The 72,089-nt window shown below is 40.1% G+C and overlaps 2 pseudogenes; both read left to right on the top strand.

The window, feature by feature from the left end:
• The first annotated feature begins 35,447 nt into the window (after positions 1–35,447).
• On the top strand, positions 35,448–47,449 carry LOC109679768 (actin-like protein 9; annotated as a pseudogene).
• Positions 47,450–56,484: 9,035 nt separating this feature from the next.
• Positions 56,485–65,041, top strand: LOC141416121 (putative olfactory receptor 7A2; annotated as a pseudogene).
• Positions 65,042–72,089: the final 7,048 nt, after the last annotated feature.

The following is a 72,089-nucleotide window of genomic DNA, read 5'->3' as shown; positions in this document are numbered from 1 at the left end:
CGTATAGGTATCATATGCATGTGTTTTTTAATATGTGGAGATGTTTTGTAAAGGAAAAATTGTGAATTTATTGTAAAATATATCATTACCTGATACTAATGTAATTTATAAAGCTATAGTATTGAAATAAAAAACAAGGAATCACAGTACAAACAGTATTCATAGAAAATGTATGTGGATATAAGTTTTGTATTGCTTACCATGTGAATAGATTAAATAATTCAAGCAAAAGGCAGATGTTGTGACTGAGGACATAGCACAGTGGTGAGAGTGCATACCCAGTATGTGCGAAGTCCAGGGTTTAATTACCAGCACCTATAGCACCTATAGGGGGCTCCTGACTATCCTTCCACCTATGGACAAGCTAAATAAACATCTATTCCCTTTCAAGTCACCCTCAAAGTCCTAAATTAGTTGATAGAAATCTAGACACTGGGCAGCTGAGTAAACATCCACATCCAATGAGCACTGACTGGTCAGGTGCAGGTAAGCATGGATCCTACTCTGATAATAAGCCCAGGAAAGAATGCCAAACACCCAGTATCATTCTGAAGTAAGAACAATTGGGAACACAATTTTCCCCTGGCTCAAAAGTGTTCCATGGGTGGATAATTCACCTAGCACTGGTTAAGATCATCACTATGCATACATAAGTCTCGAAGACCACTGAAAAAAGTGCTGGTGTTACATGGTCATGCACATGTACTCCCATGGGCTTCTCTCTCTAGGAAATGGGCAGAAAAGAGGATAAAACCCAGTTTCTCCATGCAAGGAATTTCCAGTATAGTTTGCAAAACAGTTGACAATTAAGTTTCCATCTAGCCAGCTGCAGACAGTTGATAGGGAGAAGAGTAAGATAAAAAAAAAACCCAACCACCCTCATTGTCCCCAAAACAGTATATTTCAATCAGGCAGGACAGGCATTCAGCACTTCTGAGGCTCCTCCCACAGTTCACCCCACAGACAACTCCAGGATGACTAGTTGTCCTGAAAGGACTTTGTCCATGAACTGGCTATCTCAGCTGTAACACATTCTGTTCCAGGGAATACATCCTAATCCTCCAAACTATGGGATTAAAGTACAGTGGGCCCTTGCTAATTTCCCGGAATAGGATAAATAGAACTGTTTTTATTTACTTATTTTATTTTATTAAAATTATTGTTGAACCGGGTTACAATGTGACACTCACAAAAGTTCTTATGATGTACCATAGAATTCACCCAGTCCATCATTCTTCTTTATTCTCCCTGTCCCCAGAACTAAATGGGCACACTAGCATTTGTATGGACAGAGAAGGTTTAAGCAGCACAGATCCTTGTGTATTCCCTTAAGAACATTATGGTATAGTCCTACCATGGCTACTTGAAAACCTGGGTTCTAACAACATTGACTCAGGGATTTTTGTGGCAAATAGCAGAACACCTGCATCTTCCGCACAGCTGACACCATGGCTATTATCAAGAAGTTGAATGGTCAGGCAACAGTGGCACACCCCTGTAATCCTAGCTCCTTGAAAGGCTGAGGTAGGGAGCCCTGACAAACTTTGTGAGATTACCCACCTCCATAATAACCACAGCAACGTGGACTACAATTATGGCTCATGTGGTCTAGTGTCTGCTTTGTGTGAATGAAGCCCTGAGTTCAAACCCTAGTCCTGCCTAGATCCCCCAACCTTCCGAAAATGAGGAAGGATAACTTGTGTTGGAGAGGACACAGATATAATAACAAATAAGGAGCCCTGGTACACTGCTGGTGAGATTAAATATCAATACAAAGAAATTGGAAAATAACTTGAAGGCTGTTCAAGTTATTGAAAAACTAACCATTGAACTGCCAGATGATCCAAAAATCACAATTATCTGTAAGCATCCAAAACAACAGATATCAGAAGGTCCAAGATGGCTGCACTCCGATGTTCACTGTAACACTACTGATAGCAGCTAAGATATAAAAATAGGTAAAGTGGCTTCTTTATCAGTGTATACCCAAGATTCCTCCCAAATGCTCTGAGAGACTCCAAACCCACACCTCGGGCTGTCCAACAGAAAGGTCTGATTACAAACACCAAGGGACCAGACACAGGGCAGCTGTGGGCACCTGATGACAGTCAATCAGTCAGTTATGAAACCCTGGATCAGAAATGTCTACCAGGACATTCTGATTAGATGTCAGTGCCAAGGGGGACACAAAGAGAGAAACACTATTTGAAACAAACAAACAAACAAAAAAACAGAGGGCAAGTGATTCTTCAACTCTGCCTGCTGTCATGTATACAAATAGATAAATATTAAGAATTCTTCAAAATTCCTTGCCTCTAGTACTTGGAGGGAAAAGGATGAAATACTGTCCATTTGAAACGTACCATGAGGAAAAGTGTAGTTGGTAAAAGTGTAGAAAGTGGAAGTCGATGTTAGTGGAATGCGGGATGAGAGGATATTTAGTAACTGGCCATTGTGTGTGTGTGTGTGTGTATAGTGGTTTGTTGTTTGGAATTAAGTTTAGTTTTATAAGAAGCCTCCATATTGTTTTCCAAAGTCATTGTAGTAGCATACATTCCCACCTGTGTAGGAGGGTTCATTTTTACCCACATCCTTGCCAAAATTTCTTGTTGGTTGTTTTCTTGATGATACCTATTCCAACATGTTCCATGTGGAAACTTTAATGAGGATTTCTATTTCCTTTATGGTGAGGAATGGTGAGCATTTTCTCATGTGTTTTTTGGCCATTTGGACTTCTTCCTCTGAAAAAGTTCTCTTTAGTTCAGCCTCCCTCTTCTCTATCAGTTCATTAATTTGGGGGGAGTTTAGTTTTTTGAGATCCCTGTGTATTCTGGTTATAAGTTCTTTGTCTGATCATAGCAAGCAAATATATTCTTCAAGAATGTGACTTTGAACCTCACCCAGGACTGTTTTTAGAGGGTAAGTTTGTGCCTATTTTTATATATCAAGAGAAATCCAATACATTCCTTAAAACCCCCACTATTGGCTTTTGGAAGATAAATTTAAGTAACACTTCAGGTCGTCATACTGGCTTGACAGCTTTCTCTCCTGCCAATCTCAGACAATACACATCAGGACCTAAATATGCAACCAATAGACATATTCAGAATGATAAATATCCTGCAACATTACAACTATTTGTTCCAAGTCTTCGTGGTAACATTTCCAGGCATGTCATGGAATCATATTAGTATGCCATGGAAAGAGCTCAGCTTAAAAATCAGTGGATATCTGCATAAAGGCAGGAGGTCTGACTCAAGGGATAGCAAGTATGAGTGCAAGTTCAAACCAATTCATCCTTAAAAGACATCAAAACCTGTGTAGAACTGAATGCGTATGACAAATTAATGTCAAGATTGACCAAAATTGATATGGAGCCATTGGCCTGTCATCACAACACTCAGGAAGATGAATTAGGAGGATCACTAGCTTCAATGGTCTGAGATACATGGTGTCTTCATTGATAGCCTGGACTACATATCAAGATTCTGCCTCAGAAAACAAACTAACATGGCAGTGGTGACTCACCCCTATAGTCCTAGTTATTCAGGATAGTGATCAGGATGATCATGGTTGGATGACAGTCCAGGAACATAGTACAGAAGACCATATCTCAGAAATATCCAAGGCAAAACACGGCTAGGAGAGTTGCTCCAGAAATACAGTGCCTATGTAGCAAGCATGAGTCCCAAATAACAACCAAAATAATAAAAAAGAAGAGGTAAACATGAATGTGTGGGGTACCTTAAAAGCCCAGCCTCACACTAGGTTTTATATATACAGATATGCAAATAGTATTAGCACCACTTAGACCAGACACAGGCCAGCTGTGGATACCTGATGACAGTCAATTCTGTAATAATATACATTATCAGGCTCTAATATTGAAACAACAAACATCAAGAATCACAAAATACACAATATTCATTGAAAAATTATGTAGAATAAGTTTCATATTGTTAAACATATAGCAAAGAACATTGAATGTGAGTAGACTACATAACCCAAACAAAAGGCAGATGTTGTGACTGAGGACACAGAACTGTGGTAAGAGTGAATGGTCAGAATTTTCAAAACCCTAGGCTCAATTCCCAGAAGCTATAGCACCTACAGGGAGTCCTGACTATTGCTTCACTTCTACATCCCCTTATAAAGAAGTCATTCCAAAAACCCTTTTTTGATGGGTTTATTCTACTTAGCATCTCACTAAGCACATTGACAGTCACAGAAAACATGAGAATAAAGAGATCAAGATGACAATGTATGTTTCACATAAGAGAGGTATCAGGAGAAACCATTCCATCCAAAAACTTTATGCTCCAGAATAATGAAGAAAATAATAGTATGCTAGGAACAGACAGCCTTCAGAAGCACATGCAGCCTTTTAGGACAAACTTAGATTTTCTCTGCTGGAACTACATGCTGGAAGTACCTTTAATATGTAAGTCTTTGATAATTTCTGGAAAGGAAGTGAGGGTGATTGGTACATGCAGTACTTGTGACAGGTAATTCAGAGTTGTAGCAACATGCAGATTCAGTTTGAGTAGTGTAAAGTGAAAATAAATGTGAGATCTGAGATTCTGGATTTGTGAAATTTGCCAGTGGGTATTAAAAAATGTAAATTGTGTTGAAGTCCATACTGTGGGTCATTCAAGTGGTCAAACCCAGGGACATAACACACAGGCATGCCCATATTTGAGTATCAGTCTGGGTCCCACCCTGGCACTCTTTAATTTCTGTTGGGGTTAGGTATTTTCAAGATAGGCTCTTACATCATGTGCCCACTGACTTTGAACTGCAATCCTCCTGTTCTCTGCCTCCACTGCAGCAAGAATTACTGGTGTGAGCCACGAGCATCTGGCCCTTTCAAATATTTCATTAACCTCGTAAGAGCCTAGGTCAATGTGATGAGTAGGCATTTAAAAGGAAGAGCAGTGTTAGTACTCTAATATTTACTGCGTGATGAGTACAACTTTAAGCCAAGTATTAGAATTAGGATTGTGGCATGACTCAAAATACAAACAGGTGCATCTATTCAGCTACTGCCCTTATCAATAATTCATTTATTCATCTCAGATAACTTTGCAAAGACATGAATGTAGAGAGAAAGGGCCTGATCACCAGGTCAGGGAATGAATGTTTGGAGACAAGAATCATGGCGAATTCACTTGGATTGAATAAGATATCATGTGCTTTCTTACCTATTCTGCTCTATACATTATGCACAGGTTTTTAGGAATCAGTGACCTTTAAGTATATGACTGTGAACCTCACCCAGAAGTATTTTATTGGGCATATCTGTGGCTATTTCTTAAATGCTAATAGAAAACCAACATGTTGCAGAAATTGCCACCTACCCTTGGACCTTGAAATGGATTTTTGGTAGCACTTCAGGTTTTCATTCTGGTCTGATAGCTTTCTGTCCTGCCAATCTGAGACAACACACCTTAAGACCTTAATACACAGCCTACAGTCATATCTAAAATGATTAATATCTCACAGTGAATGAACTATGGGTTCCATGTCTTTGTGGGAACATTTCCAGACATGCTGTGGAATCATATTAGTATGTCATGGATACAGCTCAACTCAGTTATCACTGGATGTCTACATAAGGGCGGGGATTCTGACTCAAGTTGCAGAATACTAACTTAGGAAGGATGAACTCATGCTCCAAAAAAAGTACCAGCCAGAAAGATAAAAAACTGTGTATAATGAATATGGATGACAAAACAAAGTCACGACTCAGACCAAAGCCGATATGGAATCAGGGAACAGTCATCACTACATTCAGGAAGCTGACACAGCAGCATTTCTACTTTCAGGTACCTGAGCTACATGTTTGTGATACACTGGGCTACATAGCAAGATTCTGTCTAAAAAACCAAAGAGAATGGCCATGGTGTATCTGGCCTATAATCCAAGCTACTCAGGAGGCAGAGTTCAGTATAGTCATAGATGGAGGCATTCTAGCCAAAAAGTTCATGAAATCCAATCTTGGAAATTCCCAACTGAAAACAGGGGTGGAGGTGTGGTTCAAGAGGTAAAGCACTTACCTAGCAACCATGAAGTTCTATGTTCAAGCCCGGTAGCATGAAAACTAATAAAAGAAATAAATAGAGGTAAACAAGCAAGTGTGGGGCAGGTTCTAGAGCTCACCCTCACCCTTGGGCTTACATATCCAGGACCACAAATAGTGTTAGCACCCCCTAAGTTTCACATAGTATCACGTACTCTTGGACAACGTTTGAAAAGGAAAAACTGCGAGCTGAGGATAATATAAAACTGGACAAAGGCACATAAAAAACTGTGTTACATAACTCAGGTGTGTACATAAACCTTACTACACGGTTTAGTTTTTCCCCTAATGTCAGCCCAAATGTCAAGATACACAATCACTGATAAAGAAACAAAACACAAATTCTAACTTCATCTCAATGTGTGCATGTTTGAAATTATCCTATAAAACAGACAATTGTAAGAATAGGAGAAGCCATCATTACCTGACTCTAATGTACATATAATGTATAATATTGAAATAATAATCGCCAAGGAATCACAATACATACAATATTCATAGAAGAATGAATGTGAACAGACATTTAAGAACCAATGACCCCTTAAGAGGTGAAGGACACAGTCTTCCAGTGACTATTTTGTGGTACTTGGTTTTGAACTCAGCACCTCAAAATTGAATCACTCCAACAACAGTTTTTCATGACCGGATTTTAGAGTTAGGGTCTCACAAACTGTATGTGCAGGCTTCAAAGAGATCCTCTGATCTCTGCCCCTGAGTAGCTGGAATTACAGACATGAGCCTCCAGCACACGCAGAGGACACACACTCAGTCCTAGCTGCCTCCCAGCCTCCTCCCCACAGCATGAAGAAACTGAAGGGTGCCCACCCCAATGCCCCACAGCTAGAGGGTCTCGGGACAAAGGTGTCCAGGAAAGAAGACAGAAATGGAAAGCTCGGCTCAACAGCAGAGGCAGTTTTGTGTCGGGATGAACATGAGAGGACTCTAGTCACAGGGAGAGACCAGAGCGCCTTCTCCAACAGGCTTGGGATTTATGGGGCTGTGCAGGGTGTTTTCGGGAGGTGGTCTTCGGGGCAGGTGTGCGGAGGTCACGGTTAATGCGGGTGTGTTAGGGAGGGGTTGCAGCTTTCAGCTCTGCACGGTTGGTGCATCGCTTACTGGACATGACGGTTGGCTGCGTCACTTGAGAGAAATGAAAAATGACTGCGGGAAACAGGGCAAGGTACGGTGACGTCAGAAATGGCAGCGGTGGGGGGCAGCGGGTGAGCCTTGAGAGGCTGCACGTTTTAGGATGACCTCGCTCTTGCTGAACAGAGGGGACCCCGGCGCAGCTGCCCTAAAGGAGGCCGGGCCTGCAGACTCGGAGCACGCGGTGGGGAGAAGCACTGCCGCAGTCACGGACGCCCTCCCTTCCCCGTCACCACGCCACACGCACGCACTGTCCTTGCCTTTCGGGTGTTCGCGTCCTCCCTAAGGGTCTCCCTGCGTCCTGCAATTCACAGGGAGGAATCGGATGTGGAAAAACCGCCTGAGCATCCCGGACCCAGGACACACCTGGAGAGGATTCCAAGATAGCTGCAGATGGCGAGCTTCAGTTGAAGACCCGCCCCAGATCGCGAAAGCCCGCCCTTTCCTCACTGTATCTGTCTCTGATTGGACAGTGCTCATGCGGTGCGTCCAATAGGACAGCGATTGAAGTCCTGATTGACATTAGATCGCACCAAGCAATAACTGAAAGTTGTCAGAATGTCAAATTCTTTGCTGCCTCTTCTGGAGGGAGGAACTGCCGTCATAACGGAACAGGTTTAAGGACTTCATATTGATAATTGCAGGTTATGAATGATAGCAGGAGGCTCAGATATGTTATTTTAGCAGGGAGGAAGATCTGAAAAAAACAGACTAGGCCTGAGTCCTGATAAAGCATCAGGGAGGTAGGGATGGCATACCAGAGAGATAAAACCTGAGGATCTGAACTTGAAGAAGGTCACATAGCGCTGGGAAGGGGAAAATGTCATGTAGCCTAGGGTAAAGTAGTCTGTAAAATTAAATATAACCACATATGTATTAGACCTTGCTTTTTGCTTCTGTAACCTGCTTGCAAGGCATTGGTGAGAAAACTTTGACCTCGGGGCTCAGTCTTTGGACTGGCACAATAAAACGATGCTTCCTGCTTAATTGCCTCCGCGTCCCGTATCTCATCCAGCAACTTCCTGCAACATTATCAGCTGAATTGTTTTCCCTCGAAAAAAATTCATGTTGATTTTATGACACATAGTGTTACCAGCTAAGTGAAAGGGGCATCACAGGGGCAATATTTCTGGGTTAAGGAACTCTTTAATTGCTCTTTCTTCGGGTTGTTGGGCAAATGCCCAGCCAGGGCCATGCCTGAAATTCCAGAAATCCACAGAAGCGCCTCAGAAGAAGTCCAAACCACACTGCTGTGGACTGCACGAACTGACCCAACCTTCCGGGCACTAACCTGCTACTGGACACCATCTCTATGCCTCAAGTCTACTGTGTCACAGTCGTTACCATTGACAAGTTTATGACATAAGTTAAGCGTCCAGAGGTCTTCCTGTGGCCATTTTGCTCTTTTTTCTTTGTCACAAAGACACGGACCCTTTTGCATTCAGTTAAAATAGTACCTCAGACTTGACAACTGTTTGTATGTATGTCTGTCAAATTCATAACAAATAACACTTCAGTTAATTGGTGGTGCCCTAATCTGATTCATATAGTTTGCTTACAACAGGAAAAATAAAGGACACTGTAAGTCAAGAGAACACAATGGTACAAACAGACAAAAATTACAATGTAAAATCAATGAGTGAGATCTCAGAAGAAACCATTCCATTCAAAACGTTGATGTTATTTGAGTAAATATAAAAAAATGATAAAAACAAATATGAAAAATAGAAAACCCAAACCTTGATAGTTCAGACTTATATGGAAAATAAATATATGCTATTAAATGACAGCATCTAGAAGCACATATAGCCTTTTAGGATAAACAAAAGATTTTTTATACAGCAAGTGTATAAGATATAGTTGAATGACATAAAATTTCTCTAGCATTGAATACACGCACTGCAGTAGCAACTTGCAGATTCCTTCTGAGTAGTGTAAAGTGAAAATAAATTGATGATCTGAGATTCTGGATTTGTGTAAGTTTGTTGCCAGTAGGTAGTAAAGTAAGGCCGATTCTGTTGGAGTCTGTACCGTGGGGCATTCAAAGAGTTAAGGCCTAGGACGGATCCAAGAAGGGTCCCTATATTGGAATGTGAGACTTGGTCCCACTCTAGTACTCTAATATCTGTTGTGATTAGCTTTTTTTGATAGGGTCTTACAATTTTACTACACTGGCTTTGTGATCTCTGTCTCCACTGTAGCAAGAATTACAGGTCTAAGATGTTAGTGCATGGCTCCTTCTAATACTTAATTTTCCTGATAGGAGTCAAGGTCAAGGTCATGAGCAGGCATTTAAAAGGGAGAGCAGTGTCAGTACTCTAATATTTACTGTTTTATGAGTACAGGTCTAATAGAAGTATTAATGCCAGGAGAGTGGCATGACTCACAATGCAGAGAGGTAGTCCTATGCTGCTGTTGTTCTTAACAATAATTCTACATCTCAGTGACTATAGGCAAAGACCTGCATGTACAGAAAAAGATCCTGATGACCAAGTCATGGATGTCGAGTTTGGGGATCAGAACCATAGGGCTATCTCATGAATTGAATAAGAGATCCTGTGCTGTCTCACCCGATCTGACGCTACATACATGGTGTTTTAGGAGTCTGGGACCTATAAGGGTATGACCTTGATCCTCACCCAGGAGTGTTTTAGCAGGCAAATTTGTGGCTATTTCTTAAATGCTAATAGAAACCCGATACTTTCCATAATTTCCCCCCACATTTAGACCTTGGAATGGAGATTTGATTAGACCTTAGGTCATCATACCAGTTTGACAGCTTTCTGTCCTTCCATCTCAGACAACACACCTCAGAACCTAAATATGTAACCATTAGACATATCTATGAAGATTAATATCAGGCAAAAAAAGAACTATGTGTTTTATGTCTCATGTGAACATTTTCAGGAATGCCATGGAATCGTATCAGTATTGCATGGATAGAGGTCACCTGAAAAAAATCACTGGATGTCCATGTGGAGGGCAAGGGTCTGAATTAAGTGGTTTAGTACTTTCCTAACCAGTATGAGGTCAAGTTCAAACCATAGTACCATCCAAAGACATCAAAAGCTGTTTAGAAAGGAGTGTGCATGACAGAACAAAGTGAGGATTTTGTCTGAAGATGGTATGGAGAGGAGAATGAGGAAGCTGAAGTAAGAGGATCACTATTTTCAGGTAACTGAGCTACATGGTGTATTTTGCGATACCCTGGGCTACGTTGCAAGATCCTGTATCACAAACCAAAGTAGAATGCCAAGGTGGGTCAGGCCTACCATCCTAACTACGGAAGAGACAGAGTTCAGCACAACCATGGTGGAGGGCAGTCCAGGCAAATTGTTCACCAAACCCCACTGGAAACGCCCAACTCAAAACAGGAATGAAGTTGTGGCTCAAGAGGTATAGCTTCAGCTTAGCAAGGATATGATGCTGGATTCAAACACAAGTACCATGAAGATAAATTAAAAAGTTAGTGTAGAAGATAAATTAAACACGTGAGTGTAGGGCAAGTTCTATATCCCAGCCTCACTCTAGGTCTTATATGTCCAGTACAACAAATAGTGTTAGCACAACCTGAGTTTCATATGGTGTCACATGCATGTGTTGTTTCACATTTGGACTTGTTTTGAAAGGAACATTTGTGAATTTAGGATAAAATAAAATGGCAAAAAGTTACATAAAAACTGGGTTACATATCTCGTGTGTAGATAAAACTCATCACAAGTTTAGGTTTTCACCCAAAAATCAAACTAAATTTCAATATATTTAATTTTTAATAAACAAACAAATCAAATTTTAAACTAATCTGAATGTGTGTGTTTGTATCTATGAATTAGCCTAGAAACTTCTGTATATTAAGAATAGGAGTCCTCATCATTATCAGGCACTAGTATACATTATTAAGGTACAATACTGAAATACTCAACACCAAAGAATGACAACACACTCAATATTCACAGAACAGTGTATAAGAATATAACTTTGCTATTGTTCACCATGTGAATAATAACATTAAATGTGTCCTGCTATTCTAAGACAACACCCATGAGGACCTAAATATGGTTGCAGTAGATTTTGTATGAGAAAAGATATTTAGAAAATACAGATCTCTTCAAAGGATTTCAGCACAGTCCTCCAGTGACCTTTTTTCTTTCTGAGGTACTGGAGTTTTAAATCAGGACCTCTACCTTAGGTCACTCCTAAAACCCTTTTGTGATGTCTTTTTCCAGTTAAGTTCTCACAAACAATTTGCCAGGGATGGCTTCAAGCTGTGATCCTTCTGCTCGCTGCTCCTGAATAGCTAGGATTACAGGTGTGAGACACCAGCATTCATCCTCCTGTGACTACTTGAAAGCCTGGATTATAACAAATTTGCCTGTCTTGGTCATCAGGCTTTTTTGCTGTACACTCATGTCCTTCCCTATAGTCACTGAGATGATGAAATGAGTTATTGATAGGGAAATAGCAGAATAGAAGCACCCCTCGGGATTGTGTGTCATGCCATGTCAACTGTAAAATCTCTTTGTAATACCTGCCTTAAAGCTGTACTCAGTCTACCTGCTCAGCAACTCAGCCCGACGTGTTTGGTTCTGGATACATCTGAGAAATGGTCTCCTGAACTATTTTCCTGGACTGCCATCCAACCATGACCATCCTGATCTCTGTCCTGAGTAACCTGGATTATAGGTATAAGCCACCATTGCCATGCTACCTTGTTTTTTGAGACAGAATCTTGCTATGACTCCCAGGATATCTTTGAACAGACCTTGTAGACCAGGTACCTGAAACTAGTGATAGACCTACCTCATTTCCTGGGTGTAGTGAAGACCAGCCCCTGGCTCCATATACATTTTGGTCTGAGACTTGGCATTATTTTGTCAGTCACTCACACTCAGTTCTACCAGATTTTGATAACTTTTGAGGATAATTTGGTTTGAATTTGAGCTCATACTTTTTAAGCCAGTACTCTATCACTTAAGCTAGACCCCCTGCCTTCCACATGGTCATCCAGAGATTTTTCAGTTGACTCTATCCATGGCATACTAATTTGATAACGTGGAATTCCTGGAAATGTTCCCATGAAGACATGGAACACACAGTTGTTCTGTTGCAGGACACTGATCATTGTGGATATATCTCTTGGTTACATATAGAGGACCTGAGGTGTGTTGTCTGAGATTGACAGGATAGATAGCTGTCAAACCAGTAGGATGACCTGAAGTGCTACTGAAATTTACATTCCAAGAGCCAATTGTGGAGAAATTTATGGAAGGTATGGGGTTTCTATCCGAATAGAAATCCCACGAATATACCCACTAATACCACTCCTGGGTAAGGTTCACAATCACCTTCTTAAAGGTCACTGACACTTACAATACAGTGCACAATGAATAGTGCAGGAAGGGTGAGATAGCAGGGGGTATCTCATTCAATTCATGAGAAGTCCCATGATTCTGGTCTCCAAACATACACTGCATGTCTTTGTCATCAGGCTTTTTCTCTCTATGCTCACGTCTTTCCCTATAGTCAGTGAGATGATGAAATGAGTTATTGATAACGGAAATAGCAGAATAGGAGCACACCTCAGGATTGTGTGTCATACCATGTCACCTGTAAAATCTCTTTGTAATACCTGCCTTAAAGCTGTACTCATAAAACAGTAGACATTAACAAGGCACTAGTAACTCACATCTGTAATCCTAGATTTTCAGGAGGTCAAGATCTGGAGGATCCTAGGTCAAACCCATGGTAGGCAAATAGTTTGCAAAACTCTTTCTCAAAATCCCTGCCAAAGTAAAAAGTACTGGTGGAGTTGAAATAGTTGGAGACTGTGAGTTCATGCCCCATTATAAAAAAAATAACCACAGTAATCATTACAGTACTGGCACTACTTTCCTTTGAAGGGCTTGATCATAATACGTGACCTTCCTCTTATCAGAGTAATTATAAATTTGAAACGGTGAAGCACGGGCAGCTCACACCTGCAATCCTAGCTACTCGGGAGGCAAAGATTAAAATAATTTTAGTTCCAAACCAACTGAGACAAGTAGTAAGACCTCAAAGATCTGGCGCAGGGACTCAAGTGGTAGAGCACTTGGAAGCATGAGGGCCTGCTTCCAAATCCAGTATTACGGAAAAAAGAGTTTAAAGGGATCCCAGCACACTAAGTGTGCAGGAATACCACATTCCAACTTTAGAGTTTATGCAAATAAACTCTCAGTGTTACACTCCTGCCTTCTTAAATTTGCAATTGTGTAACATCTTAGAAAGAGGGTGCATACATGATTCCCCCAAATCACAGGGAGTGACTGTTCAGGTAGTCTCTAATGCACTAACTTTTTGAAAACACTCATATGATTATGCTGACATGTCAGGGAACAGGTGACTGGTTTCTGGAGAACACACACCTGTGCCATTTGGGCACAACCAACCAGGGTGCCGAAGCCTCCTGGCTGACTGATGAGCACTCTGTTGTAGAGCTCCATGCAGATCAGCATGGGACTGTTGGATTTCCCGGTGTCCTTGGACCAACAGAGGTGTTCCACATCACCAACCATGACCTGTGCAACTGTGTGAATGAGAGAGAGGGCAGAAGATCTCTATAGGCAGCAATTACAGAGTACCAGTGTGGGGTCAAGACCCACATTCAAATATTGAATATTGGGACTCTTATGCACTCTGCCCTTGTGTTTAAGCATTTAAATGACTCACAGTCCAGATGCCAACAAAATCTGCCTTCTTTTACTACCAACTGGCAATTTGCACAAATCCAGAATCTCAGATCTTACATTGATTTTCACTTTACACTACTCAGATGGAATCTGCAAGATGCTACTTACTTACATGTTTTGCTTACCTGTCCCAAATACACAATGTACCAATCAGCTGCACAGCCATTCCACAAATTATCTAGAACTTACATATCAACATTATTACTGGAGAGAATTTTCACAAGGGGTGATGGTTATAAAAAAAAATGATATGAAACTATTTCACAAATTTATTGACAGATGTGGCCTCATGCATGTGCATAGCACAAGGGAGAAGCAATCTTCCAATAGGAAATGTCAATTCTTAGAGCAGTGTAGGCTTTCAGTGCTATAGGAATTCCATATCATTCAAACATATTCTCATATAGTGACAGCAGAGAAAATCAAAGTGTCTCCAAAAAGGCAGTATGACCTTCTCACGGCTGCCATTTAATAGTACACCTTTATTTTCCCATCATTGTGGAACATCAAGTTATTGGATGGAATGATTTCTCCTGAGATCTATCTCCTTGGTTTGTCTATTGTCATCTGGATCTCCATGTTTTCATGTTTTTCTGTGACTATTGATGTACTTTATCTTTCATGTTAATAGGAAAGTACATGATCAGATTAGGACCCAACCTCCAATTAACTGAATTTGTATTTGGTATGAATTTGAGGGAAATACGTCGAAGCCATTATGCAGTCCGAAGCACCATTTTAACGGATGCAATGAGTCCCGGTATTCGTGAAAGAAAAGATAGCAAGAAGCCAAAGGAAGACTTCTGGAAGGGTAGCTTACATCATAAATGTGTCCATAATAACGGGTGTGGCACCTTAGACTATCGGCTATAGATGGTGACATGTACCATGTTAGCACCAGGCAGGTTGGGGCAGTCCATTCAGCCTGTCAGCAAAGAGTGTGGCTTGTGCTGCTTTTGGAGGCACTTGTGCGAACTCTGCAGTTTTGGCCATGTCACTGGCTGAGCATTAGACCAACAGCCAGTGTTTTACCTGCAGCGAAAAAAAGTAAAGGTGTTTTAAAACCACTGTATTGCTGCATTGACAATTGTTTCATTTAGCCACTAACATCGTACTAAAAAATCGATGTGAAGGGGGCGGGGGCCAAGGGGAGAAATGGCCCCATAATGTATGCCCATATGAATAAATGAATAAAAACAATCGACGGAAATTTTCCGGGGGACACAATTCACCTCATAACATATAGGTGCCTGCTGTAAATCCTACTCTGCTATCATCTTCAAAACGTCGCTCTACACCTGTTCTGTGATGAGCTAGGTCCTCCCTCCCAAACGGCTGCCTTGAAGGTGTCAGTGTGACCTAGCTCAGCTATGCAGCGATGGATTGGTGCGATGGAAAGTCACTCAGGGCCTCAAGCCCCGCCCAATTGGAGGCACGGCACAAGGACTGCCCAGTCAGGCACGGATAAAGAAAGGGGCGGGCTTCAACGATCTTGGGCGGCTTTTGAACTCAACGCAGCTGTCAGAGAATACCTGGGAATGGTCTCCAGGCTTTCTCCTCTGTTGAGGATGTTCAGGTGGCTTTGTCACAGCCTCTGTGGCCTTGAGAAAGGTCCGACTCAAGCAGCTTAGAGGGAGGATGCCAGGCAACCTAAAACCAAGGATAGGACATGCAGGTCAGTGTCCTGAGGGGAAGGGAGGCGGTTTGTCACCATCGGTTTTCGTCATCCCACTATGTGATCGTTAGTCGTCTTGTAGCGCAGCTGGACCGGGGTCGCCTCTGGCCTTGGCGGTTGGGGACGCGACCTTTAGCGCCTTCTGGCTGGGGGAGGGGCTGTCAGGACAGGACGCGGGCCTAACGCTCTCCCTACTTGTGGATGACGGGGAGGTGAGCGGGCATGTGGAGATGGTAGGATGTGTGGTCCATGCCCACCCCAGGCTGCCTTCCTCCTGTGGGGCCCACCTCTTTTGCCCCCAGATTTCCAAATATGTGGAAAGGAGTCTTCAATACAACCACCGTCACCTCCTAATCCAGCGCCTCTTTGGCCTAACCATCAATCCTGAAACATCCTCATCCCAGCCCATATCCCACAGCGCCGACTTCCCCTTTCCGCAGCATTATCAACGATTTATTGCTCAGGCACAGTTCTAACAGACAGTATTGCATCCTTTTTCCTTTTTCAAAGGGTGCTGAGTATTTTTCTGTTTGTGCACATATTTCACATTAGAGGAAGGCAGAGGAGAATTTTTGAGCCCTTTTTGATGTCTCTGTGTGTTTTTTTCTTTTCCTTCGCTTTTTTATCTCCTTGGCACTGGCACCTGATCTGAACATTTGGATCATCTCTGGCCGTTTAGTCTGGCCCAGGGATTCCTTGTTGACTTTCATCAGGTGCCCACAGCTGCCCTGGTCTGTTCAAAGCCCAGTTCAACACAGAAAGCAGTCGCTGGACGACTGAGCCTTACACCTCTGAAGGGATCTGTCCTTCTTAAATATCTCTGTACATATAAATGCTTCTGTCCCCATACTGAGGTCCTCCTGTGTGTTGTCTGAGATGGTCAGGACACATTTAATGTTATTTTTCACATGGTGAACCATTGGAAACATACGTTCACATGCATTCTTGTTTAAAAATTGGGTGTATTGTGATTTCTTGGTGTTGATTATTTCAATATTATACTTTAATAGCACACATTAGTATCAGATAATGATGGCTGCTCCTATTCTTACATTAGTATCATGTAATGATGGCTACTCCATTCTTACAATTGAGAAGAATCTAAGCTAATTTCATACACATGGACACATTCAGATGACTTTAGAATTTGCTATAAGGTTCTTTATTAAAAATTATATATGTTGATATTTAGACTGATTTGGGGGGAACAACTTAAAATGGTGGTGAGTTTTATCTACACACCTGTGGTATGTAACCCAGATTTTTATGTCCTCTTTTCCATTTGTCTTTTATCCTAAATTCACAAATTTTCTGTTTCAAAACAGGTCCCCATGTGAAACACCTACATGGGATACTATGTGAACTTGAGGTGGTGCTAATACCATTTCTCATACAGGGTAGATTATACCTAGAATGAGGCTAGGTCTAGTACATGCCCCACATTTTCTTATTTGCCTCTTATGTATTCGTTTCTTGATTTTTTATAGTGGTGACACTTGGGTTTGACTTCAGAACCTCATGCTTGCTAGGCAGGTGTTCTACCTGTTGAAACCTCCAGGCCTGTTTGCTGTTGGGTATTTCCAAGATGGGGATTCCTGAATAATTTCCCTCAACAGCACTTCAATCATGATTGTCTTGAACTCTGCTTCTTCTGTAGCTAGGATCACAGGTCTGACACACTAATGGCATTCTCCTTTGGTTTTTGTGACAGGAGTTTGCTACAAAACACAGGGTATCATAAAACACCCCATGTAGCTCAGGTACATGAAACTAATGATCCACCTACCTCAGCTTACCGAGTGTGGTGATATCAGACCCCTGGATCCACATCAGTTTTGGTCAAAGACTTTACTTTTTTGTCACACACTGGGTTATACACTGTCTTCGTATAGCATTTTGGTTGGAATTTATGCTCATACTTATTAAGCGAGTACTCTACCACTTGTTCCAGATTCAGATTTTTTCCTGTAGAGCTCCATTTGTGGCATATTAATATCACTCCATGGAATGCCTAGAAATATTCCCACAAAAGCATGGAAACCATAGTTCCTTTGTTTCCGGGTATTTATCATCATAGATGTGCTAGATGGTTGCATGTTGAGTTCCTGAGGTGTGTTTTGTCACATTGGCAGGACAGAAAGCTGTCAAACCAGTATGATGAACTCAAGAGCTGCCGAAATCTCCAATGCAAATGCGAAGGGTGGGGACATTTACTGAAAGAATTGAATTTTTATTAATATTGAAGAAATAACCACAAACTTACACACTAAAAACTCTACAGGGTGAGGGTCAAAGTCACATCCTTAACAGTCCCTGACTCTTAAAACACTGAACATAAGAGCAGGAAGAAGGACAAAACAAGATATGTTATTCAATTCATTGTAAGTACACATGATTCAGGTCTTGAATCATTCATTCCCTTACTTGGTCAACAGGCTCTGTCTCTTTTCATTCATGTCTTTGCCCATAGTTACTGAGATGAAGAAATGAATTATTGATATGGGCAATAGCAGAATAGGACCACCCCTCTGGATTGTGGGTCCTGCCACAATCCCTGCTTTAATATTTGTCTTAATGCTGTACTCATTACAGCAACATTACAGTCAACATTACAGTACTGACACTCACTTCCTTTGAAATGCCTTCTCATCACATTGACCTTGACTCCTGTCAGGATAGTTATTTATTTGAAGAGCCCAGGCACCTGTGGCTCACCCCTGGAATCCTTGCTTCTGCAGAGGCTGAAGTCAGTAATGTGGTATGAAGCCAGAGGGTAAAAATTGTAAGTCCCTATCACAAATATACCTACCACAAGGAAAATTAAAGGGTATCACATTGGGACCAAGTTCCTTTATTTTCCTCATCATTCTGACTGGGCCTGACCCCAAAAATCTGTCTTTGATGGGCACCCAAAAACAGCAAAGGAAAAAATATGGGGACTCCTCTCGGATCTGTCCCATGACTTGATCAGTTGCATGATCCACATTATAGACTCCAACAAAACATCCCTCTGTTTACTCCCACTGGCAAGCTGGCTAACATCAAGAATCTCAGACCTTGTATTGATTTTCATGTAACACTATTCAGAATGAATCTGTATATTGCTACAGCTCTTACTTATGTGTCCCAAGTACCCCGTGGACCAATCAGCTGCACTGCCCTTCCAGAAATTATGGAAAAATTGCAGATCAACAGTATTCCAGGGAGTTTTTTCATAAGGAGTGAGTATTACACAGAAAAGGATGTGAAACTATTTTCATATTCTCAATGCTAGAGAAATTTCATGTCAATCAACCATACTGTCTTATACTTGCAGCAGAGAAAAAAATTCTCTAAGTGTCTCCTAAAAGACTGTATGAGCTTTGGAAGGCAGCCAGTTAATGGTATGCATTTATTTTCCTCGTCATTCTGACTGGGCATGACCCCAACAACCCGTCTTTGATGGGCAGCCAAAAAACAGCAAAGGAAAAAATAAAGGAGCCTTAATCCTTTTCTCCTCTGCTTCTTGTAGCCACTAAAATGGCGTGTTAAGAAACCGACGTGAATTTCCCAGGCGAGGGGCAGGGGGATACAATTTAGGTCATAACAGATACTGGCCTAGTGCTATAATTGACAATTCGTTATTGTCGTCAATTTCAGGTTCATACACCTCTTCTGCAATGAATTAGGTACTCCTCCCATACAGGCAGCATAGAACTTGTTATTGTGATGTAGCTCAGCTGTGCAGAAATGGACTGGTGCTATCTAATGTCATTGAGAGTCTCAAGCCCTGTCCAATTGGAGGCACGAGATGAAGACTGCCCAATCATCCCCATATCCAGAGGGAATCTGGAGGGTCTTTAACTGAAACTCCCTGTGAGAGACCATCTGGGAATGATCTGCAGGCAGCTTCTATGTTGAGGATGTTCAGGTGGCTTTGCCACAACCTCTGTTGCCCTGTGAATTGTCAGGCTCAAGCAGATTAGAGGTAGGATGCGGGGCATCCTAAAACCAAGGATAGGGCACACAGGTCAGCATCGTGAAGGAGAAGGGAGGACTTTTGTAAACACCAGTTTATGTCTCCCACTATGTGTTCATGAGTCCTCTTTGAGGGCAGCTGGACCGGGGATCGCCTTTTGTTTTGGGGGTTGAGGGGCAACCTTCAGTGTCTTCTGGCTGTGGGAGGGGCTGTCAGGATAGGGCGTGTGCTTAATGCTCTCTTAGGTGTAGGTGACATGGAGGTGTGTGATGAGATCAGTGGTTCATGACCATACCAGGCTGCCTTACTCCTGTTGGGCCTTCCGTTTTCCAAAAACTGTGGCAAGTAGTCTTAAGTCAAACACCACCACCCCCAGTCCTGTGCCTATCTCCTCGAACCATAAACCCCTAAATATCCTCATCCCAGCCTGAATTCCCCAATACCACCTTCCACTTTCCACAGCATTATCAACTACTTGTTGCTCATGTGACATTTCTAACAGACAGTACTTCATCGTGTTTCCCTTTTCAAAGAGTGCTAAATATTTGACTGTGCACATTTCATATGAGAGGAAGGCAGAGAAGAATCTCTTGACCCTTTTTGTTTTCTGTTTGTATTGATTTTACTTCTCTTTTTGTCCCTTAGGCACTGGCACCTCATCAGAACATTTGGATCATCTGGCAGTTCAGTTCTGACCCAGGTTACAGAACTGAGCATCATCAGCTGCACATAGCTGCCCTGTGTCTGGTCCCTTTGCATTTCCAGTGAATAGAAGCCCCTAGGACCTCTCCTGAGGAGCAGACTGAGGTATTGGTTTGGAGCCTCTCAAAGCATCTGGGAGAAATCTCAGTCTGTACACTCATGTCAGTCACTTTATTTGCTCCTGTTTCTTTCTTGCTGTGAGTAGTGCTATACTTAACATCACTGTGCTGCCATCTTGTACATCCTGATATCCATTATTGGGATGAATACCTAGAATTGTGCTTTTAGGATCACCTGGCCATTCAATGTTTAGTTTTTTGGAGGACCTTCAGGTCATTTTCCAAAACTGTTGCCATCAATGTTTATTCTCACCAAATGTTTACCAGGGCTCCATTCTTGCTATGTCCATGTCCTCTCAAACACATGTTACCTTTGACCTCTTATTTTGGAAGGAAAGAAGGAATTAGTAGGAGGAGGTAGTTGGACCACAGGCCTTCATTCTAGCAATGCTGGCCTTCTCGCCTTTAAGCAATAACTTTTGTCCATGTTGCTCTCATTATTATCAAGGTGAATTTTCTCAGAACATCAGGTAGTGGTGGTTTGGAACATTAATCCTCCAGATGTCATATATCAATCTTTCAAGTAACTAGCATTTCAGAGTTGTGCCACTGGCAAATGCCTTTTCTTCTTCTTAATAATAGCCATTCTGATCACTTTGTTCAGACTCAGGTGCTCTGCAGTACACCCAGAAGGCAAATTCATTAAAATCCAGGCTTTCAAGTACTCACTGGAGGTCGGGTGCTCTTGGCTCATGCCTGTAATCCTTGCAGAGGCAGAAATCAGGAAATCATAATTTGAAGCCAGCCTGGCCATATAGTTTTTGAGATGCTATCTAGAAAAATCCCATCATAAAATAGGGTTGTTGCAGTGACTCAAGGGGTAGGTCCTGAATATAAACCCCTGTAAAGCAAGAAAAATAGAGTTATCTCTGGAGGACTGTGCCATAAACCTCTTAAGGGATCTGTGCTTCCTAATAGTCCCCACACGTCCACATGTTACTGTGACCATATTGATGTCCTCATGAGTGTAGTCTGATATTGGCAGGACCACTTTAATGTCATTTTCATGTGGCTAACAATAGGAAACTTACATCCACATATCTTCTCTTGTGCATATTGTGTGTATTGTGGATCTTTGATGTTTATTATTTCAATATTATACCTTAATAATGTACATTAATGTCAGGCAATGATAGCTCCACCTATTCTTACATTGAGCAGTTTCTAGGATAATTTCACACACACACACATACATTCAGATGAGTTTAGAATTTGCTTTTAGTTTCTTTATTCAAAATCATGTATTTTGGCATTTGGGTTGATTTTGGGGAAAACACTTAAGCTTGTGATGAGTTTTATCTACACACATGAGTATGTACCTCAGTCGTTTTATGTATCCATTTTTATTTATTGGTAAATTCACAATTTCCCCCTTACACACATGTCCACATGTGAAACAACACGTGTGTGTAACACATATGTGAAAACTACATGGTCCTATTACAATTTACCTAACTGTATATACGTACGACTATGTGTGAGTCTGTGCTCTCATGGGGCCCCACACTTTCTTCCTTGCCGCTTCATTTTTCTTATCATTTTAGTTTTGCTTGGTTTAAACTCAGAGATTCGTACTTGCTAGATAGGCACTCAACATCTTGATCAACTCTGCCAGCCTTGTTTTGTGTGGGCTATTTTTGAGATGTGGTCTCCTGAACTATTTGCCTGGTATGCCATCCAACCATGATCATCCTCATCTCTACTACTGAGTACCAGTTAGGTGGATTACAAGGGTGTGCCACCAGCTCTGGCCTCTCAGCCTCTGAATAATAGCCATTGTGGAGAAGAGATTAACCAATACAGGTTATATGTATATATTTACATACATACATACATATATATATATATATATATGTATGTATGTAAATATCAAAAGGATGCTCACTGTTTCCTTAGGCAAACAAAATGTCATTTTTTTCTTTTACAAAATCAGAGAATAAGAGAACAGAACAGGTCTTCCCTGAAGGGTTGGTAGTAGTGGGAAGGGGGAGGAGTGGGGAAAGGTTGTAGGATGGTGAATATGGTACAAATACTGTGTACACATTTATGTAAATGGAGAAATGAAACCTGTAAAACTAGTCCAGGAATTGGGGGGAACAGGGTAAAGGAGAATAACAGAGGAGGTGACTTCAAGTATGATATGTTTAACATAATATAAGGGCTTTTGTAAACCTCACAGTGTATCCGAGAACAAAAATAAAAAAGAAAACAATAAAAAATAATTAAAAAAATAATGATAATACCCACTGTGACAGCTGTGCTCATGATGTAGGTGGTTGTCTGTTTGGTACAGAAAATCCCCGAGGCAAATTTGTTAGAACCATCAAGTAGTCATTGCTGTTTTGTACTATAATCCTATAAAGGGAGTATACAGGCATTTCAGTATTACAAAAACTCTCTGCCCATACAAATGCTAGTTTGCAATGTTAAAATCACTTGTTTTTGTTTTTCTCCAATCCCAGGAAATTACCACTTACCCATGCTGTATTACTGGTAGAGTTTGGAGGAATATCTTGTGTTTCCTGCAGTGGCATGTGTTAACAGTTGAAATATCCACTGCAAAAATCATTAGATTTTCTGTACACCAACAATGAACAAACTGAGAAGGAATATATGGAACCAATTCCATTCACAATAGGCTCAAAAAAAGGAATCAAATACCTAGGAGTAAATTTAACAAAAATGTGGATGACTTCTAAAAGGATAATTACAAACTACTGAATAAAGAGATCAAGGAAGACTACAGAAGATGAAAAGATCTCCTGTGCTCATGGATCGGTACAATCAACGTAGTAAAAATGGCTATACCACTGAAAGCAATCTATGTTTAATGCAATTCCCATCAAAATCCCAATGACTTTCATCACAGAGACTGAAAAATCTACTCTAAAGTACAGTTGGAAACACAAGACATCTTGAATAGCCAAGGCAATACTCAGCAAAAAACGAATTCTGGAGGTATCACAATACCCAACTTCAAACTATATTACAAAGCAATAGCAATAAAAACAGCATGGCATTTGCATAAAAACAGACATGAAGACCAGTGGAACAGAATAGAAGATCCAGATATGAATCCACACAACTAAACCCACCTCATTTTTGACAAAGTTGCCAAAAATATATGATAGAGAAAAGACAGCCTCTTCAACAAATGTTGCTGGGAAAAGTGGTTATCCATCTGCAAGAAACTGAAATTAGATCCACATCTATCACCCTGTAGTAGTATCAACTTAAAATGGATCAAGGACCTAAATATCAGACCTGAAACCCTGATGTTACTACAGGAAGGGTAGGAAACAGTCTGTAACTAATAGGTATAGGCAAGGACTTCCTCAATAGAACCCCAGCAGCCCAGCAACTAGAGAAAGGATGAACAAATGGGACTTCATAACATTAAAAATATTCTGCACAACAAAAGAAATGGTCCCTAAACTGAAGAGACCACCGACATAGTGGGAGAAAATATTCACCGGCTATACATCAGACAAGGGACTGATAACCAGAATATACAGGGAACTTAAGAAACTAAACTCTCCTAAAATCAATGAACCAAATAAAAAATGGGCAACTGAACTTAATAGAACTTTCCAAAAAGAAGAAATTCAAATGGCAAAAAAGCACATTCAAAAAATGCTTGCCATCTCTAGCCATGAAGGAAATGCAAATCAAAACCACACTAAGATTCCACCTCACCCTTGTTAGAATAGCCATCATCAAAAACACCACCAACAACAAGTGTTGGCAAGGATATGGAGAAAGAGGAACCCTAATCCACTCCTGGTGGGAATGCGAGTTGGTACAACCACTCTGGAAAAAAATTTGGAGACTTCTTAAAAATCTAAACATATACCTGCCACATGATCCAGCAAACCCACTCCTGGGGATATACCCAAAGAAATGCAACACAGGTTACTGCAGAGGCACCTGCACACCCATGTTTATTGCGGTGCTATTCACAATAGCCAAGTTATGGAAACAACCAAAATACCCCACTATTGATGAATGGATCAAGAAAATGTGGTACTTGTACACATTGGAATTTTAATCAGCCATGAAGAAGAATGAAATCTTATCATTTGCAGGTAAATGAATGGAACTGGAGAACATCATTCTGAGCAAGGTCGGCCAAGCTCAGAAGACCAAAAATCATATGTTCTCCTTCATATGTGGACTTTATATCTAGGGCAAATGCAGCAATGTGGTTGGACTGGGATCATGTGACAAGGGGAGAGCACATATGGGTGATACAGAAGTAGGTGGAAAACCCAAAACATGAATGCATTTGATGTCGCCACTCCAGAGGAGCTAATACAAAAACCTTAAAGCTACAGAGGTTATCATGAGAAGGTGATCAGTAACCAGTGTAAAGATCAGTTAGAGATGAAGCAACATGGGTCATAACATGTGTACATAAAAGCAATGCTAGGAATATTTCTAGATAGCTATCCTTAACTCAACTAGCAAAAACACCTTGGCCTCCTTATTATGCTTCTCTCTTTTCTTCAATAAAACTCGTGATAAAGGCAGAAAAGGACCTGCCTGGAACTGAGGGAGGAAAGGGGGGAGGATGGGGGAAGTGGTCATGGGGGAGGAATGACACAAACAATGTATGCCCATGTGAATAAATGAATAATAAAAATATTTAGTATTGCAAATACCATAAACAAAAAATTTTTATATTTTGTAAAAAAAAAAAAACTCATTCCAGGAGGAACTGGTGGACCTGGAGTCATCAGAGGGGTGAGCTGGGGGAGGCCCTAGGAAGTACTGAACTACTGTCCAGGACAGCAGAAGTCTACAGATTGGGGGTAAGGAGGATTGTTGGGAGTTTTTGTTGTTGTTTTTCTTGTTTTTTTTGCCTTACCAACTCCCTAGAAATCCCAGATAACAGCTCAGCAATGAGCAAGATATGGTAGAAATCTCTTTCAAGAGGAAATTAAATTTTAACTTCTTTTCTGCCCTCAGACTAGAGAAGAACATATGTATGAACATGTAACACCACACTTTGTACTGTGTTCTGGGGAGACTCATGTATGCATAGTGCTGTCTTCTCCCTGTGCTCAGTGAATAATCCACACCTGGAAGACTTTTGAGTCAGGGTGAATTATGATCCAGTCTTTCTCACTTTAGAATGATCCTGTGGGTTTGGCATTTCTATTGGGAACATTGCCCAGGGAAAGATTCATTTCCACATTTCAAACATCTTTCAATGCTCATTTGATGTAGATATTTTCTCGCCTCCCCACATATACAAGTCTATCAACTCATTTATGGTTTTGAGAATGATTTGAGGGGGAGAAGATTTCATTTAGCTATGGTGTAGAGGTGGAGTGATAGTCAGGATTTTCTATCGGTGCTGTAGCTGCTGGTAATTGAGCACAGGATTTAGAAAATTCTGGCTATGCACTCTTACCACAGTGCTATGTCCTCAGTTACAACATCTGCCTTTTTTGGGTTATTTAATCTACTCGCATTTAATGTTATTTGTTACATGTTTGACAATATGAAACTTACTTCCACTTAATTCTCCAATGAACATTGTGTGTATAGTGATCCTTGATATTTATTGTTTGAATATTAGAGCCTCATAAAGTGTATTAAAACTGGCCTGTGTCTGGTGCCTTGTCCTTTCTACTGAATAGCAGCCACTGGGAGCTCTGTAGAGCAGCCTGAGCTGTGGGTTTGCAGCCTGCCAGAGCAACTAGGAGAAACATCTGACTATACACTCACGTAGAAGGCAAGTACCTTTTCCATATCTTAGCTACTGTCAAAAGTGTTACAATGAACATCGGAGTACAGCCATCTTGGACCTTCTGATATCTGCTAGATCAGATTCATAAGCAGAATTGTGACTTGGGTCATCTGGCAGTTCAATATTCAGTTTTTTGAAGAATCTTCAAGCTCTTTAAGAAAATGATTGCATGAAAATTTATTCTCACCAACAGTTTACCAGGGCACCATTTTGCTATATACAAGTCCTCTCAAAAACAAGTTACCTCATCTCCTTTTTTTGGAGGAGTGAGCAATGGAGAGTACTAGGACACAGGGTTTCACTTTTTCAAAGAAAGCCCTCTACCACTTGATACACACTTCCAGTCCATGTACTATGGTTATTTTGGAAGAGGCCTCTCCCAAAATATTTGGCAGGGCTGGGCTCAATCTCAATCCTCCTGATCTTAACCTCCCAAGTACCTGGGATTACAAAGTTTGGCTCAAGTGCCAATCCCCTCAACTTCTTGTTAATAACCATTGTGACAGATGTGCTCAGGTTGCAGGTGGTTTTCTATTTGGTACAGAACATACTGTGGCAAAGTTATTAGAACCCAGGCTGTCAAGTACAACTAGAAGACTCTACCATAAAGCCCTTAAAGGAATAACAGGGATCCAAGCTTCTTAAACCTTCTCTGCCCACACACATGCCAGTGTGCCCATTTGAAACTGTCATAACAAAAAGAGGCAGGGTGGATAAAATAGAGTGATAGAGGGAGTGAATTCAACTATGATATTGTGTAAGATCTTTTGCAAATGTCACATTGTCCCTTCAAAACAACAATGATTCAAAACAAACAAATAAATAAAACCATTTGTATTTCTTCACTCCAGGGCAATTAGCATGTGCCCACTCTGTCAGAGTTTTGAGAATTAGGATTCATCCCTGAAATGGAATGTGCTTCAACTGCAACACCTGAGGCACTGACCAACTCTTTCCATGAAGAACTGGTCGACATGGAGTTGTCAGTGGGGTGAGCTAGTGGAAGTCCTGGGAAGTGTTGCGCTCCTGGTCAGGGTGATAGAAGTCTACTGGTTAGGGGGAAAGACTGTTGTGGATTTTTTGGTTTTATTTTTTGTCCTATCAACTTTCTACTTCTGGTTAGATACATGATTATCTGTCAGCTGTTTTGCTCAACTCTTGAAACAACTGACAGTTAACAAACTGTGCTGGAAAGCTCTTACACTGGCAAATTTGGTTTTAAGCCTTTCATTCCTGAAATAAGGAATGAAGCCTGTGGAGGGACATGTCACGCCACCAATTTTCTCTGCGGTCAAAGGACCAGTGTAGGAAAAGTGCTGTCCTTTGCCATGCTAGGAGAATTATCCATCCATAGAGCACATGCGATTAAGCGTGACACATTTATGTTCCCAGTTTTCTCACTTCAGAGTGATGCTCTGTGTTTGGGATTCTTTGTTGAACACATTGCTTAGGGCAGGATTCATGCTCATATGTGCCTCAATTTCCGTGCTCATTTGATGTGGATGTTTTTACAGTTCCCCAGTGTATGGAAGTCTCTCCAGTCATTGATGACTTTGAGAGTGACTTGAAAGGAAGAAATGTTTATTTATCTTATCCATAGGTAGAGGGATAGTCAACCTGGTTTTACAGGTGGTAGTAATCAAACCAAGGGCTTTGAATACTCTGGAAAAGGACAATTATCACTGTGCTATGCCTCAGCTTCATCATCTGCCTTTTGTTTGGATTAGTCTATTCACATTGAATGTTATTTTTCATATGGTAAGTAATGTTAAATTTATACACACATATGTTCATGTGTGAACATTGTATTGTGATACCTTGGTGTAGATTGTTTTACTATTACCACTAATAATACACATTACTATCAGGAAATGATATGTTTTATCCTCAATTCAAAATTTTTTTCATAAAACATGCACACCTGTGAAATAACAAATGCATGTGATAAGGATATGATACTTAGGTGGTGCTTAATATTGTTTGTTGTCCTGGGTATATAAAACCTAGAGGGAGGCTGGACTCTCAATTATGCTACACACTTTCTTGTTTATCTCTTCTTTTTTTGTACTGGGGTTTTAACTCAGAGCTTCTTGCTTGCTTGGCAGGCACTGTACAACTTCAGCCACCTTGCCATCCCTGTTTGATGTTCAATATTTCCAAGATAGGGTCTGGTGAACTCTATACCTAGCAGGCCTCCACCCGTGATCAGCTGATCTGGCTCCTGAGTAGCTGGTATTACTCCATGTAGTATGAAGCTCCATTGCACTGCTTCTTGGTTTTTTGTGACATGGCCTTGCTATGTAGTTCAGGCTATCACTGAACATACCATGTAACTCAGGTACCTGAAACTCAGATTCCTGAGTACTGTGATGACAGACCCCTGCTTCCATACAAGTTTTGGTATATAATCTTCAATTTGTGTGAGGCACTCAGTTCTACACAGTTTTTAATGTGTTTGTATGGTACTGGGCATTGAACTTGAGTTGACACTTGATAGGCAAGTACTGTACCATGTGAGTCTGACCCCCTTGCCCTGAACACAGGTATCCACTGATTTTTCCATGACACATGAACATGATTCCATGTCATGCCTGGAAATGTCCCCAGAAAGACATGGAGCACATAGTTCTTCTTTTGTAGGATATTGATCACTGTGGATATGTCCACTGGTGGTGGACATGTATGGAAAGTATTGAATTTCTATTAGTAAATAAGAACATTCACTAACTCCAGAACACCATGCATAACGTATAGAGCAGGAGGGGTAACAGCACAGGATAGATCATGCAATTCATGTGAAATTCACATGATTCTGGTCTCCAGACATTCATTCCATGACTTGGTTATCAGACACTTTTTCTCTACATTCATGTCCTTCCCCATAGTCACTGGAGGAAGACATGAACTATTGGTAATTGCAATAGCAGTATAGGAGTACCCCTACGGGTTTTATTCCATGTGGTGTGGTCACCTCTTATTTATGTTTCCAGTAACTGACTTAAAGTTGTACTCAAAAAACAGTAAACATTGCAGTACTGACACTGTTTCTCCTTTCAAATTGGGGCTCATAACATTTTGCCAATTCTCCTGACAAAAGATATTTAATATATGAAGCCATACCACCACACTAGTGGCCAGGAGTAGCTCATCCTCTCTTTATATTTTATGTAAACAACATAATATTCATTAGGCTCCTGCTTTCATTCAGATTTTCAAATATTATTACACCTTGAAAAGAGGGCGCCTACATGATGCCCCAAAAATCTCAGGAAATGAGTGATTAGTGGGTCCTCAATGCACTACCTGCTGAAAAACATACAATTGTCCCAAATTGCCACATGAGCTCATTCTATATGATTATGCTGAGAAGTCATGAAACAGGCTGCTGCTATCCCCTAGAGCAAGTTTAAGTGAGCACTGTTAACATTAATGAAAAAAAAAACTTTTGCCATCCTAATGCAAGCTGTTTCCAGTAACTTTTGGGGAACATTTTTTCTATGCAGATATTGATCTGGAGACCTCAGGCTATAATTTGTCTTCCTCTCTGATTGGAGATGTAAGCATATGGTCCTATGGACCTGACCGAATAGAAGAATTTGTCATGGTCATGATCTTATGGTGACAAACAGGTAGGTTTCATCATCACTGACTGAGGAGAACTGTTTTGCAGAACCCTATGCAGATCAGCATGAAGACATTTGATTAGCCAGTGTCCTTGTACAAATAGCAGGGGCACAAAGCCAAGGGCCTGTGCCTCTGTGGTGAGAGTGGGTGCAGAAGGGTCTCCACAGGTCTCCATCAGAGTCGAGCTAAGAACCAGGTTCAAATATTGGGTCTGCTCTGTGCTCTGCCCTTGGGCTTGACCTCTTCAGTGAACCACAGTCCATGTTCCAACAAAATCTGGCTTCCTTTACAACCTACTGGCAACCTGCCTAAATGCAAAAGGACAAATATCATATTTGTTTTCTCTAATCCAAAAGAATATAGTTGTTTCTACTGCTGTTATTGTTTTACTTACCTGTCCCTAGTACCCTAGGTACCTGTCAAATGCAAGAACTTATATAAGCCTTACAAGTCTGACAGAGAGATCTTTATCACAAGGAGGAGCTATGGTTACACCAAAATAATATGAAACTATTTCACACATTTAATGACTGGGTGTCATCTCAAAGAATACAGCAGCAGCTGTGGCCTCAGTAATGTTCATACTCTAAGCGAGAATGAAAATTCCGAAGGAAATATCATTTCTTATATTAGTGCAGGCTTTCAACGATAGAGATATTTGAGGTCATTCAACTTTATTCTCATTCCTAACATGTTACAGAGAAAATTATGTGAACTACAGTGAGGTCATTTTAGACTTTCTGCCTATATATGAGGAACGGTAGTAGGATAGGAACAGGAAGGTTGAGGAAGTTCCTGCAGCTGGGCAGCAAGCAGTGTGGTTTTTGCTGCTTTTGGAGGCACTTGTGTGAATTCTGCACCATTAGTTCAACATCTAGTCTTTTACATGCAGCCAAAAAAAGAAAAGGAGAAATTCAAGGTGCATCAATCAAGTAGTATTGCTCCTTTGACATATGTTTCACTAAGTTGCAATCACTGTGCTAAAAATCAATGTGAACTTTCCAGGGGCGACACATTTCACCTCCTAACATATACTACCCTCCCTCTATAATTAATCATCTGCTATCATCATCAACACGAGGTTAGTACTCCTGTTCTATGATGAACTAAGTCCTCCCTTCAGAAGCTGCAGCATAGAACTTCATTGTGACCTTTCTTAGCTATGCAGCTATGGATTGGTGCTATCTAATGTCACTCAGGACCTCACACCCTGTGCAATTAAGACACAACATGCAAACTTCAGACACAGACACAGAGGGAAAGGGAGGGCTTGAATGATGTTGGGAAGGTCTTAACTGAAGCTTTCTGTAGGTGAGCAGCTGGGTATTGTCTTGAGGCTACCTCCTCTGTAGAAGATGTTCAGGTTTCTTTGCCACAGCCTCTGTTGCACTATGAATTTTCAGACACACACATATTATAAAGAGTATGCAGGGAACCCTAAATCCAAGGATAGGGCATGTAGGTCAGCTTCCTGAAGGGCATGGGAGGGACTTTGGGACCATTGTTATGCTTATAACCACTATTTGTACATGAGTTCTTATAAGGTACCTGGATCAGGGATCACCTCTAGATGTGGAGGATGGGGGGCGACCTTCCCTGTCTTCTGGCTGTGGGAGGGGGCTGTCAGGACAGGGCATGTGCCTAACACTCTCCCTAGTTGTAGGTGACTTGGAGGTGTTTGGGTATGTGTCAATGGTAGGATCTGTGGTTCATGCACAACCCAGGCTGACTTCTTCCTGTTAGGCCCACCTTTTTTGCCCCCAGTTTTCAAAATATTTGCAAAATAAATCCAAGACCACCATGCCCCAGTCCAATGTCTCTTTCCTCTACCCATAAGTCCCTATTTTCCTCCTCCCAGCCTGCATTCCCCAACATGGAATTCCCCTTTTCACAGCATTATCAAGTATTTCTTGCTCATAATACAGCACAGTAGTTCATCATTTTTACTTTTTAGAAGGGTGCTTAAAATTTTTCTGTTTATCCATACTTCAGAGGAGAAGAAGGCAGAGAAGAATCCCTTGACTCCCCCCGCCCCTTTTTAAAAAAATTGTGCTTCTCTTTTTGTATCCACTACACCTCATCAGAACTTTTGGATTATCTGGCATTTCAGTTCTGGCAAAGGGCTACAGAACTGACTGTCATCAGGTGCCCACAACTGCTCTGTGCCTGGTCCATTGGTGTTTCTTGTGGATAGAAGCCCCTAGGACTTCTCCTGAGGAGCAGCCTGAGGTGTGGGTTTAGAGACTCTCAGAGAAGCTGGAGGAATCACAATCTATTCATTCATGTCAAAGGCACTTTATTTCTTTTTGTTTCTTACTTGCTGTGTGTATCCTTATACTTAACATCAGAGTGCAGCCATATTGGACAACCTGATAATCATTATTGGTACACATACCTAGAACTGTTCTCTTTCATTCATCTGACACTTCAATGTTTGATATTTGAAGATCCTTCAAGCTATTTTCAAAAATAGTTGTATTAAAATTTATTCTCACCAGCAACATACCAGGGTTCCATTCCTGCTATATCTATGTCCTCTCAAACACATGTTATCCTTCACTTTCTTATTGTGGGCAGAATGTGGCAGGTAGTAAGAGGACAGTGGTTTGACCTCAGGGCTTCACTGTGGCAAAGCAGAAACTCTACTCCTTGAGCCACAACATCAGTCCATGTTGCTCTAGTTATTTTGGAGATGGGGTCTCCCTGACTCTCTAGGAATGCTGTTCTGGAAACCTAATCATCCATATCTCAGATCTCAGCCTCTCAAGTCACTAGGATTATAGGATGTGTCACAGGTGCCTGATCCCTCAAGTTCTTAATAATATCCATTCTGACCACTGTGTTCACAATGCAGGTGGTCTGCTGTTTGGGACAATATATCCCCAAGGCAAATTTGTTATAATCCAGGCTTTCAAGTAGTCACTGGAGGCCAGGAGCTCACATCTAAAACCTAGCTTTCGTGGAAGCAGACATCAGGAGGATCAGTTTGAAGTCAGCCCAGGCATATTGTTTGTGAGACCCTAAGTGGAAAAACAAATTTAAAAAAAGGGCTTTTGGAGTGATTCAAGGAGGAGGTCCTGTGGAGTGATTCAAGGAAGAGGTCCTAAGTTAAAATCCCAGTATCCCAGAAAAAAAATGTCACTAGAGGACTTTGCCAAAAACAACTGAAATGACCTGTGCTTGGTAATTGTCTCTCCATACATAAATGCTATTGCCCCCATATCGAACTCTTCATTTTCATTGTCTGAGATTGGCAGGAAACACTTAATGTTACTTCTCACAGGGGTAACAATAGAAAACTTATACTCCCATAAGTTCTTCTATGAGTATTGTGATTCCTTGGTGTTCATTTACTCACTAGTATACCTCAATAATGTACATTAGAGTCAGGTAATTGTGGACACTTCTGTTGTTATAATGGAGAACGTTCTAGGCTAATTTCATACTCACACATACAAACACACGTTCAGATGAGTTTATAATTTGATTATAGTTTCCTTATTAAAAATTAAATCTATTGATATTTAGGATGATTTTGGGGCAAAATTAAATTTTGATAAGTGTCATCTGTACACTTGAGATATGTAACTCAATTTCTTATATGCCTGTATCTATGATTATTTTATCCTAAATTCACAATTTTTCCTTTTCAAAACATGCCCACATGTGAACCAACCCAGGCATGTGACACTATATGAAAATTAGGTACTGGTAATTCTATTTCTTGTACTGAATATATAAGACCTAGTGTGAGGCTTGGCTTTATAACTTGCCCCACACTTACATGTTTATGCCTTATTTATTTCTTCTTTTTATTTTGGTGGTACTGGGTTTGAATTCAGGGCCTCATTTTGGCTAGGCAGGTGCTCTACCTCTTGAGCAACACATCCAGTCCTCCTTGGGAATTTCCAAGATGGGGTTTTGTGAACTCTTTGCCTGGACATATTTGGACTTTTCTGGCCAAGGGCTTACAAATGAATGTCATCAGGTGCCCACAGCTGTCCTGTGTCTGGATCTCCTGGCACTTTTAATGAGTAGCAGCCCCTGGAACTGTTAAAATAAACAGGGGCAGGATGAATAAAGTAGAATGGTGGACGCGTGAATTCAACTATGATACTGTGTAAGAGCTTTTGTAAATGTCACATTGTCCCTTCAGTACAACAGTGAAAAAATAAATAAGCAATTTGTTTTTCTCCACTCCTGCAGCTGGTTAGATAGAAGCTCAACTGTCAGCTGTTTGGAAGAACTGTTGGCAACAACTGACAGTGAGCAAACTATGCGGGGAAACTCTTGCACTGGCAAATTTGGTTTTAATCCATTTTCTCTGCTGAGACTGTGAATTTATCTGCCAAAAAACCTCATGGATGAAGTACTGACTCCTAAATCATCATGCATAATGCAGGAAGAGTGAGACAGCACAGTATATATTTCATGTCATTCCACTACATTGTCATATATTTGCCACTGAGAAAATCTAAGTGTCTTCAAAAAGGCTGTATGAGCTTCTGAAGGCTGTTATTTAATAGCATATATTTATTTTTCTCATCATTCCTCATTAACACTTTGGTTAGAATGGTTTCTCCTGTGATCTCTTACCTTGGTTTGTACATGGTCATTTGATGTCTCTGATCTATTGTATTTCTGTGACTGACGATGCTCTTCATCTTTCCTGTTGTAAGGAAAGTACACGAATCAGATTAGGGCCAATCCCCTGGTTAAATCGATGTATATTAGTTACGAATTTGATGGAAATGTGTCAAAAACATTGTCCTGTCTGAGGTACTGTTGTAATGGATTTAATTAGCCTGTGTCTTGAAGAAAAGAAAAGGAGAGCAAGATGCCACAGAAAGGCTTCCAGAAGCTGAGCTTATGTCATAAATTTGGCCATAGTGACGGGTGTGGCACGTTAGAGTTTTGGGCTATGGATGGCGACCTGTAGCAGGTTAACAGCAGGCAAGTGCGGCAGTTCCCTGCAGCTGAGCCAAAAGCAGTGTGTTATGCGCTGCTTTTGGAGGCACTTGTGTGAATCCTGCACTTTCGCCGCAGCTCTGCCTGGGCATAAGCCCACTATACAGTCTTTTACTTGCAGCCAAACAAAGAAAAGGACAAGTAAAAGGTATCTTAATCCAGTAGTATTGCTCCTTTGATATTTGTTTCATGTAGCCGAAAATACTGTGTGTTAAAATATTGACGTGAATTTTTCGTGGGAACACACTCAAGCTTATAACATATACTAGCCTCCTGTGATCATTCATGATCCTCTACCTCTTCAAAAGGAGGTTAGTACACCTGTTCTATGATGAGCTAGGTCCTCCCTCCCAACGCTGCATCATAGGACTAATCATTAATACCTCCCTCAGCTATGCAGCTGTGGATTGGTAAAATCTAATGTCACTCAGGGCAGCAAGCCCTGTCCAATTAGGAACGACATAAGGACTGCCCAATCAGGAACAGAAACTGAGGGACAGAGGCGGGCTTAACTGATATTGGGCGGGTCTTTAACTGAAACTCACTGTCAGAGATCTTCTAGGAATTTTCTGCAGGCTTTCTCCTCTGTCGAGGATGTTCAGGTGGCTTTGTCACACACTGTCGCCCTATGAATTCTCAGACTCAAGCAGGTTATATGGAGGACCTGGGGCACCCTAACACCAAGAATAGGGCATGCAGGTCAGAGTCCTAAAGGGGAAGGGTGGCAGTTTGTCCAACGGTTTGGTCTCCTCCTTGGGGTTGGTGAGTCCTCCTGTAGGGCAGCTGGACCGGGTTTCGCCTCGAACTTTGGGGGCTCGAGGGGCGACCTTTAGCGCCTTCTGGCTGTGGGAGGGGCTGTCAGGACAAGGCGCGTGCCTAACGCTCTCCCTAGTTATAGACGACGTGGAGGTGAGCGGGCATGTGGATATGGTAGGATCTGTGTTTCATGCACAGCCCAGGCTGTCTCCCTCCTGTTGGGTCCACCTGTTTCTCCCCAACTTTACAAATATGTGGAAAGCAGTCCTAAGTGCAAACACCACCCTAACCGTGCCTCTTTCGTCTAAACATAAATCCCTAAAAATCATCCTCTGAGCCCATATTCCACTACACTGTCTTCTCCTTTCCACGGAATTATCAACTATTTGTTGCTCGTGTGGTAATTCTAACAGACAGCATTGCATCCTTTATCCTTTTCAAAGGGTATTACATATTTTTCTGTTTGTGCATATTGCATTTTAGAGGAAGCCAGAGAACAGTCTCTTGACCCCTTTTAGTTTTTTTTTTTATATATAAATTTCTTTCTCCTTTTGTGTTGCCTTGGCACTGGCACCTGATCTGAACATTTGGGTCATTTTTCAGCTCAGTGATGGCCCAGGGCTTCCGAACTGACTTACTTCAGGTGCACACAGCTGCCACATGTCTGTTCAAACCCCAGTACCACAACAAAGTAGTCACTGGAGGACTAAGCCAAACACCTCTTAAGGGATCTGTCCTTCTTCAATGACTTTGCACATATAAATCCTTCTGCCCCACATTGATGTCCCTTGTTTGTTGTCTGAGATTGGTAGGACATATTTTAGTTTATTTTCCCCAGGGTTAACAATAGGAAACTTACATTCACATATCTTATTCTATGAAATTTGTGTGTATTGTGATTACTTGGTGTTTATAATTTCAATATTATACCCTAATAATGTACATTAGTATCAGGTAATGATGGCTAAACCTATTCCTACAATTGAGTAGAATATAGGTTAATTTCATATACACACATTCAGATGAGTTTATAGTTTGCTTTAATTTTCTTTATTAAAAATTGTATATGTTGACATTTATATTGATTTTTTGGGAAAAACTAAACCTTGTGATGAGCTTTATCTATACACTGTGTTATGTAACCCAGTTTTTCATGTGCCTTTTTCCATTTATATTTTATACTACATTCACAAATTTTGTGAATCAAAAAATGTCCACATGTGAAACAACATATGCATATGATGCTATGTGAAACTGAGGTGGTGCTAACATGCCTTGTTGTACTTGATATATAATACCTAGAGTGAGGATAGACTCTACAACATGTCCACATTTTCATATTTGCCTCTTATTTATTTATTTATCTATTTTGGTGGTACTTGGGTTTGTACTCAGGGCCCATGCTTGCTAGAAAGGTGCTCTCCCTGTTGATCCACACCTCCAGCCCTGTTTGGTGTTGCGTATTTCCAAGATGGGGTTTCCTGACCTATTTCCCCAGACTGCTCTTCAACTATGATCATCGTGAACTCTGGCTCTTCAGTAACTAGGATGACGGCCTGATACCCCATTGGTATTCTCCTTTAGGGTTTGAGAAAGGATCTTGCTGTGAAACCCAGGGTATCACAAAACAAACCATGTAGCTCAGGTACCTGAAACTATTGATCATCCTACTCAGCTTCCTGAGTGTGTAGTGTCAGGACCCTGCCTCCATATCAGCTTTGGTCAAAATCTTTACTTTGTTTGGTCATGCATACTCACTTCTACACAGTTTTTGATGTCCTTGCATAGTATTTTGGTTGTAACAAAGTTTAGAGTATTATTAGGCAAATACTCTACCACTTGAGCCAGCTCCCCTGCCCTCCACACAGACATCCAGCGATTTTTGAGTTGAGCTCTGTCCTTGACATATTAACATGATTCCTTGAACTGCCTGAAATGGTTTCCATGAAGACATGGAACCAATAGCTCACTGTTTGCCAGATACTAATTATTCTAGATGTGTCCGTTGGGTGCATAATGAGATCCTGACGTGTGTTGTCTGAGCAGGACAAAAAGTTGTCAAAGCAGCTCTTCAGACCTGAAGGGCTGCTCAAATCTCCAATCCAAGGACCAAGGGTGGGGGAATTTATTGAATGAATTGACTTTCTATTAATATTTAATAAATAACCACAACTCACACACTAAAAACTACTGGGTGAGGTTCAAAGTCACATCCTTTCTGTTCACTGTACCTAAAACACTGGGAGAAGAGCAGGAAGAATGAAACAAAACAAGATATCTTATTCAATTCACGAGAAGTCCACATGATTCTGGTCTCAAAACATTCATTCCCTGACTTGGTCATCAAACTTTGTCTCTTCATTCATGTCTTTGCCCATAGTCACTGAGATGCAGAGATGAATTATTAATAAGGGCAATAGCAGAATAGGACCACGCCTCTGGATTATCAGTCATGCCACACTCCTGGCTTTAATTCTTGTCTTAAAGTTGTATTCATAAAAGAATAAACATTACAGTACTGACACTACTCTTACTTTTAAATGCCTTATCACATTGACCTTGGCTTCTGTCAGGGTAATTATGACTCTGAAGAGGTCAGGCACTTGTGGCTCACACCTGTAATCCTTCCTACCGCAGAGGCTGAGATCAGAAGAACTGCACTTTGAACCCAGCAAAGAAAAATACTAAGACCCAATCTGAAACATACCTAACCCTAACAGAAATTAAAGAGTACCAAGGTGGGACCAAGATCCACATTCCAATATGGGGACTCCTGGGATCTGTCCATGGGCTTGATCACTTGCATGACCCACAGTGCAGAGTCCAGGAGAATATGCCTTCCTTTACTACCACTGTCAAACTTGCTGAAATCCAGAATCTCATATCTCACAATTATTTTCATGTTACACTACTCAGAAGGCTGTATGAGCTTCTAAAACCTGACATTTAATAACAACTTTTATTTTCCTCATCATTCTGGAACATCTAGGTTTTGGATGGGATTGTTTCTCCTGAGATCTCTCTCCTTGTTTTGCACATTGTTGTTTTGATCTCTTTGTTTCCCTGTTTATCTGTGACATTCTTTAATTTCCTGTTATAAGGAAAGTACACTAATCAGTTTAGGTCCCAACTCCCAATTAACTGAATTTGTATTGGAAAAAAATATGTCGAAATGATTGTCCAGTCTGAGGTATTATGGTAACAGATGCAATAAGCCCATGTCTTGGTGATGAAGAAAAGACTGCATGATGCAGAAAGAAGACTTCCAGAAGCTTAGCTTACCTCATAAGTGTTGCCATAGTAATGCATGTGGCACCTTAGACTTTCGGCTTATAGATGTGCACATGTAGCAGATTGGTGCCAGGCAGGTTGGGGCAGTTCGTGCAGCTGGGTAGCAAGCAGTGTGTTTTGCACTGCTTTTGGAGGCGCTTCTGTGTGCTCTGTATTTTTGCCATAGTTCTGATTGGGCATTACCCGATAAACCAGTCTTTGACGTGCAACCGAAAAAGAAAACGACAATTTAAAGGTGCCTTAATCCAGTAATATTGCTCCTTTGACATCAGCTTCACGTTGCCTCTAAAACTGTGTGTTAAAATATCAACGTGAATTTTTCCGGGGGGACGCAATTCAGCTTATAACATATACTAGCCTCCTTCTATAATTGATAATTCGTTATCATCTTCAACTTGATTCTTCTTCATCTGTTCTATGATGAACTAAGTCCTCCCTCCCAAATCTGGAGCCTAGAACTCTTCATTTTTATCTGTCTCAACAATGCAGTAATGGATTGGTGAGACCTAATGTCACTCAGGGTCTCAAGCCCTGTCCAATTGGAGGCACGAGATGAACACGGCCCAATCAAACCCAGACACAGAGGGAATTGGGCGGGCTTTCATGAGGTTCTGCGGGTCTTTAACGGAAACAACCTGTCAGAGATCATCTGGGAATTCTCTCCTGCCTTTTGTTCAGGTTTCTTTGCCACAGCCTCTGTCGCCCTGTGAAATGTCAGACTCAAGCAAATAATAGGGAGGACGCCTTTAACCCTAAAAGCAAGGATAGGGTGCGCAGGTCAGTATCCTGAAGGACAAGGTGGCAGATTGTAAACAGCAGCGTATGTCTCCACACCATGTGATCGTTAGTCCTCCTGTAGGGCAGCTGGACCGGGGTCGTCTCTGGCCTTGGCGGTTGGGGACGCGACCTTTAGCGCCTTCTGCCTGGGGGAGGGGCTGTCAGGACAGGGCGCGGGCCTAACGCTCTCCCTACTTGTGGATGACGGGGAGGTGAGCGGGCATGTGGACATGGGAGGATGTGTGGTCCATGCCCACCCCAGGCTGCCTTCCTCCTGTGGGTCCACGCTTTTGTCCCCAACTTTCCAAGTAAGTGAAAAGCAGTCTTAAATACAACCACCGTCTCCTCCTAATCCAGCGCCTCTTTTGTCTAGTCATAAATCCCTAAATATCCTCCTCCTATTCCTCATTCCCCAACACAGACTTCCACTTTCCACAGAATTATCAGCTATTTATTGCTCATGGTACACTTATAACAGACAATACTTCATCCTTTTAAAAGGGGTGATTAATATTTAACTGTGCAGATTTCCTCTTTCTTGTGGATCTTAGAATTGTAGGACCAGTTTAACATATAGTAAAACAAATATTCAGGCATTTTGTCTGTCAATGGATTGATTTCATAGATAAATTCTAGCAGAGAGCAAAGAGATAACCAAAAAATAAGCTTCCCATCTGTGCCCAGAAATGTATTTTTCTCTATCCTTCCTCATCAACTTCTATTCATTATCTACATTTTATATATATATATACATAATCATAGTATATGTATCTATCTCCTAATTTGTCATGTTATATGCAAATATATGTATGTAAAATATACAATAAATATTTGTCACATCTAACTTAAGTAGCTTATAGAGATTGATACAGAAAAGGAAAACTGCAGCCTTTGTCAGGTTATTTTTTGTTGTTAAATCTCCAGGGAGATAAAATATGGCAATGAAGTGAATTTGATCAAAATACATTATATGCATGTATGATGGTGTCACAATGAAACACCTTTGTACAATTAATATATGCTACTTTAAAAAAGAAAGTCAGCATTTCTTATATCAAAGTTTAACTCACTTTTGATTTCCATATTTGTGTTATTGGTACTTTTAGGAAATTACAGGCAAATAATCTTCTAACGGCAAATTATCTCACAGTTTGCATTATTTATTCATCTTATTTGTTTTTCTATTTATGTGCCTAATATGATGCGTGATTATGCAGGTGGACATGGACCTCCTCTATTTCTTCTGTACTCAGTGGAAAAGCTGCCAAAGATTTTACTATGAAATAAGTTGTGTGTCTCATATTTGGGGAATATTATTTCCCAAATTAAAGCTTTTCTTGCATTAAGAATTGGTCAGAGTATTACAAAGATAAAAATCAAATTGTTTCTTGCTTTCCCTTTAAGTGAGGTTTTTCATTACTTTTATACATTTCATTAATGATGTTGAATTTTTGTTATTGAGTAAAACCTTAATTATTCAGTGTGTGTAGGAGTTTTTATGAAATCATTTATTTTTATCAGAAATAGTTTTCCAAATTATAAAAGTATATTCCTTTGTGCTCATGCTTGTTTTCTCTTTTGTTCACCAAATTTTAAGAAAGATAATTAATTTTATGCCAGTCTACAGCTTAAGAGATATGTGTTAAATAACTGTCACTTCATTTAAGTATACAAATACCTTATGAGTAGAGTCCACATTTGCAGATAAAGAAACAAAAATACAGACAACTTGACTAATTTGTCCAAGGATATACATTTGTTGGGGAAGCAAAGACACTGTATCTTGTTAATGTGACTCCAGTAACAGCAAAATTTTATTTCTATCCATACTAGGTTGTATTTTAATCATATTCATGCCCCATTACTTTCTAATCTCCTTCATTCCCACTTTTAAAATGAATGTTTCAGTATGCTATTTTCATATACACATATGGTGCATTTAAATCATATTTACCCCATTGATTTGTTTTCCTTCACCCCATCCCACAGGTAAACTCTCCCTCTCACATTCACGTCTTACTTATTTTTAGATCTGGATTATGCATGTGGTTGCTTTCTGACCTTGGCTTATCTCATTCTAAATCAGGATCTACCATTCCATCAATTTTCCTGAAAATGGCATAATTTCATTCTTCTTTATGACTGAATAATCATTAATTGTGTATATATACCACATTATGTTCATCCATTCATCAATTAATGAGCATACAGGCTGATTCAAAAGTTGGATGTTGCGAATACTGCCATAATTAATAGGCATGTTCAGGTATCTCATCATATGCTTTCCTAAATACTTTTAGGTTGTGTCCAAGACTGGTAGGGCAGGATCATATGGAAGTTCTATTTCTAGTTTTGATGTTTTTGCAGAACCTTTCTTCTGATTTCCATAGTAAGTGCACTAAGTTCTTTCTCAACAGCACTGTGTAAAGTTTCTATTTTTTTGCATACTCACCAGAATCAGTTGGTTTTTGTTTCCTTGATGACAGCCATTCTGAAATCAGTGAGGAAGAATTTCAATGTAATTTTTATTTTCATTCCCTATAAGAGGTAGACACTAGAGACACAGAAAGTATGTGAACAAAATAATAGCAGAAAATTTGTCAAATCTTGGGACAGTGATGAGAATTCTGATTCAGTAGATTTTTAGAACTAAACAGATAAGAACAGCAATGAACTTCTCCATGTGTGTTATAGTTAAAACATCAAAATTCATGAAACAAGGGCAGAATATCAAGATTCCACAGAGAAATTCCAACTTATATACAAATACAAAACCATCAGAATTACAGCAGATTGCTCATAAGAAACATTAACATAGAAGCACATGGGATGGTATGTTTGCTGCCTTAAAGTAAAATAACTGCCACCATAGAGAACTGTTTCTAACTGATATCCACATAATTGAAGGAGAAACAAACATGTTCATGATAAAATTAGAAGAATTCATTACCATTAAAGCAGAATCTTTGAAGATACTTAAAGGAATCCTAAACACAGATGAGGAATTAAAACACAATCATAAGAATATGGGAAAGAATTCTCATGAGAAAAAGTAGATAAGCAAATGAGTATAAGAAATGAATTAAACAGTAAAAAAATAATGAAGTAGGTATTAGTACAGATCTTTAACTAATATCTCTGAATGATTGGAGAACTGACGGACTAGATTAATAAACAAGATGCAATCATTTGTTGCTTACAGGAAAGAAATGCACGTCCATCAAAAAGACAAAGACTTAAAGTGAAAACATGACAAAGGATATTCCAAAAACATGGAACCCCGAAACAAGCATATGTAGGTCAACTCATATCTGACAAAGCAGAAATCAAACTGAAATTAGTTGGGAAAGAAAAACAAGTGAAAGAAATTCCCTTTATCAAAGGGAAACAAGCAATCAATAGGTTAAAACAATTGTAAATATATATGCTCTGAATATTGGCACATCCAATTTCATAAAACATACACTACTGGATATAAAATGATGGACTCCCTAACAACTTAGCAACTAATTTTAACTATCCTTTTCTCACCACAGATAGATTGTTTGGGAAAAAAAATCAACAAAGAAACTTCAGAATCAAATGGACTTAGTGGACACCTATAGAATATTCCACTCATGAGCTGTGTAATATACATTTTCCCTGCAATAAATAGAACTTATTCCAAAATTTATCATATTTTAAAGCATAATGCAAGCCTTCAAAATGGAAGAAAAATTAAATAACATCTTTCTTTATTAGAACCAGAGGAATAAAATTGCAAAGAGAAACTACTGAAAAAGTACAAACTCATGCATATTAAACAATTTGCTTTTGAATGACAAGTCATTGAAGAAATAAGGGTGAAATTAGAAATTCTTAAAATGAAATGAAAATAAAACACAACAGAATGTATGAGATACAATGAAAGCCATTTTAAGAAGGAACTTTATAGCTATTATTGCCCACATTAAGAAATCAGAGATCTCCCATAAATAACCTAATTATACACCTAAATGTCATTAGAAAAAAAAATCAATCCCAAAATTAGAAGTAAAGACATAAGAACTATCAGAGCTGAAATTAAATGAAATGGAATAATGCAAAGGATCAATGAAGCAAATAATTGGTTCTTTGAGAATATAAACAGGGTTAACAACCCCTTGGCCAAACAAATAAGAAGAACAATAGAGTAGATACAAATTAATAAAATCATAGTTTAGCATGGTGTCACATGCCTGTAATCCCAGCCATCAATACCCTATATCACAAAATTAATAAAATAAAATATAGTAGATGAAAATGGTAATATTTTGACAGATACCACTGAAATGTAAAGAAACAACATGTAATGAAACAAAATTATCCCATATCACTACCCATCTTCACTATACTGCTTGAAATCTTAACCATAAGAACAAAGCAAGATAAAAAGTAAAAAGGATAAATATAGGAAAGGTTCAAGTCAAATTATTCCTGCTTGTAGATGATTTGATCCTATACTTTAGGATGAAAGTGGAAGATTGTTGATCGATACTTTCAACAAAGTAGCAAGATACAAAATCAACACACAAAAATTAGTAGCTTTACTATATACCAGCAATGAACTCATGACAAATGAAGCCAGGAAAACAATCCTATTCACAATAGGCTCAAAAATGCCAGGAATAAACTTAACCAAAAATGTTAAACATCTTCACAATGCAATGTGTAAAGAACTGAAGAAAAAAATGACATCCTTTGTTCATGAACTGGAATAATGAAGATAAATAAAATGGCCAAATTACCAAACTTGATACACAAATTCTTTGCAATCCCTACCAGATATCCAAAGGCTTTCTTCACAAAAAAAGAAAAATGAATCATAAAATTCATATGGAAATACTAAAGACCCAAAATAGACAAAACTATTCTGAGCAAAAAAGAGTATTGTTGGAAGTATCACAATACCTGACTTCAAACTATTCAAAGAAGCGATTGTCACAAAACCATCATGGTACTGGCAAAAAAACACATTTAGACCAATGCAACAGAATAGTAGATCCAGAAATATCTCCAGCACAGCTGCATCCATCTGATTCCAGGCAAAAACTGCTAAAAACATACATCAGGAAAAAAAGATCACCTGTTTAACAAATGGTGCTGCAAAAACTTGAACCATGTTTGAAATCAGTGCATTTGTTGTGACCAGTCAAAACAATCCTCAATAAATTTCTGAATGAATGAAAATTTTCACCAGCATGCATTAGACCACTCACACCAAACTTAAATAAGTGAATTAATTTAAATGTCCAAAAACCCCACTATTCAATAAACCTCACTCACTGGCTGAGGAAGGCATCAACACACAATTAGAGAAATAAACTCATTTTCAGTCAATAGTGCTGTTCCTGGTGATTTTATCCCTCTGTGTGTGTGCACACACAGAAAGAAAAATTTTCTTTTGTTAGCAGGTTATATTTGCACAAGGGGCACATTGTGACATTTACGTAAAAGCTTACAATGTAACTTAGTCACATTTTTAAAAAATTTCTCTCTCACAACTAATATCAGTCCTGGGTTTGACACAACTCTCCTAATGCACTGTGATGCCTTCTCTCCATTGGTTTTGCTTTTGTTTGAGAGTGGTGGGGATTGAACCCAAGGCTTTACACACATTAGGTAAGAGCTCTACAATTGAGCTACATCCTCAGCCCTGCTATCCTTTGCTCCCTAAAGCACATTCACTTCTATCTATACTTGAAGGCCTGTATCCCACAGGGCTCCACTCCCAGGGGCTGGGGAGCAGAGAATTCTTCCTGGAGAGAAGGCATAACCCTTGCTCCATATAGTGAGGCCTCAGAGAGGAAACCAGAGAAGACTCTGAGGACAGAGAAAGGTAGAATCTATATTTGAAAAGGCAAATGTCTGCTGGGAAAAACAGAATGTAGAGTGTGATTCAGGCAAGAGGGAAAGAGTAGGCAGAATAAAACAGAATAGGATGCCCCTATTCCTCCTGATCTCTCCTTAACCCCTATGCTAGGCTGACCTCATTCATTTAGCAAATCAGAAAGCCAGGCTGGACAGTTACCTTCTGCTCAATATTGTCAGGAGACATGGCAAGATATCCACAGAAGGAACCCTGAATCTCTGTTGTCAGTTCTGGGCAGTAGATGAGTACATGAACTTGAGATTGTATGTGTGTTGTCGATGGAGGTGGTTCTGGAATCCAGGAGCTGAGTCAGGGGCCCATACTCTGTGTTCAAAGCTGCAATTTTGGAGCTAATCCTGAATAGATGAGGGCCCTGAGACAAAAGGGGGCCCAACCATCACCCTGCATTGTGAAGTCTTCAGAACACAGGGCCCAGTAGGGTGATGTCATAGACCACTGGCCCTCACCTTTCCCTGTAGGCCCTCTAAAACCTGCCTGACCTGGCCTCTTCTTGTTGCAGCTTTCCACTCCAGTGAAAAGTGGTCAGCCTTGCCAAGCAGCCTCAACAAGCCTCCTGAAGCCATGGATATAAATTGTCCCCAGTTCCAGGAGCCCCAGCCTTCCCCAAAGGCCCCCATTCTTGACCTGAACCCCAGCTCAATCTTGGTGAAAAATTCTGCAGCACAGCTGTAGGACTCAGCAACCTCTGGAAACTCTGGCTAGAAGTCACCTAGATTCTTTTTTTTTTATTTCATGTCTTTATTCAAATGTAGATTCCACATATAAAAGAAAACATTCAATATAGTTTCCTGCAAATAACATGGTGCCCTGCTTTATACCTGAATGAATCTCCATTGTGTATATACAACCCACTTTCTGATCCATTTGTGTGCTGATGGGCACCTGGGTTGATTCCTTATTTTTTTTTTCATTTTTCTTTTATTATTCATATGTGCATACAAGGCTTGGTTTATTTCTCCCCCCGCCCCCACCCCCTCCCTTACCACCCACTCCACCCCCTCCCGCTCCCCCCCTCAATACTCTGGCTAGAAGTCACCTAGATTCTTGCATCCCCTGTGAAAAGAATCAAGGCAGGACACAGAGATGTAGTGAGGTAGATAATGTAGTTTATTTTAGGTGAGGTATGGCACCATAAAGTATTGTTCCTGCCAGGTGGGGTGGAAGACAACAGTGTGAGAGCTGGCACTGGTGCAGCCCATCCATAATGGCATTGTAGTGGACTGGGTAGCAGCCGACTCATCTGGTGCCATATGCAGGAGCATGACCTCCAAGTGGCAGCCCACACCACCTTTTGCTCTTCTCTGGTCTGCCCTTCAGCACAACACCTAGTGCAAGAAGCTGCTGAAAATGGCCCTCTAGTCAATGTGCTCACCAGCCATGTATGTGGTGCCTAGTTTGGTGTTGTCACTCTATTCTTCACAGGCATGTCAGTGAGCTCATGGTGGACAATGGCCATGAGGTCAGCAACATGGTGCCTGTCTAAGAGGGCTACAACCTGCCTCAGGCCATGAAGTTCTTAGACCTGGCTGGGAACAATCTGACCATCTTTCTGGCAGAGTTGCTGCTGGGCTCTGGCTTCTCACTGCGACAGCAGGACCTGGTCACTATGGAGAATATCAAGCATCCTTACTGCTACATGGCTTTGAGTTTCCATAAGAAGCAGGTGTAGCTGGATCAGGACTGCTGGAATTTCCTGAAGCTGCCTGAGAGTTGGGCTGTCATGCTGGGCAATGAGCTGTTCCACTGTCCAGAGTTATTTTCCATTCCCTGGAGATCCCAGGGCTGTAGCCTGTGGACCTCTGCATCATGCCTGAACAGAGCCTTTGCAAGGTACTCCAGGAACACCACCCTCTAAGTTGCCCAGAACATGCTGCTGTGTGGAGGTTCCTTGCTCTTAACCCAGTTCATTAACTTCATGGTGGAGCTTCTGCATGCTCTCCCCACGCAACCCATGTGGTGACTGCCCAACTTGCCAGAAATTTCTCCATGTGGAACAGGGCCTTCATCTGGCCTCCCTGGACACTTTCAGTCTCCACTTCTGGGTCTTGTGGGTCCAGTATGAGGAACAGGATCCTACATCATATATGACAATTGCTAATGACCCAGGGATCAGGTAGGAAGAGAATTGGGGAGAAAAGCCTTCCTACATACTCAGCTTTGTCCTATTGTCCTCTAACCCACTCTGTCTACAAAGACTCACCCAGATGCTTCTTAGGTTCTGAACCCAACCAAATACTCACCCCACTGAGATTCCCCCCGAAACTTCCCTGGCTTGTATCTGTCCAATAATATATCCCATAACCCATTCTCTGAGACCCCAATTCTATTTTTTTTCATTTTTCTTTTATTATTCATATGTGCATACAAGACTTGGTTTATTTCTCCCCCCTGCCCCCACCCCCTCCCTTACCACCCACTCTGCCCCCTCCCTCTCCCCCCCTCAATACCCAGCAGAAACTATTTTGCCCTTATTTCTAATTTTGTTGTAGAGAGAGTATAAGCAATAATAGGAAGGAACAAGGGTTTTTGCTGGTTGAGATAAGGATAGCTATACAGGGCATTGACTCACATTGATTTCCTGTGCATGGGAGACCCCAATTCTAAATCAATGTCTCCCATAACCAACCTATAACACAAAACTCTCTTCTAATCCCATCAATCAGGAATCTTTAGCTCAAACACACAAATACAAGGCACCTTAACTTTGGAGATGCACACACACACATGATCTCTCCAGACACCATCAGATTCTGACCCCTAATATGATCAACATGACATGTCACTTTAGATAAAGCCCCCAATATTCCTTAGGTCTCTAAATCCCCATCTCACACACTTTTGAAGTGCTCCTCAAAGCTCCCCTGAACCCTTCCTCCAAGGAATCTGTACAGGGTTCTCCATGAACACTTCCTGAATTCTAACAAGGGGGTCCAAACCCTACATGATCTTAATCCCATTTCCAATGCTCCTAAAGATATCCATTAAGTTCCACTGGTTTTTAGAACCCCAAATGCACCCCCCTCCTAGTTTACTCACAGACTCTGTATACAATTCTCCACCTATCACAGAAACCCATATTCTGATATCAGTGGTCTCCCATAAAATGACCACTAAATTATCCCTGGTATTCACAGCTCAAGGTTGAAACTCTCCCTTTCCCCCTCATGATTTGTTCCCACAAACCTCCCACACCTGTGCTACTGTCATCACTTCTCCCAGAAACTATCTCTAATATATAGTGCACAATGAACACCAACTTAAAAACTTCAAAACCCAGGATGGCCTTAGTATTCAAAGATCACACTCTTGCTCCATTTCCCCAAGAAACTCACCCACATAGTCTCTATCCTCAGGCCCCTTCTGACTCCATTCATCAACCCCTCCATCCTCCCAAAAAGGCTCTGGAATTTAGAGCCTACCCTTGTCTCTGATCCTTCATAGGGATCAAACTGTGACAATCCCATTGATACCTGAAGCTCTGATCTATGTGATCTCCCAATTTCACCACAGATGCTCTCCAAAGACACACTTTCAGGATTATACCATGTTTAATCTCCAGAACAGCCCTCTGTGGAGCTTTCACAGGTTTCCTAGAACCCAAACCAGGACCACTTCCCAGGCCCCTACCTATCAATACAGACTAAGACAACAAAGGGTGGTCATGTATCCAAGGGCTTCTCAGCCCAATGTAACCCTTGGGCAGATACTCCAGTGAGAGCTCCTTACAACACTGGCTCCCTCCACTTGATCCCAGAAAGGTAATAGGGCCAATTATCCCAGGCACTGCAGCTTCATTTTGCCCCATTCTGCTAAAACTTTATTCAGAGGCCAGAACACATTAGAGCCCATAGCTGAACACAGTCCCAAGGCCTTTGTCTTTTTCTGGGACCCACCCTGTACTATCAAGCCTCCCTACCTAAACATGTCCATACCAGGGCCTAGAGTTTGAAACTATCCCCTCATTGAGAGGAGACTGGTCATTCTCCCCACAGGACACCTGGAGTCCTCTTTGGAAGTAGGCACCCTATCTCCCACACTCCAACCCAGCTGGAAGAATCTCATGACGTTCAGTCAGCAGTCATGCTGACTCTTTATGGTAGTGATGAACTGACTGACGGCTGAATGTCATCAGTCAGTTTATCAGTACCATAAAGAGAAAATGCCAGAGGTCATACATGTCATACAAGGTCCTTTCTTTTCCTTTTTTTGGCAACAGTGGGGTTTGAACTCAGGGCCTCATCCTTGCTAGGCAGGTCTTCTACCACTTGAGCCACACCACCAGCCCAATACCAGGTCCTTATACCTTCATCACAAGGAATAATTTATCCATTCATTCCTTCATTATTGATTACACAGGAGCTCTTACACATTGTGTCCTTCCCTGTCTTTCTCTGCATCCTTCATGTTTTATTTTTTCATGTTGTATTGTGTTTTAGCTTTTGGAAAGAATTTTCCTATGTTGTTCAAGCTGGCCTCAAACACTTGGCTCAAACAATCCTCCTGCCTCAACCTCTAAAGTATGAAGTAGTTGGGAGTACAGGTATACAAGTGTGCACCACTTCACAAAACCCCTGACTTTTTAATCTTTGCCCCCTTCCTGTGCTTCTTTCTCTCTAATGATTAGTGTCTCTACCTTTCTGTGGCTCTCTATGTCTTTTTCTTACTTCCTCTCCCTCTATATCCTTCTCTCTCTCTCTCTGTCTGTATTCCAGCATCACAGCTACAATGGAATTACCCCCAAAGTAAATGCTTCCTGTTCACCTGCTCCCCAGGTCTTTTGCCAGAAAACAAGAATGGATAAGGGTCCTGGTTACCCCACCTAAACTGCCCCACTGTTTTCAGTCTAAGGACTGCATTGTCAGTCTAAAGTAAGGTAGCAAGTCCAAGATCCTTAGATCCCAATCATGCTGAGTTCAGAACACACACACACATTCCCCCCACACACACACCCCTAACACACACACACACACACACACACACACCCCTCACACACACACACATTTCACACACACACACCTCACACACACACCACACACACACACACCACACACACACCTCACACACACCTCACACACATACACACATCTCACACACACACACCTCTCACACACACACACCACACACACACACCTCACACACACACCTCACACACACACACACCACACACACCTCACACACACACACACACCTCACACATACACACACCCCTCACACACACACCCCTAACACACACTCACCTCACACACACACCTCACACACACACACATCACACACACACACCTCACACACACACACATACTGCACATAAACTGTCATGGGTCCCCCTCCCTCACACCAGCTTCAATCTATGGATGTACAAGAATTCCCCGACCCCTTTAATCTGAATCTGGGAGTTTAAGTGCACACTCATTCTTTTATCCACTAGGGGGCAGCACGTCCAAGTTCAAGTTGCCAAAAACTGCATTATGTTTAGTACAAGGTCAGAAGGAAGCCAGTACTCAGACCTGAAGTGAAACTCACCCCAAATGAGAGTAGGGAGGGTTAGGGAGAAGGAAGAGAGGTAAAAAGAGCGAGAGGGAGAGCAGAAGTGGGAACAGACAGAGTCAGTAGGAAGAGAGAGGGAGAGAGGTGAGAAGAGGTAAAAGAGAGGGGAGAGAGGAATAGGTTGACTCAATGATATCACAGACAGTGAGAGGGCTGAAGAAATACCCCTAGCCCTAAGCCTACTATGAAAGCCACAGGACCCTCATTTAAACCAAGCTACACTTAACACAGCTCTCAACTTATCTCACAGAAATTTCATGTACAACCCTACTACTACAGGAGCGTTTGCACACTCCAAGTGAAGAAGAGTTCACTACCACAAAGGAATTAGAAATTTCACCTCCTCCAATCAATCATAAGTAAGGCTCTCTCCAACACCTGACCCTAGTCATAAGAACTGATATCCCCCAAGACCCTAACATCCAACCTGACCACCACCCCCTAGATTCTGCACTCTCCCAAGCACAGTTTCCCCATTTCCTCAATTTCTGGTTAAAGTCAGTGATGCATCAACCTGCAAATATTCATTGATCATGCCCTGTGCTGAAATCTAAGGAAAGCACAGCCAACACGACCTGGGGTGTCTGACCACCAGATTCTCTGGAAAGGGTCTGACCAGGAAAAGCATGTCAGTCACTTGTATATGCTGCACACATTTCTTTCTACTCCTAAGAAGCTGGAATCTATTCATCACACTGGTCCATTAGCCCTTTCTTTGCAAATACCCCTGAAAACATCCACCTCTCACTATCCTCTGGCCCCAGTCCAACCCTCTACATTGATTGCCTGCAAGTTGTAGGAACCTCTTAGTTGGTGTCATAATCACTCTCCAGAGGACTCCTGCAGAAGACTTTTGAAAACATAGGTCAGAACACATTACTCCCTTCTTTGAACATGCTAGTGGCATTTCATCCCATGGGAAGAAAACCAAGAAAAGACTCAGGATGAGCCTATCCTGCTGGCAGCTCAATCTTGAATTTTTCCTTTCTTATTTTTTGACTCACGGCCTCACCATGTGGCCCAGGATAGAGTCAAACCTGAGATTCTCCTGCTTCAGTCTCCCCAGTCATGGAAGTAAAGGTGCATATCATCACACCGAGTTTGGTCTTGAATTTCTGACCTCCACAATGGTGAAAAGATAAATTCTGTTGTTTAAGCCACCCAGTACTGTTTTTCTTTCTACTCTTTATTTTGCCAGTGCCTGGGTTTGAACACTAGGCCTTGTGCTTGCTAATCTGATGCTCTACCACTTGAGCCATGCCCCAGTCCAGTCCTTTGTTACTTTTTATAGCAATCAGAGAAAACTGATGCAATATTGGTATCAAGAGGTGTTCTAAAGGCACTTCTTAATAACCATAACCCTATGACCAGTTACAGGACTGAGGGCTGTCATAACTGTCACAATTATTTCTACCTTGCTTGTTATACACATGTATGTGTATTAAATATCTCCATCTACTATCTCCTTATCAAATAACGTAAGGTGTACTGATTTTATATCATAGTTTTTATACATCATTAACTTCACAAGGTACTATTTAGATTGTGAGATTAAAACATCACCAAGAATGATGCATTAGTTCAATGAATATCTGTGTGAAAGAAAAACAAAAACATCAACACATCTACTGGGAAAAGGAATAGTGAGTTTCTGGGCAACACAGAATGGCTGCATCATGTTAAGTACAAGTGTGACCTTACTACTTCCTTGACTTGGAGATTAAGTGTAGCTTAAGGAAATACTTGTTTGTGCCTAGTGGACAAAGGATGAGGGTGTACTGATGAATTTTATGTGCTAATCTGGCTAGCCTGTGGTACTCAGATATTTGGTCAAATGTTATTCTAGATGTGTCTTGTTAATGTGTTTTTAGGTGTGATTAAAAGTTAGATCAGTAGACTGAGTAAGTAGATGATATTTCATCATAGGGTTGGGCCATATCTAATCAGAAGTCCAGACAATATCAGGCATGAAAAAATGTAGATATAATAAAAAACTAAGATGGATATAGAGGGAAAAATGATAGGATATGGATGTGACTTCATTTGAAAACCAGACTTATGAGACACAGCCATTCAAGAAGAGGTGAAAACTAAAGGCCTAGGAAATATGCCTTATGTTCTGTCTTCCACTTGATTCAATTTTCTGGAGATATTTTCAACTGTGTCTTTATTTCACTTAAGGAGATACTCATTTGTAGAGCAGCAATATTTTTAAGTGCTCTGTATCTTTACTCAGTTTTTCTTTTTTGTCTTCCTTTGTATGCTTTTTAAAATTTAGCTGTTTCTCTGCATTCTCCTTGAGTTTATTTGGCTTTTTAGTTTCGGTTTGAGTTCACTTAGTTGTTTATTGATGTTCTCTTTGAATTCTTTCTGGTATTTATGCAGAAAGAATATTCATCTTATTAATCATTCATCTTATTAATCATTAATTATTCATCGTATTAATCATTCTTATCATTTTTCAATGCAGAAATTGACATTTCATCCCCTTCACTATCAACTATCAAGTTGTTATGTGATTTTTCACTTTTCAGTAGTCAATTTCTTTGCCTTTAATCTAGTAGTCATATTTCTTGTGCCTCTATTCTGAAATTTATTCATCTTTAATCTGTTAGTTCATTGAGGGCTACAGTCACCACATAAGGAGGAAGGAGGATGGAGAGAAAGGGAGTGAAGTTTGAGGGCTTCAGGTAAACAAATCACTAGTGTGTTAGAATATAGATAAAGCACTATGGAGAAGAGCGCAATTCCCAGAGGTTGCAAAAGAATAAGAAAGTTGTAATGAAAGGAGCTAAAATACACAATCAGTCAAATAGTTTGTAAACAAGAGATAGGAAAAGTGAAAAGAATACAAAAAATAAATGAACAGGAGAAAAAAGGAAACATAATGGAGAAAAACAAATAACATGCTTATCTTTTTTTAAAAGTAAGTACTTCCTCCATGTTAGAAGAGTGGATGTCTTCTGTCTCTATCAGGACACTGGATCCTCCCCTCCAATCTCAAATTTGCCTGCAGTTCTCCTGTTGTGTTCACTCACATGTTTCCCCAGGGCCCTAGATTTTCCAAGTATAACCTGGAGGTGGGGGAGGAGAAAATGGATTAGGGCAGCTGCTGGGTTCAGATGGGCAGAGTCAGGCATGTCAGATAACAGTTGTTATCTGTGGGTGGGTGGTGGGGTCTCTGAGCACAGCTAGTGTATCAGAAAACACTTTGCTGCTTTCAAAGCATGTACCTCCCCCTACTCAGAATGTTCAGTGGCTACTCTGGCTTGTCTGCAATATTTACCTCCATTTCATCCTAAGAACATAAATGTCTGTATTTCCACACACATCAATATTTTGCTGCCACCTTCACAGGTAATCATATTATTCCATCCTATGGATGCATTGCAACTTAGTTATATAATGTGTTCTATGGGTTCTTTTGAATACATTGATGTTTTAAGCAGTAATAGAAAAAGTTGTATGTTATCTCATCTGACAAAAATATTTTATTACAATAGAACTGATTTGTAGAGACGTGCACATACCTCAAATTCTTTCATCCGGGACACTAAATAGTTTTTCTATGTCCATAGGTCACCTGTAATTCTGACATGTGGTATCTTAACCAGTGTAGAGTTCAGGAGCTGAGGTGTAACTCAATGGTGGATGACTTGCTTAGCATTCATGAGACCCTGGGTTTGTTTTCCAGCACAAATGAGAATACAAATTTCACTTGTCCTTCGTGACATGAAAGATGTTCTCAGTAAAATGAAAATACAATATTCATGTGGTATATGTGTTGTAAATATTTAACCAGTGTGTTATCTTTTGTGAATATGTTTTCTAGCTATACCCGGAAGATTGACTATATTTTAGTAAACCTATCTTCACAATGATTACTTTTGGGTTGGGTAGTGCAGGTTTGGTAGAGAGTATGCTTAGCATTCACTGGGCCCAGGGTTTAATCCCATCACCCAAAAATGCTTGTTTATGAGCTCATTCCTAGAACTGTTTTGGCCAACATAAAAATGTATAAAGAAGTATTTGGTTTTCTCCAGGTACTATTTGCAGTACTGCTATATAAACATGTCCAATTTTATTCCATCCAGAACCAATATTTGTGACATAGAATCTTTATCCAGTTCAGAGGCATTTTATTCACAAATAATTCTTCTCATACTGGCATGTCACCACTATCAATTTCTAAATTCTTACATATTTGTGTGTTTCTTGATTTTCTGTTCTATTTTCTTTATCTGCCATGTAAACTATAAGCAAAGGACTAAATCTTAAAAATTAATAGCTTAGTTTGATACAGAGAAAGGCCAGAGTGTGTTTATTGCAAACACTTACTTAATCACAATTTTAAGAAACACCTTGTAGAATTCAAACAAAAACTCTGAAATCCTTATGGTACTGGGGTTTGAACTCAGAGCCTCACCTTGAGCCTACCATTAGCCCTTTCTGTGATGAGTTTTTTTTGAGATAGGGTCTTGCAAATTATTTGCCTGTGCTGGCTTTGAAACAGGATCCTCCTGATCCTTCTGAGTGGCTAGAATTACAAGCAGGAGCCATGAGAGCCAAGCTGAAATCTTTCATTTTTATGAAGTTTATGTAAAATTGATCAACATAGGAAGAGCTCACAATTAGAGAACATTGAATTTTCTTATTCAACAACACAGAACCAGGGTCTTGGCATGGGGCCATGGGCCTTGCTACCCTGAGAACAAGGTTCTGTGAGTACCATGGAACATTTCAACACAGTCTGAGTCTGCTGCAGCTTGCACACCAGGGCCCTGGCATCAGGGGCGGTGACAAGCAATCATTTTGTTTGGCCCACTCTGCTCTCAGGGCAAAAATTCAGAGAATCCTGAATGCATACCAATAAATAAGGGTGTTGGGACAGTAAGACTCTGAAATTTTTCACTTGAAATTTGGATGATGCTGTTGATTGTAGTCTGCCTACACTCAGGACTCAACTGAAACAATGAGATGAGCTTGGTGCATGGAAATTGTGAAAATCGCCAGTGGGCTCTGCTGTCCTCTATTAGGGGAAGAAAGTTATGAAGATGATTGATGAGGATGACTCTGATTTGCACATCAGAATGAAGAATATTAGAAATACAGAAAATCTCCTGAGAGGTGAAAATGGCACCCCTACTGAACATCCATGACATAACTGAAAAAAAGGAGCAGGGGGAGATAAATCATTCCACTTCAAATTTCCTGGTGTGATTCTTCATTAAAGAGCCTACATACATGGGGATATAAAATGGTTTTGATTAGTTGAATAATTTTTGTGTGAAGTTGATACATTACGGGAAATATTTACCTCATTGTACACTTTTCTACCATTCATGTAACAACGTTTTTTACTGTGTAGATTAAAATAATTGCTATATTACTTAATTTTATTAGTTAAGTCACTTTTAAATAATCAAGTGATTAAAAGGATAGCTCCTGGGGATGGGAAACCAGCTAAAGCCTTGGTCTTGTTTTGCTCCTGGTGAAGATGGCCTGATGCTCATCCCTCCAGGTGTGCAGGTCCCTGGTGCTGAGGAGCCTGTGGTGGGAAAAGAGCCAGCACCTGGGTGCAGCCCAGCCGGGCCTCTTTCCTCTGGGGAGAGGTGGGAAAGGTAGCCCTGCCTCCCTGCCCTTTCCTCAACTGTTATGTTTGTTGCTGTCTTTGGGATTCACTTTCTGCTTTCTTCCTCTGAAGATAGACTATATTTTGTCTAGATTACCCATGTATGCCAACCTCGCTGAGTGCATCTCCAAATCTCAGTTCTGTATCTGAGCTTGTAAGCCTCAGGACTGTGATGTCCAAAACCTAGGGAAAGACTTGTGTTTGGTGCAGCCTGTTCTTTACCCTCAAACCAAAGACCTCCTTCATGGTTGAGGTGCCTGGCCTCACAGGTTCCTTCCCTCACCCCTCAGCTGCCTTGCAGGCCTTCTCTCTGCCCCTCAGCTTTAAACGGAACCCAGAACCCAATAGTTCAATCTCCAGATTAGCCAACCAGGTCTTCCCACAGCGGCCTAACACTGAGGTCTGTGGCAAGTAACTGTCAAGTTGTAGGTGTGGCTGGCTTCTGCAATACAGGTAAACCCAAGTACCAGTGAGTACCTTTGTGCACTCATGCCTCAGAGAGCCTCCACTGGTCAGGGGCTAATGTTACCCAACTGAGCATGTGCCTGGCTCTTCCTCTCAACTATCAGATGGAGTGCAGCCCAGGATTCATTCAAATTTCAAAGTGTGTTGCATACACCTATCAAAATGTCATCATTAAAATTATTTTCTTGCCCAATAAAAAGAAAAAATCTCAACAGAGAATCTCATGTTTGCATCAGACAGCTGGTGGTCAGCGATGCTCAACTGCACATGTTCCAGTCCCTACCTGTCAAATAGAATTCGAGCACAGCCCAGCATGCCCTCAAAATTCAAAATTAAAGTGCATGTATACATGTTTGAAAATTGCATAATGTACCCCTTGTTCTTTAGCAAAACAAAATTTAAACGTCAATGGAGCCACTGATGTGCACCTCACACAGCAGTGACAAGCCTAGCATGCAACGGTGCTCAACCGCCCATGTGGCAGGCCCTTCCTATCAAGTTGCAGCTGGAGCACATCCCTGCATTCCTTTAAAATTCAAAGCACATTATATGTATATATGTATGAAAATATCATTAGGAAGCCATTGTTTTGTACAGGCAAATTAAAAAGTCAGTGGGGCAACCAGCTGCACCTCAGACAACAGAGACAGGAACTGCAGCTAGTGGTGCTAAACTGCGAGTGTGCACGGCCCATCCTCTCATATCACAGCCCAAGAGCGGCCTATCTTTCTGCCATAATTCAATGTCAAAATGCATTATATACATGTATCAAAACTTTATAAATTGATTGTTGTGAACTATAAAAATGTTTTTTAAAAATATGTTAATGGAGCACCCACGTGTGCCTCTCAGTCAACAAGGACAGGCTCTGCTGCCAACGTGCTCAAGTGCACATGTGTAAATCCTGCCTGTCACATCACAACAGGAACACAGTTCTGAAATCCTTCAAAATTCAAAAGTCATAGCATATTATATACCTGCATGAAAATTTCATAATGAAAACCAATTTTCGTGCAGTAAAAAAATAGAAGAAAACATCTATAGGAGGCAAGCATGACTTCCCTTGAGGACAGCCACAGGCTCCTCACTACCCACAAGACACTGCATCTCAAATCCCAGAGCCCCCATGTGGTCCAGGTACAAGGACAGCAGCGTTCTATGGGCCGCCTGCCATCCTACCCCATTTAGGATTTTACATTGCAGGGTGGAGGTGCCTGGATTTAACTGGCAACACTTTTGTCACAGCCAAATGACATGTACGTGAAAATACCAGTGATGTCAGGTACAGAAATGACTGGGAGAATTACCATGACATAAGCAACAATGGCCCTGTCATCCCCACCTCTCCAGGAATGATCTGTACAACCCCCACCATCCCTCACTCTCGCTGTAGTTACTGACACCCAGGCGCATCCTACTTTCCATCACCTGCCCAGCAGCTGGCTTACTCACCACCTGCTGATCCCAACCTGCATCAAGGAGAAGCAAACCCACTATCATTGGCAAAGTTGCCAATTCACAAGATGAATTGCTAAACTCATAATTGAAATTTTTCGGTCTATCAAAATGTCATAATTAAATTTTTTTGTATTATGAAAAAGAGGGGAAAAGTCAATGGAGCTCCTCAAGTGTGCCTAAGACAGGGCTGACAGGCCTTGCAGCCAGCGGTGCTCAACTGCACATGTGCACAGCCTGCTTGTTATGTTGCCACCCAAGTGCAACGTCTCTTCTGTCAGGATTCAAAGTCAAAGTGTTTTAAATATGTATTGAAATGTTATAGGAAACCGACTGTTTTGTACAATAAAAAAGTAACAAAAAATAAAAGGTAATGGAGCATCCACAGTTCACTTCAGTCAACAATGACAGACTCTGCAGCCAATGCTGCTCACATTTGCATGTGCAAGGCCTGCTTGTCAAATCGCAACAGGATCACAGCTCTGCAGTCCTTCAAAATTCAAAAGTTAAACAACATTATATACATGTATAAAAATGTCATAATCAAAACCAATTTTTATACAATACAAAAGAGGAGAGATCGAGTTAACTTGAGGACAGCCACAGTTGTTCCCACCACCTTTTGTCTGCTGCAGCTCTCCACTAGGACACCCCGGACTCCTTCCACCTGGTCAGTACCTAGGCTGCATGACATGGAGCACCAGATGGAAGAAGTGCAGAATTTACACAATCAACATCTGCTTCTGCATGATCACACTGTGGTTCTGTTTCCAGTACCAAGAACACACTAAACCTCTAGTCAGAAGGAGATGGTGGGAGCTATGAATTCTAGTGAGGGCTTCACTCAGACTCTGGAAGATTGTTCCTCCTCTACTTCACATTGCACCATAAAGTGTGGTGGCTGAAGTACACAGTCAGTTGTCACTGCCTGAGTGCTTAAATGCCTCCTGATGAGGAGATGTGAGAATAGCCAAATTCCAAAGTGGAGGCTGGTCCTTGCCAGAGAACTTGCACAAGATTTGGATGAACATTCTTGACAGAAAACAGCTGCTCATGTGACCCACCTGATATACTTAGCAGAAGGGAAAGCATTCCTTTTGTTCAAGACTATGCACATGTCTGTGAAAGCAAATTTCCTGGTCAGTCATGGCTATGTATTTCCACAGACCTCATCTTGCAGGATTAATTTCATAGGAAAGAGAAAGAATATTCAGCTGGCAGAACAGTTTATGTGAAAGATTCACAGACTTCCTCAACCAAGATGAAACAGCAGAGGAAACATCAGGCCCACCCTGGTCTTGGAGACAGATCTACAGTCGGCCTTTCTAGATGGGACAGGACACATCATGGGAGTGCACCAGAGTTGAGTACAGTCAGTGGCACCATGACCTTCTATAGACAGTTCTATGCTTTTCCTTTGCATAGAACAGTACCTTACACACTGGATAAGAGTAGTCTGAGGTCACCACTCTCCTACTGATGAAGAAACTGAGGCCCAAGAAACCAAGGACTTGCTCAACTCATGGCACCTGAAACTTATGTTTTTAGCAGCTGTGTTGTGAGCACCCACACATCCTGTAATTTTCCTGAGAACAATATTTAACTTCTAGCAGAAGACAACCCACAGAAAACATCACAATTTCTTCACCGATGGAATGAAGTTTTGAAAAGACTTCAATCCACTCCTGGTTCCCAATTGCATCATGCAGCTCTCTCTCCTTGCAGCTGCTCAGACTCAGGATGAGATATTATTGAGGCAAGGCCCACTCCACCTTAACTGACATAACTGAGACCAGGTAACCAGGCAGGTGTAGAGAGCAATCCTTTGTGTTCCTTGGTCCTGCAAGAGGCATTGAGCTGGGGCCAGTGATGCATGATCCACAACTCAGACAACATGATGTCATCAGGAAGCATGAGAGCAGGAGGAGAAGACAATCTGTGCCTCTGTGAAACAGAGTGACAGTGGCTCTGTGACAATGAGTCAGGTTGTGAAGTATGGACAGCACATCAGGTCAGAGTACACAACCCTAAGCCCATAGCTTCTCTGTCCCCTTTTCAGATTCCCAATGCCAGCATGGTTCATGATCAAAGTTTGGCTCAGATGGCCCATATATCCTGATTTTCTGATCAACCATGGGGATATGGGCTACTCTGCAGCTGGACCCATGCATTCATTCACAAGTTCTCCTAGATGAGTGGAGGGTCTCTACACAGTCTCTAGACCTCATACACCTTGACCAATGCAGTTGACCATGATGGGTCCTAGACATGTAACTCTGGGCTTATTTGTGCTTTCCACCACCTGTTCCAACTCAGTATTAATGGAAGACACTTACTGCATTCACTTTCTGTCACTTATAACCTGTTGTATACACACACTGTGTGCATTTGTGTGTGTGTGTGTGTGTGTGTGTGTGTGTGTGTGTATGTATGTTTGTTGTGGGAATGAACCAGGGCCTCACTCATGCAAGGCAAGCAATGTACACTTAGCCACATCCAGGACCTGTTTTTTAATCATTATGGAGGGAGTAGATGCCAGTACTCTTTTCCACCAATTAGGGTGGAACATGCAGAGTAATGGATCAAGGATGTCATTTAAATGAACCCTCATTTAGTATTTTCTTCTCTCTGCAAGATGTGGAAGAAGAAATGCAGACCCTGGCTTAAAATAAGCAGCTGGAGCCTGTGGCATGTAATACCTATCATAGGAAATGAGCAGGACCTAAAGCCTTTTTTGGCCAAACAAGGAATGGGGTCTTCCTTTAGCACCAGGGGATGTGCTGTTGCTGCAGAGCCTGAGGCATCTGAGAACAGTGAGCTTCCTGTGCTGATGCTGGTGGTGGGGAATGGCAGAACATGAAGGAGAGTACAGGAACGCCACTTGGATGAGGACAGTGGCAAATCAAGAGCTGTGAAAGGAATATGCAAGAAATCACCTACTCCATCAAAATACCAAACCTGAGAATCGTGAGTATTGAAGAAGGAGAAGAGGTCCAAGCCAAAGGGATTCATAATATAGTCAATAAAATAATATCAGAACATTTCCCAAGTCTTCAGAAAGTATTGCCATTTCAGGTACAGGAAACCTAAAGGACACCAAACAGATTTGAACAAAATAAAACCTTTCCACAGCATGTTAAACAATAAGCACAGTGAATAGAGAAATACTAAAGACTGAAAGAGAGAAAAAACCAAAATTTAAAGGTAAACCCACAAAATCACAGCAGATTTCTCAATGGAAACCATAAGCATGAAGGGCATGGAGTGAGGTATTTCAGGCACTGAATGAAAATAACTTCAACCTAGAATACTCTACCCAGCAAAACTACCATTCAAAATCGATGGAGCAAAAAAAAAATCTTCTACAATAAGCAGAAACTAAAACAATATATGACCACTAAGCCACCACTACAAAAGGGTATCCTAGAAATTCTGCACACAGAAGATGAAAGCAAACAAAACCATGAGAGGATGAGAAGTATCAAAAGCACACAAGGGAGAGGTGAGGATAGGTAAGACACCTAAAAAAATGAGCTAGCATTTGTTGCCCTCAACGTAGAGAAACTAAAGCAGATACCTTAAAAGCAACTGAGGCCAACAGGAGAAGGGGACCAGGAACTAGAGGAAAGTTTAGATCAAAAAGAATTAACCTAGAAGGTAACACAAATGCACAGGAAATCAATGTGAGTCAATGCCCTGTATAGCTATCCTTATCTCAACTAGCAAAAACCCTTGGTCCTTTCTATTATTGCTTATACTCTCTCTTCAACAAAATTAGAGATAAGGGCAAAATAGTTTTGCCAGGTATTGAGGGGGTTGGGGGGAGAGGGAGGGGGTCGAGTGGTGGTAATGGAGGGGGTAGGGGGAGGGGGAGAAATGACCCAAGCATTACATGCACATATGAATAATAAAACAAGAAAAATTTAAAAATAAATCACAGGAGAATGAAAGACAAGGAATCAGAGAGTAGGACTGATTCAGCTGCACACAACAGACACTTAAACAACAAAAACTACTAAATAGGATGAATCGTGACATACATATCAATATTAACACTGAATCTAAATGAACTCAAATTCCCCATCAAAAGACACAGCTTGGCAAACTGGGTTAAAAAGGAGACCCATCTCATTGACAGAAACAAACACTGGCTCATTGTGAAAGGCTGGAAGAAGATTTACCAAGCCAATGGCCCCAAAAACAGGCGGGAGTAGCAATACTTATCTCGGACAAAGTAGACTTCAAACTTACATTGATCAAACAAGATAAAGAAGACTCTACATACTAATAAATGAGGAAGTACACCATATCAAATAACAACTATCAACCTATATGCATCAAATGTAAGTAGAATTTCATCAAAAATGCACCCAATGTCAGTACAATTTCATCAAACATACTCTAAAGGACTTAAAAGCACATGTAGACTCCAACACAGTGGTAGCAGGAGATTTTAATACCCCCTATCACCAACAGATAGATAGGTCATCCAAACAAAAACTCAATAAAGAAATTCTAGAACTAAATCACACCATAGAACAAGTGGATCTAACTACTGTCTACAGAATTGTTCATCCAACATCTGCACAATATACTTTCTTCTCAGCCAGTGAAACTTTCTCCAAGACTGATCATATCTTAGGGCACAAAGCAAGCTTCAGCAAATATAGGAAAAGAGAAATAATTCCATGCATTAAATCTGATGCATTAAAACTAGAACTCAAAACAAAAATAACAGAAGAAAACGCACAAACAATTGGAAGCTGAATAACACATTGCTCAATGATCAGTGGGTTATAGATGAAATTAAAAGTTTCCTGGAAGTTAATGGAAATGAAAACATTACCAGAACCTATGAGACACAGCAAAGGCAGTACAGTTTATAGCCATGGGTGCATATATTAAAAGGACAGAAAGATCTCAAATAAATGACCTAATCCTACATCTCAAACTCCTAGAACAATAAAAACAAGCAAAACCCAAATCAAGTAGGAGATAAATATTAAAAATTAGAGCTGAAATTAATGAAACAGAAACCAAAAAACATACAAAGAATCAACAAAACAAAAGCTGGTTCTTTGAGAAAATAAACAAGTTTGACAGACTTCTGGCAAACCTGACTAAAATGAGGTGAGAAAAAAACACTAATCAGCAAAATCAGAAATGCAAACGAGGAGATAACTACAAACACTTTTGAGAATTCACTTATCCATTGTATTCTTTATCTATAAAAGGTGTGTAATCATTGCCTTCACAATGCTAAAAACAAGGATAGATCTCAATTTAGATATCTCAATTGCATAAAGGAATTACTTATTCAACCTGTAGTCCAGGCAATATATTTAAGAAAACATAGACAGGAACAGGAATTCTTAATCAGAGATGCAAGGAGGCATAATGTAATTTTTCTCTTTTCTGATAGTGGCAAACCTTACATTGAACCAAAAAATTATACCATAATTTCTGAATTTCTTTTTCTGGGATTTTCACAAAAACAAGACCTTCAGTCTTTCATATATGGACTGATCCTGTCCATGTACCTGGTCCCTGTGCCTGGGAACCATCTCATCATCCTGGCCTTGATTTCAGACTCTCATCCACATACATCCATGTACTTCTTCTCCAATTTGTCCTTTGTGGTCTTCTGCTTCACCTCCAACAATGTCCCAAAGATGCTTGTAAGCATCCAGACACAGAGCAAGGTCATATTTTATGAGTACTGCATCAGCCAGATGTATTTTTCTGCATTATTTGTATATTTGGACAACTTTATCCTGGTTGTAATGGACTATGACCATTTTGTGGCCATCTGTCACATCCTCCACTTCATGGTCATCATAGACAACCAGCTCTGTATTTCTGGTGGTGGTGTCCTGGATCACAAGTGCCCTGAATTCCTTGTTACTCAGCCCCATGGTACTGCAGCTGTCTTGTACAGTGATGGAAATCTCTCACTATTTCTATGAACCTAATCAATTGTTTCAACTTGCGTGTTCTAACACATTTCTTATTAATATGGTGATGTAAATAACAGGTATGCTGCTGGCTATTTGTCCCCTAAGTGGCATCCTGAATTCCTAATCCAAGATCATGTCCTTTATCTTTGTCATCTCATAAGATCAGGGGAAATACAAAGCATTTTCCACTTGTGTGCCTCACCTCCTAGGTGTCTCCTTATTTTATTACACTAGCTTAAGTGTGTACCTCAATTCTTCTGTGACTCAAAACTCCCAGTCAACTATAAAAGCATCAGTGATGTACAGCATCATCACATCCATGCTAAACTTCTTCATCCACAGCCTAAGGAATGCAGATATCAAGAGGTCTTTGAAAAATGTCTTTGACAGAGAAACTGTAAAAACCGTCATTGACTTAATCCTGCAAAAGCACTGTTCAGCAAAAGGTTGCAAGCCTCAGAACAAGAAATTACCATCATTTGATCAGACATGGAAGTAATTCTTGTTTCTTGCACTTATTTTTAGAAGCTTCTGTTTCTTTGATTTCAACATTTCTATACAAGTCATCCAAAACATCTTGTAAGAATTCTGCTTCCTCTGCCATCAAACAGAGTACACTTTATCAATCTGATACTTTCTTAAAGTCATTTCACTAAGGTATTGGTAATATCAGAATTTCTTTTTATTATACACAGCATGAATTTTTTTACACTTTTATTGTCATATGTTAGTTTACAGGGAGGTTATTTATGAAATGTTTCTGTGTGCAATGTGCCTTGATCAGATTAACCACATCCATCATTCTTCTGCATCCTCCTCCTCCCCTATTAAGACAATTTCAGCAGATTTAATTGTTGTATTCATATAACTGTACAAATATACAAAGATCATCAACCACATTCATCCTCCATCCTCTCTATTCACCTCCTTCCCCACTCCAACTACTACCCACCCCTAATAGGTCGTGTTATGCATTCCTGTCTTGCACTTTTAAAGTGTATATTCATGCTCATGGGGCCTTCCCATGATATTTCACCCATGAATATATTGTAATTTAAACAGATTAACTACCTCTGTTGCTCTCCTTTTTCCTACTATCACGTACATTTTCCCTACCTTTTCCCCACTATCACATAAGATTCAACAGCTTTCAGTGCATTTTTCCTGTGTAGGAAGACAATGCATACACAGATCCAATGTATTTCATTATTATTCACCCTATAATTCTCTTCTCTTCTCTTGCCAGCCTCTTGTCCCTTTGATCAGTCCCACTGTTACAAATGAACAACATGGATTTCTTGAGAATAATTTCTGATCACTTACATTATATCCTATTGAGTTTTTGTCCATTGTTTATTATAAAATACATGGTTGTGTTTTATTCTTTGTATAAAAAAGTAATAAAAGCCATCTATATAATTTTATAATTAAGGAAAGTCTGACACTACACTTTTTCCCTTGTGGGTCCATCTTCCCTTCATGCATCATGATCTTACACGGTCTTTTTGACATTGTAGGGTTTTAACAGTCTAGGGTGTTTTACAACAGATGGCTGGCTTTTCTTATCATCAGGATTCTATTTTTATTCAGTTGCTATGCATCATAGCTACAATACTCACTGTAAAAAACTGATTATCAAATAATGTCTACATGCAGACATTTTGAACTAATATACTGATTCATTTGACCTCAGTATGAAGAACTGAAGTAGAAAGAGTTAAAGGTCTATCTTAAATATTGAATTGCTATGAAAGATATTTCCTTTTTATACTACAAATACAATCACTGAGATGTTGAAAATTCTGTTCAATTGTAATGGGGTTTACTTGTTGAAGATTTGTTGCCATATTTCCATACTTTATGTTTTATTATTGAATTGTCTTCTTTAAATTCAATTATATCAAATAAACTTGAACAACATAGTAACTGTTAGTGTTGTCTTTTGCTTTCTCTTTTTTGTTTTGGTGGGACTAGGGTTTGAATGCCAGGCTTCACATTCATAATGCAGGAAATTTCTGAATTAAATGACATTACAGATCAAATGGATTCAATAAAATATATGTAGAATATTCTACTCAACCACCATAAAGATACATACTTCTCAATAGCACATGAAATATTCTCCAAAAAATCAAATATCACAACGTAAATTAAGTCTTAACAAATACAAGGAAACTGAAATGATTTCTTGTATTTTGTCAGACCACAATGGAATAAAACTAGAAATCAATTACAAGAGAAACTACAGGAAATAACCAAAAATATGGAGACTGAACAAGTCACTGTTGAATGATCAGTGGGTCACTGAACAAATAATGGTTGAAGTACAAAAATTCAGAGAATCAAATGAGAATGATAAAACCATTTTACCACAACCTTTGGTCCATAGATAAAGCAATGCTAAGAGGAAACTTTACAGGTATAATTGTCTTCATTAGAAAATGAGAAAGAGCCTATGTAAACATAACAATGCATATCATGCTCTTCGAAAAAGAAGAACAAACTAAACACAAATGCAGTAGATGGAAGGAAAAAAATGAAATGGAGATTAGAAGAAAGAAAGACAACATAATTCCAGCTAGCTACTTAGTAGTTGTATGCTGGGAGGATCATTGTTTTAGGCCAGTCCAGGCAAAATGTTAGTCAGATCCCATCTCAACCAATAAGCCAGGTGTAGTGGTTCACAACTGTGTTACCAGCTAGATCCCAACACAAAACCATAGTGTAAAAGAACAAAGCAAAAATGGACTAGGGTATGACTCACGTGATAGAGCACCTGCCTAATAAGTGCAAGGTTCTGAGTTCAAACCCCAGGACCACCAAAAAAAAAGTAAATGAACAATAACAAATGCTGGTAAGGATGAAGGGAAAAAGGACCCCTCATAGACTGTTGTTGAGAATGTAAATTAATGCAGTAGCTATGCAATTAGTATTAAGGGTATTTGAAAAACTAAAAACAAAAACTACACTATGATCATCCTATTGGGCATCTATCCAAAGCAATGTAAATCAACATACGATAGATATTTACATATACCCATGTTTATTGCAGCACCATTCACAGATGTTAAACTATGTAAACAGCCTAAGTGTCCATCAGCTGTTGAATGGATAAGGAAAATATGGTGTATATAAACACCAGAGTATTTCATCAATAAAGAAGAATAAATTTATGTAATTTGTAGAAAAATGGGTGGAACTGGAAATCATATTAAGTGAAATAAGGCAGACTGAGAAAGACAAACATCACATATAACAATTTAGAACCAAAAGAATAAAAAATGACAAGAGTTTAAAGCACAAGACTGTTTGGGGTGAGAAGCAGGATGGTGGGGGACGTTAAAAGGAGGGGTGAAAGAAGTGAATATGATTAAAGTATTTCATATGTAAGTATGAAAATAGAATAATGAAATGCACTGAAATATTTTGAAAATGGAGAAGGTTGTATTACAAAATAGTTGAGGGGAGGAATTTGATTGAAATACATTATATGCATGCAAAGAAATGTCACATTGAAGCCACTTTATATGATTAAAACATTAAAAAATGCAATACACACCTCACAATAAGCAAAGAGATGTAGACCAGATGAATGAACTAATAAGCAAGATCCAACTACTTGCTGTGTTGTATTTGGGTTTCTCTGCCTTGTTTCTTTAATTTGACATTATGCCTTCTACTTACTTCCATCTTTCTGCAAATGGCATTATTTAATTGTATGGTGGATAATATTCTATCTTTTATATGTAACATATTTCTTTTTCCATGGATCCTTAAATGAACAGCCAGGTTGACTCCATATCATGGATATTATGAATAATCCTGAAATAATGAAGAAAATATATGTTTCTTTTCAGTACACTGGCTTTTCATTCTTTAGATTTACACTGGGGAGTGGGGATTGCTAGATCATATGATTGGTCTAACTTTAATGTTTTTAGTAGCTGCCATATTGTTTCATAAAATAACTGTATAAATTTACATTCCACCAGTATTGTATATGGGTTCATTTTACCCTCATCCAAAGACCATTTTAAAAACATATAGGGTAATTGTCATGCAAATAGGATGATGTGGTACCTCACTGTGGTTTTGATTTGTACTTTCCTAATGAATTGTCATCTTGAGCAATTTTAATGTGTATTTTGTGCATACATATCTTGTTTTGAGAAATGTCTATTAGTCATTTACTTGTTTTTAATTAAAATTATTTATTTAATTTAATTTTGCTGATGAGTTTTTCAGACTTTTATATTCTGAATATGAATCCCTTACTATATTAATTGTTTGCAATTATTCTCTCTTTGCATGTTGTATTTTCCCTTTATTGATAGTTTCCTGTGGAGTACAGATTTTTAGTTTGGTGTAAACTTAGGTTTTTAGTTTTCATTCTATTGCTCATACTTTTGGGGTCCTATTGAAGAAACTCTTTGCATGTGCTTACTTCCTGGCATGTTTTCCTTAAATTTTCTCCTAATTAATTGAAATTTTTAGATCTTATAATTGAATCTTTCATTTCTAAGAGTTTACTTTAGTGTATTATTAGACATATGGGTTCAGTCTCTTGGTTATATAGTTTTTCTAGCACTATTTATTAAAGTTATTTTTTCTTTCTCCAACATATATTCCTTTTGTTATGCTTTTATTAGAGTATATTAATTGTACAAAAAGGGTTTCATTGTGATATTTCTATATATATATATATATATATATATAATGTACTTTGAAACTATTAGTCTCCTCTATCGCATATCCTTATGCCCCCTGCCCAACTTTCTTACTTTAATTTTTATGTGAGATTCAGTATAAACTTATCACATATAGATATCATAGACTTCAATCTAATTCTCTTCGCCATGTCTGTTTCCCCTCACACCTCCCATGACTTAACCGTCCCTTTTGTGTTGCCACTTTTGTGTTCATGTCCCTATTTCCCTTTACACCTTTACTCTGCATATAAGAGAAAACAACTGCTAGTGTTCTTTCTGAGTTTTTGGTTCTTGAGACAAATGACTATTAATTTGTTATTCAATGCAATGTACTGTGCATGGACTTTGGATCCATTTAATATAAAATATTGTCTAAGTCCATATTTTCTTGTTACTTTTCTGTCTGGGTGATATTTAAGTAGTACATAAAGTCCCTTATTATTATAGCATTGCAATGTGCCTGAACCTTCAGATCCTCTCTCCTGCAGATATTTCTTTATATGGAACCCAAAAAACAAAATGTGACTTCCACTATTTTTCCTGGAGTTTCTGATAGACCAGAGATTAACTCTCTTCTCTTTGTTTTGTTCTAATACTGTACATGAACACCATCTTTGAGAACCTGCTTATCATCCTATCTATTATCTCAAATCTCCACCTGTACACATTCGTGTATTTCTCACTAATCTGTCCTCTGACAACTGTTTCACTTCTACAACCATCCCAAAATGGTATTAAATATTCAGACATAGAACAATGCCATCATCTATCAATGCGGGGTAAATGAACCAGGTATACTTTTTGGACTTTTTACTTCTATATGTGATGACCTATGTTCACTTTGTGGCCACTTGTCATTTCCTATTCTACACCATCCTCATGAACTCTAGACTCTGTGTCCAGTTATTCCTGACCTGGGTCATCAGCCTCCTGGAGACTCTTTCTGGGAGATTAAATACACTGATATTTTCTGTCTATTGAGTTGTAGAAGTCACAGAGTATTTGTATAAACTTCCTGAGTTCCTTAGGTGTGCACGCTCTGATGCCTTCATCAATTTTGTCATATGATGTGATGTGATGATCATCATGGGTTTCTCTCTCTGTACATGATCCTTTAGTCTTATTCTTAAATTGTCCATTCTGTCCTGTGGATTTCAACAATGAGAAGGAGGTTTACAGCATTTTCTACCAGTAGTGCTCATCTCTTCCTTGTCTTCCTGTTCTATGGAGGAGCCTGCCTGGGACTATACATTCACATCTTAGACAGAGGTACTTGCTTCTACCTTGTACACCATGGTCACTTACCTGATGAACCCCTTCATCTACAGCCTGAAGACCAAGGACACAAAGAGTGCTTCTATGCTGACTGTTGTTCTCTTGGTGACAATCATTCTGATGCTGTGCCTGAAAGTATGATTAAAGGCAATGGAAAAGAGTAATAATAGATTGGTCTCAGAGGCTTCTCTGACTAGATTCACATCTTAATGCTTCACTGACTGTACTTAGTGGCAATTTGCTATACTTTTTATTAAGTATGTCATCAAGTTATATGCCTATATTCTATTTTTACTTTCCAGTTTGTAGGAGAAATCAAGTCTTTATCAGATATACTCATGTGCCTATGATCTTTTTGTATTCAAAGATATCCTTTTCCATTATATTCATTGGTCATTGGATGTGCAAACTTACAAAATTCTGGTTAAGTCATTTCTAAGAAAATTATCATTCCTCCTGTAGGTCAGAATTAAATTAGGATACGTAACACATTAGTTTTCTAAATGTGTTAACATTTAATTAGCACATAATTGTTGCACATGGCTTGAGCAGCATGCTGTGGTATTTTAAAACATGTACACACTGTGTGCTGACCAAATCAGAGTACTTAGCATTTCCATATCCTTATCATTACATTTTATTTGGATCTTTAAGCTCCTCTCTTCTAGTTATTCATAAAATATGTAATAACTTTTGTGAAGCACAGTTATACCTCTGTGCTATAGAAAACTTGAGTTTATTGCTTCTACCTTTTTGTTTTGGTGATGCTCAGTTATAAACGTAGGGCTTTGTACCCTAGACAATTACTGTACCATTTAAATCATACCTCCAGCCTGCTTTTTGCTCTGGTAATTTTGGAGATAAGGTGTTGCTTTTTTCAGGGCTTGCTTCTAACCACAAGCCTACCAATCTCAGTCTCTTGGATAGCATGTGATGATAGGCACATGCTCTCATGCTCAGTGATAGAGATGGGGTTTTGCAAACATTTTTCCTGGGCTGGGCACAGACAATGAGCCTCTCAATCTCAACCTCCTAACAGCTAGGATTACAGGCATAGTACCAGGTTGTTAAGTGGGTTTTGTTACCTCTTGCTTGTTTTCCTTCCACATAACACTGCCCAGTCAGTTTTAATTCCTATATATATGTCATCTGGAAATGCAGACTTCAATAGGATCATATACTGTCCCACAAACTGGTAGAGAACTATTAAATATTTTTAAACAACATAAAATGTGTGTATGGTTCAGCTTTGCTGGGACAACAAACAATGACACAAATTAGAATGCTTTTGTATAAAGGAAAGTCAGTCCCCACTAGATGACATATAGAAATTCACACTATGTGGCTATGTTCCAGCTGTGCTTTGTCCATGTGGGTCAGTGATCTGGAAACATGACAGAAACAACCCTGTTGAGACTTGTCTATACTCCTAACAGAGAGGAAGGCAACAGACAGAGTAGAATCTCAGAATGCATCTTAAAGTTTATTCTTACACAGCAAGCATAACACATCTGCCACATTTTCTCAAGCAGTGTATATCAATTGTGATATTATTTAGGGATA

This window comes from Castor canadensis, chromosome 14 (genome assembly GCF_047511655.1).
Source record: "Castor canadensis chromosome 14, mCasCan1.hap1v2, whole genome shotgun sequence".
Taxonomy (NCBI): domain Eukaryota; kingdom Metazoa; phylum Chordata; class Mammalia; order Rodentia; family Castoridae; genus Castor; species Castor canadensis.
Note: the sequence above shows the minus strand (reverse complement) of the source record. Positions and strands in the feature narration are given on the sequence as shown.